The following is a 72,089-nucleotide window of genomic DNA, read 5'->3' on the forward strand; positions in this document are numbered from 1 at the left end:
GAATGAGTCCATTCAAAGTGCCGCAATAAGTGAATAACAGAAGCACATTCAGCATGATGCATAATTACTGTCAATGATGTTTGACAACTTGTGTTTTGGTGAGACTGAGGAACCCACAATATAAGTGCCAGTCATTGCAACTGGTTCCTAATTGTTGGTAAAGGAAAGCACTCCCTTTGCTGGGCTTCAGTATCTTGTTGAAAACAGAGTTTGGGGGTTAGGGAAGAAAAATAGGTGGAAGAAGAAGGAGTAACATCTGTGTGAAGAACAGATCTAGAAAGACCTAAAGACCTAGAAACTTTATAAATTCTGCTTCACACAACTCTCACCACAGGCTTGTTAGGGAATTATTATTTTCATATTTATTGTTGAAAAAAACCGAAGCCATCTGCACAAGAACAAATAGCCAGGATATAAATTTTTTCCATAATAGAGACTTCACTGCAGTATTTCTGAATGCAAAGTACCAGGCAAAGTAAGAATAAATTAAAAATAAAATAAAAATGGAATCCTTGGGGAATTAAATTACATAGCGCAGGTCCATAGAAAGACTAAAACAACCAAAATAACAAAACCAAACATCCTTATCATACTGAGGAAGACTTAATATTTCTACTAAGTAAACTGAGCCTTTCTCTGCTACACCTTGGTACCTAAGAGATTATTTCTTACTTTACTTTCTACTTTTGTCTTCCTTTTTGGGAAGAAACATACACTGTCATCATTGTACACTATAGAAGTCTTGAGAAATAGGTTATCTGGCATCATTTGAGACTTACTCTCCTTATTCTCACCATATACTTATTAAAAGTGGGAAATGTAAAATTTAAATTGTATGTTATTTCCAAAAAAATATTTTTCTCTCAGTAGTAATAATGCAGAATCATACAATTTCAAAATAGCACAATTAGTTGAGACACCTTAGTAATAAAAACCAAGAAAGTATATGTTCCAAGAATTAACAGTTGTTACATTGGCTGAAATGTCAGAGAGAACACAGCTAGTGCCAAAATGAGTTTACTGCTGAAACTTTCTGCCAGATCTGAAGTCAAAGAATGTATGCCCTGAATTTAGAATTTGTAGATAAGAGACAAAATCTTTAGATTGCAACCAATGTGAAGAATTTCCTAGAAAATTCAAACTCTCCAGCTGCAGTGTAAAGGGTGATAAAGAAATAAATCCTGCTGGGGAGAATGCGACACTCAGAGGCTTTTCTGTCTCTGTCTCAAAGTTGGCACTAGAGGAGGAGGAAAAATTATGTATTTCCACTGAGAATTCATAACCGTGGGCATCCTATGCCTTTGCAATGAAATTTAAGATTCTCCTATTTTCAAGAAATTCCAAAAGGTACTTGAATTTAAAGCAGTGCCAAAGTGATGCAGCTCACAGGTAACTGGCAAAAGCCAAAGACATTATTTTTTATTTTAATTCATTTTTAATGTTTTCCTCTTTGTTACATTTTTGGGATTAATTGAATATTTGTTTTAGACTTTATCTTCTCTATTAATGAATTGATTACTAACTTTTTCTATTATTTCAGTTATTACCCAGGGCTTTGCTGTGAAATGTAGTTTCTGTATTTTGCATTGTTTTTTCATGCTTTTTAAATTCTAGATATACTTTACATACTCTGATTAAAATATACAAATATATCAATTCATATGTTTTCTGCCTTTTCCTTAAAGGGCAAGCAAGAATCTTATCTTTCCATGTAATTGGATATTCTGAAGATTTCTCTGAACAGTGCATCAGTATTGGTTTGGATCATTCTCCCTTATAGCATTTGCTCCTCAACCAAAGCTGAGAGTGGGGACCTATACAGTAATTGTGTCTGGTAAATGTTGCTTGGGAAATTACATCAATAATTCTGACTTCATTAAAGTCAAATCTAGGATGAAATTGTCTCCAGGATTTGAAGCTTCAGCAAAATGCTCCTATCCTGTGATTTTCTTGTGACATACTTTAAATTTTTTTTAATTGCTATCTAAATATCATCTCCTTTTCAAAGTTCTATGCTGAGTTGCTTGCTGCTGTTGCTGCTGCTGCTAAGTCACTTGTCATGTCCGACTCTGTGCGACCCCATAGACGGCAGCCCACCAGGCTCCCGTCCCTGGGATTCTCCAAGCAAGAACACTGGAGTGGGTTGCCATTTCCTTCTCTAGCTGAGTTGCTTAGTCATGTCCAATTCTTTGTGATTCCATGAATTGTAGCCCACAAGATTGCTCTGTCCATGGGATTTTCTAAGCAAGAATATTGGAGCTGGTTGCCATTTCCTACTCCAGGGAAATCTTCCTGACTCAGGGATTGAGCAAGCATCTCCTGTGGCTCCTGAATTGGCAGGGAGATTCTTTAACACTGAGCCATCTGGGAAGCCATTCATAGATGATGTCTAAATCCATATCTATATCTATCTATATATATGTAGATATATAGATTATCTGTTTATTAATGACATTTTATACTATCTTCAACCAGTTTAAAATCCAAACAGTAGGAAAAAGCAACACATAGAAAAGTATTATTTTCCTCTGTTTTTACCCATCCCCAGTAATTCTTCTTTATTTTTCCATTTTAAATTGATACTATCTTCTAGAAATATTTTTGTATTCATAGAAGAGATCATCCCAATCCTAATGTATGCCCTTGTGTGGATAAACCTGTTTATTTAACCAAGTCACAACTGGTTGTTTCCATTTTTGATACTAACCACATTCCAATGAGCAGCATTACACACACAGTATTTTGTGTGTATGCAAGAAGACCAACAGGATAGAGTGCTGTAAATGAAATTTTTGCATCACAAGTAAATTTATTTGTTATCTTAATGGACAGTAGGTTGCCCTCCCTAGAAGTTACCACGTTTTTGCACTCCCAGAAGCAGTGTTGAAGAGAGCCTGTTTTCCGGTAGCCTCTGTAACAGAAGCATGGGCTGAATTTTAGATTTCAGCTCCTCTGAGCTTAAAAAGTATATCTCACTGCACTTTGAATGTGTATGCCTCTTATTATGAATGATACTAAACGTTTGTATACTTGTAACAATTACTGTTCTTATATTAAAGAAGGCTTGCATTTTTGTTATAATGGATGTGTTTATATAAAACTTCTGTGTAATAAATTCCATCTCCACTCCATTTTTAGACAAATTCTAATGGCTCTCTAACATGAGCAAGAAGAAGCATCTCTTTTCTGAAATTGAGTTAATAAGATTAACTTTGCTAATGTTTACCATTTGACTTATAAACGTGGTTAAATATCTTTTGACATGTCTGCTACTGTAATTAACTCTTAGTCTTTGCATCTTTTGTTCCTTTTTCCGAAATGTCTTTTCTCTAACTTGTCAAAATCAAATTACCCAGGGATGAAATTACACACATATATTATAACAGACTCTGGTTGTATGAGTCTTTCAGAACTTATTTCAGTGCATTGTTATTTGAATTTTTTACCCTGGGCATGGATATTTGGGTAGGTGTAGTTGTATGTTAGTAAAAGTGTTGAACTGGCCCCATTAATTGCTTGCAGTATTGTTGTTCAAAGTATAGGATTTGCATCTGTACATTTGGGAAATTATATGTACTTTTTATAACATAGCACCAAAAGTAGAATAATATGAGGAAATAAATGTATAATCACGTCAAAAGTAAGGGTGATGCCAATATAATAGAGGATTTTGATCATGCTGAGCAGAGTACTAATTTGCACATTGTTATCAAACATATTTTATATCAGTTTAAAAATTTTAGCTGTATTAGCCCTAACTGGTCAGTGCTTAGGGACAAAAATTTAAGCATTTATGCCAGAAATGACAGGCCTAAGCCTGACAGAAAAGATCATTTTCAATGCATATTTAATGGGAGTAAAATCTTCTTGGCCAAAGAAAGCATTTTTATGAAGCATAACACTTTCTTTGGTGAACAGACTTTTTACCTACAGCATGTGTCATAAACCTGAAAAGTTTCTTCACATTAGAAATAGGCCAACACATAAAAAATAGAATCAAAGCTCAGGAACATCAAATATTAGTTTTATGAAAAAAACAATATCATAAGTAGAAATTAAGCTATATTAGTTCCAAGGCAGAGCTAAATCCCACTGAACTTTATTTTTTATTACAGTATTAATTATAAAGGCCAAATCCATTATTGAGCAATACAAATATCATTAAAACTATATAACAGAAACTCATTATTTCTGCTTTCAAATACACCTGTGCTAATATGGCCTTTTCACCAAGCTTTTCATTTTTCTTCCTCAAATCACAATGCATTAATTTTTTTCTTTCACATTTTAGAGTGACTCAAATCCATAACTTTTTATTATAATGAATACTTTAATTTTGAGTATATTTAATTTTGAATAAACTCAGAATATTGGTCTTCTAATTCAAATACAGGGCACACATTCAGCCCTACTTTGTCATTCTCCTCTTCCAGAGTGTAGTTTCCTAACACAGGTATCACTTCAGTGATCACTGTCTTAGATCAGAGAAATTCTACCTGGCCAGCCTGAATTCAGGCCACAATAGCAGTTCCCATAGAGTGTTTGTCCTATATCTCATCCTATTTCTCTTATAAATTTGAGAGGTATATATGTTGAGATAGTTTTACAAATATTTAAAACTCAAAGCAAAGGTATTTTTATCTAAAAGCAGAGTGTGGCCTTAAATATAATGCCAGAGTATTACATTAGTTGTTACTATTTAGTTTAAATTAACCATATATAGCACTATGAAGTAGATCCCCAGATTAGTTGATATGCAAAAACATGTTCTCCATCTTCTTTTTAATCAATAATAATAAAATAAAACTGTATTCTGGTAATGTACAGAATATATCTCATTTTAGTTTATGTGGACTAGTGGCTAATCAAAGAATAACTAAATAAAAGAAACATAAAAAATTAATATGTATATACCTTAAATATTTTTCCTTGAAACATATTAAAATAGAATGAAATCAGTCTTAACTGAAAAAAGCAGACATGGATAGCTTAAGCATTTTAACTTATAATGTACAGAATCTCTCTTAACTGACCTCATAATTTACTCACCTATGTTCTTAAATGCTTTTTTTTTTAAGCATGATGATACATTCATCATGGCTAAGTAAGATACTTGTGAATATGCCTGTGTTCCCATCAGACAAGTTAAATATTTAATGAGTCATTTGTGTTTATTTTCATATAGAATTTAAGCTCCTGACTTTCATATTATAATTAGTTAGTAAAGCTAACTCAGGGCTGCCATGTAACAATACTCCAGAGAGATAATCACATTGTGATGAAGTCCTGGATACCAATAAAATATGAGGGAAACAGAGATAATATACTTTGAAAACACATGATATAGTCAGGTAGCTTAAGAACAATTGCCAAATTAAATTTAGGTGAAACAATTATAAAAGTTCCAAAACTATTTAAAAGGTAGTATTATCTCTCCACTTACAAGAAATTGAAACTAAAGTTCATCCATTATGAATGCAAGTTTTCTAACAGAATTAACTGCAAAGTGGTACTGTGATATATATATATACATATATATACACACTTTTAGTATTTCTTCAGAAACAGATGAATATGGAATTATTTTAAAAGCTTTTGTACAGCAAGAAAAATAAACAAGATTAAAAGACATCCCTCAGAATGGAAGAAAATAGTAGCAAATGAAGCAACTGACAAAGGATTAATCTCCAAAATATATAAGCAACTCATATAGCTCAATATTACACAAAGGGCCTAATCAAAAAATGGGCAGAAGACCTAGGCAGACATTTCCCCAAAGAAGACATGCAGAAGGCCAGTAAGCTCAGAGGGATGGTACGGGGAAGGAGAAGGGAGGAGGGTTCAGAATGGGGAACACGTGTATACCTGTGGTGGATTCATGTTGATATATGGCAAAACCAATACAATATTGTAAAGTTAAAAAATAAAATAAAAAAAAGAAAAAGAAAAAAAATACTACAAACAATAAAAGTGTACAGGATGTGGAGAAATGGGAACTGCACTGCTGTGTTGGTGGAAATGTAAATTGGTACAGCCACTATGGAAAACAGTATGGAGATTCCTTAACAAAGTAGGAATAAATCTACCATATGATCTACCAATCCCACTACTGGGCATATACCCTGAGAAAACAATAATTCTAAAAGATACATGCACTGTTCATTGCAGCATTATTTACAGTATACAGGGCATGAAAGCAACCTAGATGTCCATCAACAGATGAATGGATAAAGAAGTTGTGGTACGTATGTACAGTGGAATGTTACTCAGCCATAGAATGGAACAATTTGAGTCCGTTGTATTGAGGCGGATGAACCTTGAGCCTGTTAAACAGAGTGAAGTAAGTAAGAAAGAGAAAAAAATATATATTAATGCATATATATGAAATCTAGAAAAATAGTACTTCTGAACCTATTTACAGAGGAAAAATAGAGACACAGATGTAAAGAATGACCTGGTGGACACAGCAGGGGAAGGAGAGGGTAGAACAAATTGAGAAAGTAGCATTGACATATACACCCTACCATGTGTAAAACAGATAAAAAGCTGGAAGCTGCTGTATAATACAAAGAGCCTACCATACTCTGTGATGACCTAGAGGGGTAGAATGGGATGGGGGTGGGAGTGGGGGCTCAAGAGAGATGGGATGGATATATATATATATATATATATATATAATTATGACTGATTTGTGTTGTTGTAAGGCAAAACCCCCCACAACATTGTAAAGAATTATCCTGCAATTTAAAAAAAATAAACATTTAAAGGGGCATTATTTGTCCAGGTGACTCTAAAAAGTTTCAAAAAATATGTGTGTGTGTGTGTGTGTGTGTGTGTGTGTGTGTGAATGAGAGAAAGAGAGCAAGAGAATGAGTGAATGTTGGAGTAACTGAGCCAAAATGGAAAGCAATATATTAATGCCATGTGCCCTTCCTAGATATTTTATTCTATTTGCACTGCTAACTTCTATGCATTCTGCAGATCCAGAATTAAAAGTTAGCTTCTGTGGTCCCCTAAGAACCTCATTAGTTCTTCTCATAGAACACTGTTTTACCTGTGTGGCTTTCAGAGTTGTAAGTACAGATGGTCCCAAACTTATGATGGTTTGCTTACAATTTTTCAGCTTCACAGCAGTGCAGAAATGATATACATTCAAAAGAAACCATCCTTTGAATTTTGATATTTCTCTGGTCTCCTGGTATTGATATATACCATCCTCATGGCCAGTGATAGTGAACCTCAACTCCAGGTCAGCCACAAGATCAAGAGGGGAAACAACTGATATACCTGCAACCCTTTTGTAACCATAAAATCATTTTGTTTTCCACTTTCAGTACAGTATTCAATGGACTATATTAGATGTTCAAAACTTTATTATACATGAGACTTTGTCTTAGAGATTTTGCCCATATGTAGACTAATACAAGTGTTCTGAGCACTTTTATGGTAAGCTAGTCTAAGCTATAAGGGACTGGAAAAGGTCAGTTTTCATTCCAACCCCAAAGAAAGGCAATGCCAAAGAATGTTCAAACTACAGCACAATTGCACTCATCTCACACGCTAGTAAAGTAATGCTCAAAATTCTTCAAGCCAGGCTTCAGCAATATGTGAACCGTGAACTTCCTGATGTTCAAGCTGGTTTTAGAAAAGGCAGAGGAACCAAAGATCAAATTGCCAACATCCGCTGGATCATGGAAAAAGCAAGAGAATTCCAGAAAAGCATCTGTTTCTGCTTTATTGACTATGCCAAAGCCTTTGACTGTGTGGGTCACAATAAACAGTGGAAAATTCTGAAAGAGATGGGAATACCAGACCACCTGATCTGCCTCTTGAGAAATTTGTATGTAGGTCAGGAAGCAACAGTTAGAACTGGACATGGTTCCAAATATGACAAGGAGTTCGTCAAGGCTGTATATTGTCACCCTGTTTATTTAACTTATATGCAGAGTACATCATGAGAAATGCTGGATTGGAAGAAACACAAGCTGGAATCAAGATTGCCGGGAGAAATATCAATAACCTCAGATATGCAGATGACACCACCCTTATGGCAAAAAGTGAAGAGGAACTAAAAAGCATCTTGATGAAAGTGAAAGTGGAGAGTGAAAAAGTTGGCTTAAAGCTCAACATTCAGAAAACGAAGATCATGGCATCCAGTCCCATCACTTCATGGCAAATAGATGGGGAAACAGTGGAAACAGTGTCAGATTTTATTTTTCTGGGCTCCAAAATCACTACAGATGGTGACTGCAGCCATGAAATTAAAAGACGCTTACTCCTTGGAAGGAAAGTTATGACCAACCTAGATAGCATATTGAAAAGCAGAGACATTACTTTGCCAACAAAGGTTCGTCTAGTCAAGGCTATGGTTTTTCCTGTGGTCATGTATGGATGTGAGAGTTGGACTGTGAAGAAGGGTGAGTGCCGAAGAATTGATGCTTTTGAACTGTGGTGTTGGAGAAGACTCTTGAGAGTCCCTTGGACTGCAAGGAGATCCAACCAGTCCATTCTGAAGGAGATCAGCCCTGGGATTTTTTGGAAGGAATGATGCTGAAGCTGAAACTCCAGTACTTTGGCCACCTCATGTGAAGAGTTGACTCATTGGAAAAGACTCTGATGCTGGGAGGGATTGGGGTCAGGAGGAGAAGGGGACGACAGAGGATGAGATGGCTGGATGGCATCACTGACTTGATGGACGTGAGTCTGAGTACACTCCTAGAGTTGGTGATGGACAGGGAGGCCTGGCGTGCTGCGATTCATGGGGTCGCAAAGAGTCGGACACGACTGACTGAACTGAACTGAACTGAATATTAATAGATTAATTAAAAGTTAACTATCCCTACATGTATGAATTAAACACTAAATATTATTTATACTTTATTTTTAATGTATTTCTTAGTTCTGTGCTAATACTTTCATACTTCCATATGTATATTCATAAAAGAGATTGGCCTATGGTTTTGTATTCTGTTTTTTTCTTTTTTTACGTTATATTTTAGTATCAGGGTCATATTTGCTGTGTAGAACAAATTAGATGGCTCCATATCATTTTGTATTGTTCTAGAAAAAAACAAAAATGATACAGTTGCATGAGAGCAAAAATGTATGTGAAAGTGTTATATAAATTGTGCACGGAAATAATTATTAAGATAATGTTTAATGTGGAAGCAGTTTAAGATTATATTAGATATGGAATATGCTCACATTGTTTCTTACTTTCTAACTTAAATAATTCTTGTCTTCTAATTATCTTTCCTCAATTAATTTTGCCTGGAGAATCCCAGGGACGGTGGAGCCTGGTGGGCTGCCGTCTATGGGGTCGCACAGAGTCGGACACGACCGAAGTGACTTAGCATAGCAATTAATTTATAACTTTATTCTTATAAATTACTTTTTTATTCTGCTTCCTGATAAGTTCTCTTAAGGTATCTGTATTATTTTTTACTTGTTTTCCTTTTCTGTCTATAAAATTGAAAAGTTGAATGATTAAAAATTGAGTATCATCATAGCCAACGTATATACTTGTTTTCAACTTCATCAGTTTTGTATTATGACCAGTCTTCTCAAATAAACTACAGTTTAGTTTAGTATATAAAATACAATTAGTCATAACAAGACTATTTTCTTCAAGTCTTTGAAAAAAACACTAAGTAGAAAAGTATCAATTTCACCAAATTATTTTTACTTTTTAAAGAAAGGCAGAATTGGTGTGCTGGAGCTGGGTCATACCAAGTCCTGAGAAACTCTTCATACATCAATTCCTAACACAACAGTTAGTAATCTTGTGTTGGTAGCTTGAAATTGGCCATGATGGGAGTAATGGGGAGGGAGGTGGGAGGGGCTTCAGGATGGGGAACACGTGTACACTGTGGTGGATTCATGTTGATGTATGGCAAAACCAATACAATATTGTAAAGTAATTAGCCTCCAATTAAAATAAATAAATTTATATTAAAAAAAGAAAATTGCAAACATTGTAAGTCAGTGGACCTCCTGGTCCTCCTTGAGCTACAGTTTTGTGTGTCTACATGCATATTTATGTATCTATGAGTTGTGTAGTATTTTGCTACCTCTGTATGGTGTTACCAAATTAGATTTTATAATCTCTTAAGGGAGTTCTATTCTGATTGGCTTAAAGATAAATAAATGTCTATACTAGTTGAATGTTACTAAATTTCCCCTAAATTCGGAGAATTAAATTTGTAATGCTTTCAATGTGAAACAGGTATTCCCTTAGAAACTAACACAAGTGTTTTAAGGATTCACTTTACATAATTTGGGGAACTCTTTGGCAAACAAGACTTTTTAAAAAAATATTGTTGCTATAATAAAAACAGTGTCTTCTGACTTATCAATGTCAAATAAAAAATAAACATACACTTTATTCCACTTAGATATGTTCTTTAAACTATTGGAGTTTCACTCCTTGAATAAGCTGCTATTACATCTACTAGATTTGAAAAATGTAAATTTATGTTTAACCAAATTAAAGCATTTTCCTGCAAATATCTTTTAACCATCATATTTTTTAGTGTGCCAACTTGAAGATAGTTTCCAAGATCTTTGGGTAATTTAAAATCTCAAATTTAAGCTAATTTAAGAAATTAGTGAATATTCATTAGCTATCTAGATAATTTCTAAATAGGAGAGAATACTGAAATATTAAAAATAGTTTGTATATTTTTGCCTCTTATTTTTATATCTTATGGAGAGAGACTCTATATCCCTCTGGGTCTATTAATGAATGTGCTCATTTTTGCTACCTTGAGAAGTTGCACTATAAAAAATATGTATGGCTGTAAAAAGTTCTGAGATGTATGTCTGTGAGCTCTGCTAGTCAACTACAAAATGCTTGTGTATGACAAACAGTTCAGTCATCCATCTCTTAGTTTTCTCTATGAAGTAAAAGTTACTGTGGTTAAAATTGATAATCAGTGCATGTGAGTAGCAGTGTTGTAGAAATAGCAATACAGAGTGTAACAACTTTATATGCAAATTATGAAAGATTCATTAAGGAAAAAGAAAGTAGTATTGTCCTAAAGTAAAATAATGTGTTGTTCGGGAATGACAAAGAAGAAAGTGTAAGATAAAACCTGAATGCATACGCAAAGTTGCAGAAAGTTTAAGGAAAGGGATTTTGTGTTTACCGATACTGACCATGGTTTGATGAGTTTAGCTTCAAATATTATGCTGATGCAAAACTAAATTTAGTTTTATCTCTTTTAAAATAACAAAAATTTCTTGGATTTTGGCTTGCTTTTAATGTAAGATATTAAGTTGGTGCAAAAGTAGCTGTGGTTTTTGAATTATTGAAATTTGCCATTTGAAATTGGAATACATTCTAAATAAATGTGGTTATGTTATACATTAATTTAATGCACATTTCTTGCTTCATGTTTTTTGCTAATGACTTATTACTTGTTGTTTATTTTATTTTAGGCTATGTAAATGATGTTAGACAAAAAGCAAATTTTAGCAATTTTCTTATTTGAGTTCAAAATGGATCATAAAGCAGTGGAGACAAATTGCAACATCCACAATGCATTTGGCTCAGGAACTGCTGATGAATGTACAATGGTTCAGGATGTTTTGCAAAGGAGTTGAGAGCCTTGAACATGAGGAACACACTACTGGTCATTGGAAGTTGACGACAACAATTGAGAGCCTTTATTTGAAGGTGATTCTGTTACAACTACATGAGAAGCTGCCAAAAAACTCAGTGTCGACTGTTCTGTGGTCTTTTGGCATTTGAAGCAAGTTGGAAATGTGAAAAAGCTCGGGAAATGGGTGCCTCTTGAGCTGACCCAAAAAAAAAAAAAAATGTTGTTTTAAAGTGTCATCTTCTCTTATTCTATACAAGAGTGAATCATTTCTCAATTGGATTGTGATGGGAAGAAAAGTGGATTGTATATGACAACCAGTGACAACCAGCTTAGAGGTTGGGCCAAGAAGCTCCAAAGTACTTCTCAAAGCCAAACTTGCACCAAAAAAAGGTCATGGTCACTGTTTGGTGGTCTGTAGCCATCTGATCCAGTAAAGCTTTCTTAATCCCGTTCCAGCAAAACCGTTACGTCTGAGAAGTACACTCAACGAATCGATGAGACACACCAAAAACTGCAATGCCTGCAGCAGGCATTGGTCAACAAAAGGGGCCCAATTCTTCGCCACAACGTCCGACTACACATTGCACAACCAACGCTTCCAAAGTTGAAGGAATTGGGCTACGTAGTTATGCCTCAGCCACCACATTCACCTGACCTCTTGACAATCAACTACTACTTCATCAAGCATCTCCACACGAGGACAACTTTTTGCAGGGAAAATGATCCCACAACCACCAGGAGGCAGAAAATGCTTTCCAAGAGTTTACTGAATCCCAAGGCAAGGATTTTTATGCTACAGGAATAAGCAAACTTATTTCTCATTGGCAAAATCACTTTTGCACCAGCTTAACTGTAAAACTGTGGAAAATTCTTCAAGAGATGGGAATACCAGACCACCTGACCTGCCTCTTGAGAAACCTATATGCAGGTCAGGAAGCAACAGTTAGAACTGGACATGGAACAACAGACTGGTTCCAAATAGAAAAAGGTATGTCAAGGCTCTGTATTTTCACCCTGCTTATTGAACTTCTATGCAGAGTACATCATAAGAAACGCTGGGCTGGAAGAAGCACAAGCTGGAATCAAGATTGCTGGGAGAAATATCAATAACCTCAGATATGCAGATGACACCATCCTTATGGCAGAGAGTGAAGAGGAACTCAAAAGCCTCTTGATGAAAGTGAAAGTGGAGAGTGAAAAAGTTGGCTTAAAGCTCAACATTCAGAAAACGAAGATCATGGCATCCGGTCCCATCACTTCATGGGAAATAGATGGGGAAACAGTGGAAACATGTCAGACTTTATTTTTTTGGGCTCCAAAATCACTGCAGATGGTGATTGCAGCCATGAAATTAAAAGACGCTTACTCCTTGGAAGGAAAGTTGTGACCAATCTAGACAAATATTAAAAAGCAGAGATATTACTTTGCCAACAAAGGTCCATCTAGTCAAGGCTATGGTTTTTCCTGTGGTCATGTATGGATGTGAGAGTTGGACTGTGAAGAAGGGTGAGCGCTGAAGAATTGATGCTTTTGAACTGTGGTTTTTGAGAAGACTCTTGAGATTCCCTTGGACTGCAAGGAGATCCAACCAGTCCATTCTAAAGGATATCAGTCCTGGGTGTTCTTTGGAAGGAATGATGCTAAAGCTGAAACTCCAATACTTTGGCCACCTCTTGTGAAGAGTTGACTCATTGGAAAAGACCCTGATGCTGGGAGGGATTAGGGGCAGGTTGAGAAGGGGACGACAGAGGATGAGATGTCTGGATAGCATCACTGACTGGATGGACATGAGTTTGGGTAATCTCCGGGAGTTGGTGATGGACAGGGAGGCCTGGAGTGCTGCAATTCATGGGGTCGCAAAGAGTTGCACATGACTGAGCAACTGAACTGAGCTGAACTGAATTGTAAAACATTTTTATTTATCTTCTGAGTAATCTACCTGCAAGGCAAAGTAGATATCAGATAAGAGAACAGTGCCCTCTCACTTTTGAAAGAGTTAATATTATTCACAAACATGGAAGCTCCTATATTTCCTTTTAAAATGTTTTGCTCTCACTTTAAATAGGTAGCTAAGAAAATTTTCCCTCAGTGACCCATGATTCTTTAAAATTAAGTGTTCAAACTTCCTGAAAACTTTTATTATTTTGCCACTCCTAAATCAAATCGTGAGGAGAGAGCTTCTGGAAAATTCACAAATGATTTGTTTTCACCTTATGAAAAGAGACATGGTAAAATGTTTCAATTTCTTTGATATATTGCTAGTGATGATTTGAACTGGAAGCACTATCAAATGAGAAAAGAAAATAGCATTCCCTAGGTTAAAGTTGTGTGGGTAAATGTTATTTACATACGTATTTCAGAAATGGTGTGAAGATTTTAGTGAAGTTTCCTTGCTCTTGCTGCCAGAGACATCTTTTGTTTATGAGTCTCGATGTTTTGTGTGAAATTAGACAGCAGTATAGTGTTATTCTAATTTCAGTTAATTTTTTAAATGTTAAACTTGATTGCAACTGTTTCTTTAATTAAACTAATATATTCTAGATCAGTGACTATTGATTAAGAATTCATATCATTTTCTGTAGAATTTTATTAATACACAAATGTTTAGGACATATTCCAATCTTACTGAATATTTTTATTTGATAATTTTGATATATTTTTGGTATATTCTAACTATATACTGAGTATGGCACTTTCCAGGTGGCACTTGTGGTAAAGAACCTGTCTGCCAATGCAGGAGACATAAGAGACTTGGGTTTGATCCTTGGGTCAGGAAGACACCCTGGAGGATGTCTTCATCTTCCAGTGGGAGCAGGGCAATCCAGTATTCTTGCCTGGACAATCCCATGGACAGAAGAGCCTGGTAGGATACGTCCATAGGGAGGGTTGCAAAGAGTCAGACTCGACTGAAGAAACTTAGCATGAATGCATGCTGAGTATTTTCCTAGTATGTTATACCTCAAGTTAGACAAGCCCCAAAGCCAATCACTTTTTCCATTATGAAATGAATTTCATTCAGCCCCCCAAATCTCATGAGTCCTAATATATTGTAATCATAATCCAAATGTTTTCAGGGTGGCTATAAACTTTTCCAGTAGCCGTGTATGGATGTGAGAGTTGGAACATAAAGAAAGCTGAGCACCAAATAATTGTTGCTTTTGAACTGTGGTGTTAGAGAAGACTCTTGAGAGTTCCTTGAACTACAAGGAGGTCAAACCCATCAATCCTAAAAGAAATCAGTCCTGAATATTCACTGGAAGGACTGATGCTGAAGCTCCAATACTTTGGCCTCCTGATACGAAGAACTGACTCATTAGAAAAGTCTCTGATGCTGGGAAAGATTGAAGGCAGGAGGAGAAGGGGACAATAGAGGATGAGATGGTTGAATGGAATCACCTATTTGATGGCCATGAGTTTGAGAATGTTCTGGGAGTTGGTGATGGACAGGGAATCTTGGTATGCTGCAGTTCATGGAGTCACAAAGAGTCAGACATGACTGAGTGACTGAACTGAACTGAATGAAAAAGCTTTTCCTTGAAAATAGACTACTGCCACCCATATAACTAAGATTTACTATTTGGGACTTTCCTTTCAAATTTCTTCTTTAAAAACAGGAGCATTTACTTCACTGGTAAGATTATTCTGGATATTCAACAAGTTATTTCCATTTTCACAAAGCTAAGTGTCCTTTCCACCATCAATTCTATGGAAAAATACAATGGGTCGATAGCACTCTGAAAGTTAAACTACCCAAACTCTCTGAGGCATTTAACCTGTTTTGGCCCAGAGTCTTGTCTTTATCTCTGATTACCCTTTGATTCTCAGAACTCTGTACTCTCTGCCATCCTATCTACATAGATAATCCCTTATAAAATATTACAGAAAGGCCCTGTTGGACTTTAGGAGATCTAATCACATCTATTTGGATATCCTTGAGTATTGCCAGGCTTTTATTAAATACCCTTACTCTAGAACCAGACAACAGTATGAAATAGACTCCTTTTCTAAGACCCATAAAATAATCAGATTGCACCATGGAATAATCAGCCAAGAAGCTAAAACAAGATCCATCAGGACACCCCTACTGCATTACTACCATCTTCCCTTTTTGTCTACACTTTGTCGTATTTCTTCTTTTTCATCCACCTCTAACCAAAACCTCTGCTTATATACCCTTCGCGAGAGATCCTTATTATCCAGTCTCCTAAAATGATTTGTTTCCTCATTCTTTCATTACCTTCCCACCAAAAGAGAAACAAAACTCCCTCATTCAATTTTCTCAAACTGTTGCTCCCCCCTCAATCTCACTGTTATTGTCACCCCAGCCTGACCCCAGGAACAACATTTAGTGGACATTCCCTTCAGCTCATACCAGAGAGATTTTCTTTCTTTTCTTTTGATGTTCTGTGTAGGTAAACCCCACTCCAGTACTCTTGCCTGGAAAATCCCATGGATGGAGGAACCTGGAAGGCTGCAGTCCATGGGGTTGCTGAGGGTCGGACACGACTGAGCAACTTCCCTTTCACTTTTCACTTTCATGCATTGGAGAAGGAAATGGCAACCCACTCCAGTGTTCTTGCCTGGAGAATCCCAGGGATGGGGGAGCCTGGTGGGCTGCCGTCTATGGGGTCGCACAGAGTGAGACACGACTGAAGTGACTTAGCAGTAGCAGCAGTAGGTACATAAGCTGCCCACACATCTTGAACCTTAATGTCTCGCTAAGTAACAGCTAGACTGTAACTCTTCACATAATGGATGCTTCTCTTGAAATCTCCAAACTGTATCACTCCTCTTCCCCAGGACAAGGTTTTGGAAAAAACATAGAGGTACTTTCATTTTGATAACCACCATTTCTCCTTCACCACGTTTCAATCAACCTTACAGCCTTTGTTCAGTTCTGTGCAGATTCAGACCTCCTGAGATTAATCCCAAATATTGTATATCATATCTATACACCTCAAATATACAGATAATACCACTCTAATGGCAGAAAGCAAAGAGGAACTAAAGAGTCTCTTGATGAGAGTGAAAGAGAAGAGTGAAAAAGCTGGCTTAAAACTCAATATTCAAAAAACCAAGATCATGGCATCCACTCCCATCCCTTCATGGCAAATAAATGGGGAAAAAGAAGAAACAGTGACAGCCTTTCTTTTCTTGGGCTCCCAGATCACTGTGGACAGTGACTACAGACATGAAATTAAAAGCCACTTGCTCCTTAGAAGAAAAGCTATGATAGATCTAGACAGTGTATTAAAAAGCAGAGATATCACTTTGCTGACAAATGTTCCTATTGCCAAAGCAGTGGTTTTCCCAGTAGTCATGCATAGATGAAAGTTGGACCGTAAAGAAGACTGAGTGCTGAAGAATTGAGGTTTTTGATTTGTGGTGCTGGGGAAGACTCTTGAGAGTCCCTTGGATAGAGATCAGATCAAATCAGACAACCCTAAAGGAAATTAACCCTGAATATTCATTGATAGGACTGATGCTGAAGCTGAAGCTCTAATACTTTGGCCCCCTGATGGGAAGAGCCAACTCATTGGAAAAGACCCTGATGCTGGGAAGGACTGTAGACAGGAGGAGAAGGGGGCCAACAGAGAATGAGATGGTTGCATGGCATCACCGACTCAATGGACATGAGTTGGTGGGAGATAGTAAAGGACAAGAAGCCCTGGTGTGTTGCAGTTCATGGGGTAACAAAGTCGGACACAATTTTGCTGCTGAACAGCAACACATAAATCATTGCCTGTGGCTCCCTAAGAGGATACTACTTTTTTGAGGGATGGGAGTCAGCAAACTTTATACCTGTCTTTCCCACACTTTCTCTCCTGTGTTGTTGGAATTCATGTCCAGTATTTCCAAATATTCACCTACCATACCTATGGACCATGTATCTCTTTGGAGGCTTAAGTGATTATTTCAGAAGGAAGCAACAAGGTAATTGGGAAATATCCCTGGAGGGAATCACTGCCTCTCTCTTTACGTGCATTTTAAGAGCCATTATGAAAATTGTTACTGAAATAAACTTGGATCTGCTTGCCTACATGCAGTAAAGTCAATTTACTGACACTGTGTTGTGATGAAGGAATGTTTATTGCAGGGTACCAAGCAAGGAATCCAGAACAGCAATCAAGGAGTCCAGGGCAGCTACTGCTTAAAAGACCCAAGCTCCTTACAGGCTTTTAGGGAAAAGTTTTTAAAGACAAGATGAGGGAGGAGGGTTGTAGGGTTTGTGATTGACTCGCGGCTAGTCTTCTAATTGGTTGGTGATGAGGTAATCAGGCATCAAGATCATCAGCCTTCTGGTTCCAACCAGTTGGGGTCTACCTGCTTGTGGGCAGCATACAGTTAACTTCTTCCATCTGATGAGGGTTTCAGTATCTGCAAAATATCTCAGAGTACAAGATTCCAAATATTATTTATAGCCTTTGAGGAGGAACTAAAAGTTCTTGACTGTGTAATGGCTAAACTATTATTATTTTGTCTTACTTGACTGTTTTCCTTTCTGTATTTTCTTACTTTTCTGAAAATTTATTCATCAACTAAAGTTTCTCTACAGAGAAAAGGCAAACAGAAGACATGGGGAGAGCCCTGTTCTGGGAAGGTCCTGTAGGGTCCTGATCAGTTGCAATTAGATGATTAAAAGTGTGGTTGAAAACTTTCTTACCTGTGGGTTTTGGCCTTTGACTCTGCAAAGTATAGTGGTTCTTCTCTTCTCATTAATGAATTGAGCCTGACTCAGGAATGAAGCTTTTATCATGAAACTTTATTAATAAAAGACTAGGAAGCTAATACTTCACTCAGATCAAGTCAAAGTACTCTGTTAGAATAGTACTCTGGGGCAATATTTCTGATAGAAGAAATGGGATCCATTTTTCAAAAGATTTTTGGACAAATAGGATCTCACAAGAGTATGACCTTCTGAGAACAGTTTGCATACCATTTAGGATTAATTTTATTTTTAATATTCAGTTGTCCTAAATTAGGGCTGTTTGAATGTGAAGCTTATCTCTAAAGTTTCATTATTGTAACTGGATACTACTTTTTCAGAAGTGAAATTAGGGTTCCATAAAAAGCTTGCTGGTCCAAGATGAAAATATTTCTTGAATTTTATTAAGCAAATGTCCACTTGATAAAGAATAAAAGATATTTCTTTCTCTCTATTTTTGTATGATATATATATATATATATATATATATATATATATATATATAAAATTTATGTTTATAAATATGGCACGGAGAACATCTTTAACAAATAAAAAATCCTACTTGAGAAGCAGCATTATGTAATTTTGAGGATGTTGGTCACAAGGCAGTGCTTAATCTGGTGTGCTTGCATTTTTTTAATGATTTTTGAGTTTACCTTCTTATAGTTCAGCAGAGGTTAGAATAGTTTTTGGTATTTCTTTATATGTTGTAAAACCTTAATCCATTTGACCTTTAATTTAAGTGTTTATGAAAGCTTTCAAGAAGAATTGAAGTACCTATAACATCAACTTCCTTTCTTCTACTCTTTAGGAATGATGATAATTCAAGGGTCGTGGTTTTGTTGTAACAAAGAAGTGAGTGCTTGAAATTAATATCCATCTGTAAACTGAAACAGAGCTTAAGGTATTTTTTTTTATCAAGCATCTGATAAATCCTATACAACTAGTCAAGTTATAAGTGTTTTGTACACTGAGAAATTTGATGCTTTATAAGAATGTGTTGCTTCTGTTCCAGCACCTGGGACCATACCTCATCCACCACCTGACATTTCTTTCTTTCTGTCTGCCACACACTCATACCCACATACTTCTTTTCCCTCTTTCTCTTTTTTCTTCCTTCTTTAAATTCCTTTTTCTCTTTATTTTTAGTTTTCCACTCAGGTTTTTAATATATATATATATTACGATTTTTTTTCTTTTATGGAAATAAAAAATGTTCAAATAATTACAATTGTTGATGGGACAATATGACATAAAAATTAGGAACAAAGCAAATAACTAATTTTTACCAGTCACAGCTTCCAGGTTTCTACCCTCATTGGACCACCCACTTCAAAACCTATGAACTAAGGGCTGTATATTTGGGGCCTATCTGTTTATGAGATTGTAGTGTAAGTTCAAGTCTTCCCCATTCACTAAAATTTAAGGAAAACCTATCCTTATCATCGTCTAAATTTGGCTCATGAGGAGAAAGAGAAAAGTCCTGTATGTAACATTTTATTTATATAAATGGTTCAAGATTTTACTAGGGACTTCTAGTATCAATGATAAGGATATAGAAATCCCATACGTAATTTAAACAGGAAGATTTAGTGAACGACTGAGCGACTGATCTGATCTGATCAGTTCAGTTCAGTCGCTCAGTCATGTCTGACTCTTTGCAACCCCATGAACTGCAGCACACCAGGCCTCCCTGTCCATCACCAACTCCTGGAGTTTACCCAAACTCATGTTCATCGAGTCGGTGATGCCATCCAGCCATCTCATCCTCTGTCGTCTCCTTCTCCTCCTGCCCCCAATCCTTCCCACCATCAGAGTCTTTTCCAATGAGTCAACTCTTCACATGAGGTGGCCAAAGTTTGGAGTTTCAGCTTCAGCCTCAGTCTTTCCAATGAATACCCAGGACTGATCTCCTTTAGGATGGACTGGTTGGATCTCCTTGCATTCCAAGGGACTTATTAAATAGGATAATTTTGTGGGATGCAGAGTAGTAACTGACAAAGCAATTATCATTCCTAGGCTGAGGGAGAGTAAACAGGGAAGGAACTTGGGGAGTTGAAATGGAGTCAAGCCCATGCATAGAGGAGCCTGATGGGCTACAGTCCATGGGGTCGCAAAGAGTCAGACAGGACAGAGTGACTTTACTTTCACTTTCAAGACCCCTAAACTGATAAACAGACCTCTGGAAGATGAATGGCTATTTTAGAAGCATGTAACCTTCTGGTGAAAAAGAGACTCAATAGAGGGCTCAGACTTGGATTAAATGTCAGAGGGCATGAACTGCAGCTTGAATACCAAAGCAGCTGGATGTGTAGTGGTGAAATGAAAGGGATGGGGTGGTAGTCTCAGGGTTGTCACTGTGATCTCAGGAAACTTGCAGAAAGGACAAAGGCCACCAGCCCTATGCATACAGGGATATTCTGGATTCTGTGCCAAGATCACACTGGAGGTAGGAAGTAAGTCTTTCCCTCTGTTCTGGCCTGGGCACCCCTCTACACGCCTTCACACTCTTATGAGCACTTTTATACTATCAGACAACAATAAAACAACTGTATGTGTCCACCTAAGAGGAAACTAGTTTTTATATCTGTGAAGCACTCACTCACTCCCTCAAATAAAGGTATACATGTCCGATGTCATTGTACCGATTGCTAGTTATATTTGTGCCTATTCAAATTTATTCTCACTGCATATACCATTGCCTAAAAATGAAATTATAAAGTTAATATCAAACAACTTAAATAAGAGAAATAGAAAATAAAAAGAGTCAACTCTTCGCATATTTGCTTTGTCAACAGCCAGAATCTCAGGTGGTTGGAGTGTTTTTTTAATTTGGTACAGTAACCAACAATTTTTTCTTGAAACTGAGGTTTTAATAGACCTACTTTTTTTCTTTTTTGGTTGCTGTCGTTTTCCATTAACCTTTGTATGTAAGTGAGAAGGAATTCTCCAGAGAAATGTTTTAGTTATAGATAGAGTGTGCCCTGCTCTTGTTGTATAGCAGCAAACCATCATCTCCTAGGTAATCAGCATCTGTTATTCCAGCTTGGAGAGTACCACCCTTCAGAATGTTTGTTTCCTATATAAATACCTTTAAGTTCTGATATTTTAGAGTTCTTGGTTCCCAAAGGGTTTCTTATGTTTCTATCAAGTACAAGCAGTGGTTTCATTCAGTTGGAAGTGAGACCACTGCCTGGACCTTGTGACTTCAAAATATGACTGAAGAAACACAGAAAGGTTACTACTCTTAGTTAGGAATGTTAGCAAAGATAAGAATTGCTAATTTATAACTTCCACTTGATGGTTCATTAGGTAATGAAAGTATTTTAGAAAGTAATTTTAACAACTTACACTACTAGCACAGAGAAGGCGATGGCACCCCACTCCAGTACTCTTGCCTGGAGAATCCCATGGACCGAGGAGCCTGGTGGGCTGCAGTCCATGGGGTCGCTAAAAGTCGGGCATGACTGAGCGACTTCACTTTCACTTTTCACTTTCATGCATTGGAAAAGGAAATGGCAACCCACTCCAGTATTCTTGCCTGGAGAATCCCAGGGACAGAGGAGCCTAGTGGGCTGCTGTTTATGGGGTCGCACAGAGTCGGACACAACTGAAGCGACTTAGCAGCAGCAGCAGCACACAACTAGCAATGCTCAGTATCATCACTTACATTATATTCTCAAACATTGTTATAAATTTGCTACATTTATATAATGCAATGTTGCAGTTCAGTTCAGTTCAGTCGCTCAGTCGTGTCCGACTCTGCGACCTCATGAATCCCAGCACGCCAGGCCTCCCTGTCCATCACCAACTCCTGGAGTTCACTCAGACTCACGTCCATCAAGTCAGTGATGCCATCCAGCCATCTCATCCTCTGTCGTCCCCTTTTTCCCTTGCCCCCAATCCCTCCCAGCATCAGAGTCTTTTCCAATGAGTCAATTCTTTGCATGAGGTGGCCAAAGTACTGGACTTTCAGCTTCAGCATCATTCCCTCCAAAGAAATTCCAGGGCTGATCTCCTTCAGAATGGACTGGTTGGATCTCCTTGCAGTCCAAGGGACTGCAATATTTATGTGTACATAAATTTAATCTTGTATAACTTGTTTTCCCTTTGGATTTCCGTGGCTACTAGCGGGGTTGGACTTTTATATATTTGTGACTCAGTTTTTTTTTTTTTTTCCATTTGTTTGAAATGACTATTCATTTTCTTTGTCCTTTAATAAATCTTTCTTACTGATTTGTGAAAATTCTTTATATATTTTGACAGTTTATTCTTTATTGGTTATGTGCCACATATTATTCCATTGGAACTTGTCTTTGTACTTTCGTTTATATGGCTTTTGATAACATTTTGATTGGTACTTAATGTATTTGAATTGATCTATTTTTGTCTTTATGATTTAAATTTTTGTATCTTGTTAAATGTTTTCCTACACTTTTTTTTTAAAATATAAATTTACTTATTTTAATTGGAGGTTAATTACTTTACAATATTGTATTGCTTTTGCATTTTAAAGATCCTATACATTGACGTGCATACTAGTTTGTTGATTTATATTCGTTTTTTCCAAAGAATCGGCTTTCCGATAAATTATTTATTTTTTCTATCTTATTTTCGAATTCTTTCATTTTTATTACTTTATTCAGCTTATTACCCCCTTTTCTTATATTGTTTCTGAAGTTTTTGGTTTGAACTTTTATTTTTTTCTTTTGCTGATGTATTTAGTGCAATGAATTTTCTTCTAGGCAGTTTCTCAGCTCTTGCCTAAAAATTTTCTTGCATTAGAATTTCCTTATTGTTATGTTCACAATTCCATTTTATATTTTTTCTTAGCCCCCAAAATTGTTTAGTATTTATTATCTATCTGTCTACTTACCTATATCTTCCAAATAGAAAGTTCTTAATTGTGTAACAGTTTTTTGTATTGTGCTTAGAAAATATTGAACATTGTTTTTTTTGTTTGTTTTAAAAGTTTAATTGTCTTTCTGGCTCAATATATCTGCTTGGACAGTTTTGGTACATATTCCATGTGTCATTGAAAAAAGGTGCTCTCTCTATTCTCTCTGTGTATAGTATATGATAGATACATCAGAGCTTGAGAATGTGTGGATATATACATATATTTATTACATTTACCCTATTGGTTATGCTATTTAGGTTCTTTGTATGTTCATGTTTTTTAAGTCTACTTGAATTATCTAAGACCAATAACTGTTATTGGTATTTGTCTTTTTGTCTGTTTTTCTGTTACTGCCTGTAGTTTCTGCTATGAAATTTGCAGCTGAGCTGTTTCAAAAATCTATTCTGCCACTGTGATCCTGGCTGGAGATATTTTTATATTGATTTTTGTGTTTGGTAGGAAACCGTATACATTTTTTATTTTGTTCATATTTATAACCACACATTTTAAGCTCTGTTTTATTGAAAATATTTTACCTTTCTAAATGTTTGAAATATCTTCTCTCATATGTTAAAAGTTTATATCTGAGTGTGCTCTAGGCTTTCTTTTCTGTTTGTCAACTTATCTGTTCTTCTGTCAAAAGACCACAGTAAAAATCCCATAACATGTAACAATTTACTGCTAGTTTATTATAAATATCTTCTCTCTCAGCTTATCTTTTTACATTTCCTATAGTAACAGTTTATGAACTTTCAGTAGACAGAAGTTAATTCTCCACCTTTGAATCTGGATAGACTTTGGCTTGTTTTGACCAAAACAATATGGTAGAATCAACTTTGTGCTAGTTCTGAGTCTAGACCTCAAGAGAGCTCATCTGTTTTCTCTCTCAGAAAACTGCCATTGAAGTAAATACACACCCACGCTCATCTGCTGGATACAGAGAGATCCAAGGCTTAGGGAGCACCATTACCCCAGCCAGTAGTCAGCCAACAAGTCATTGATTCAGCAGTTGACCTGAGATATATTAAAAAGCTCAACTGAGATCAACTGAACATGCCAGATCAACCAAAATTCCTAGGTGACCCACAGGCTCACAATTAATAAAATATGCTTGTTGTTTTAAGCCAGTAAGTGTTGAGGTGGGTTTGCATATGTAACCAATTACTGATATAAGATGGAAAATTTAATTATTATTTACCAACATTTTGTTTTGTACCTTGCACAATTTGTTTATTTTGAAAATTAAAAATTTGTTTTGCTATCTAAATAAATGTCATAAAACAATCAAGTTTTTTAAAACTCTCCCTGTTTGCAGATGATTTGATCCTCTACATAGCAAACCCTAAAGACTCCACCAGAAAATTACTAGAGCTAATCAATGAATATAGTAAAGTTGCAGGATATAAAATCAACACACAGAAATCCCTTGCATTCCTATACACTAATAATGAGAAAATAGAAAGAGAAATTAATGAAACAATTCCATTCACCATTGCAACGAAAAGAATAAAATACTTAGGAATATATCTACCTAAAGAAACTAAAGACCTATATATAGAAAACTATAAAACACTGATGAACGAAATCAAAGAGGACACTAATAGATGGAGAAATATACCATGTTCATGGATCGGAAGAATCAATATAGGGAAAATGAGTATACTACCCAAAGCAATCTATAGATTCAATGCAATCCCTATCAAGCTACCAATGGTATTCTTCACAGAGCTAGAACAAATAATTTCACAATTTGTATGGAAATACAAAAAACCTCAAATAGTCAAAGCAATCTTGAGAAAGAAGAATGGAACTGGAGGAATCAACCTGCCTGACTTCAGGCTCTACTACAAAGCCATAGTCATCAAGACAGTATGGTACTGGCACAAAGACAGAAATATAGATCAATGGAACAAAATAGAAAGCCCAGAGATAAACCCATGCACCTATGAACACCTTATCTTTGACAAAGGAGCCAAGAATATACAGTGGAGAAAAGACAATCTCTTTAACAAGTGGTGCTGGGAAATCTGGTTAACCACTTGTAAAAGAATGAAACTAGAACACTTTCTTACACCATACACAAAAATAAACTCAAAATGGATTAAAGATCTAAACGTAAGACCAGAAACTATAAAAATCTTAGAGGAGAACATAGGCAAAACACTCTCCGACATACATCACAGCAGGATCCTCTATGACCCACCTCCCAGAATATTGGAAATAAATGCAAAAATAAACAAATGGGATCTAATTAAAATTAAAAGCTTCTGCACAACAAAAGAAACTATAAGCAAGGTGAAAAGACAGCCTTCAGAATGGGAGAAAATAATAGCAAATGAAGCAACTGACAAACAACTAATCTCAAAAATATACAAGCAACTCCTGTAGCTCAATTCCAGAAAAATAAATGACCCAATCAAAAAATGGGCCAAAGAACTAAATAGACATTTCTGCAAAGAAGACATACAGATGGCTAACAAACACATGAAAAGATGCTCAACATCACTCATTATCAGAGAAATGCAAATCAAAACCACTATGAGGTATCATTTCACACCAGTCAGAATGGCTGCAATCCAAAAAGTCTACAAGCAATAAATGCTGGAGAGGGTGTGGAGAAAAGGGAACCCTCTTACACTGTTGGTGGGAATGCAAACTAGTACAGCCACTATGGAGAACAGTGTGGAGACACCTTAAAAAAATGGAAATAGAACTGCCATACGACCTAGCGATCCCACTGCTGGGCATACACACTGAGGAAACCAGAACTGAAAGAGACAAGTGTACCCCAATGTTCATTGCAGCACTGTTTATAATAGCCAGGACATGGAAGCAACCTAGATGTCTATCAGCAGATGAATGGATAAGAAAGCCATGGTACATATACACAATGGAGTATTACTCAGCCATTAAAAAGAATACATTTGAATCAGTTCTAATGAGATGGATGAGACTGAGGCCTATTATACAGAGTGAAGTAAGCCAGAAAGAAAAACACCAATACAGTATACTAATGCATATATATGGAATTTAGAAAGATGGTAACGACAACCCTGTATGCGAGACAGCAAAAGAGTTACAGATGTATAGAACAGTATTTTGGACTCTGTGGGAGAGGGAGGGGGGCGATGATTTGGGAGAATGGCATTAAAACATGTATAATATCATATAAGAAACGAATTGCCAGTCCAGGTCCTATGCAGGATACAGGGTGCTAGTAGCTGGTGCACTGGGATGACCCTGAGGGATAGTATGGGGAGGGATGTGGGAGGGGGGTTCAGGATGGGGAACACGTGCACACTCGTGATGGATGCATGTTGATGTATGGCAAAACCAATACAATATTGTAAATTAAAAAAAAAAAAAGAACAACAACAGAAAAAGGTTTTGACATGTGCCTGTCTCATTTAAGGTTTAAATAAATTAGAATTGATATTTCATGGAAGATGTGAAGTGTGTCACTGGTTTAATTTTTCTAATGTGGAGTGTTAATTGTCCTAGCAAAATTTATTGAGACTTTCTGTTCTCTTGTATAATGCTACTTCTTTTTTATTTTATTTTAGTTTTTAACTTTACAATATTGTATTGGTTTTGCCATATATCAACATGAATCCGCCACAGGTATACACATGTTCCCCTCTCTATGTAAGCTTTGGGCTTTTGTGGCCTCTCCATTATGTTCTACTTATCCTTTATTTTCTTGCCACTGTGCCAATACCACCACCCATCACCACCCTATTGTTCTTGCCTATTTTGAGCCATTTAAATTTATATAAAAGTAGAGAATTAATTTACTAAGTTCTTCAAACAGTCCTGATGTCATTTTGACTGAATATGAAATACATTGAATATGAAAATATTGATAGTTCCAATTGCTTATTAGCTTCTACAAACATATGTTGGTTATTTGCTTCCTGATTAATATTTAAAAATTTTTGTATGTGTATGTCTGTATTTCATGTGTGCTTTGTTTTGTTTTTAGGTAGCTAAGTTGTATCTCACTCTTTGCCACCCCATGGACTGCAACACACCAGGCTTCTCTGCCCTTCACTATCTCCCAGAGTTTGTTCAAACTCATGTCCATTGAGTTGGTGAGGCTATCTAACTATCTCATGCTCTGTTATCCCCTTTCTTATCCTGCCCTTCAGTCTTTCCCAGCTTAAAGGTCTTTTCCAATGAGCTGTCTTGTCACATCAGGTGGCCAAAGTATTGGAGCTTCAGCTTCATCATCATTCCTTGCAATGAATATTCAGGATTGATTTCCTTTAGGATAGACTGATTTGATCTCCTTGCAGTCTCAGGGACTCTCAAGAGTCTTCTCCAGCATGACAATTTGAAAGCATCAATTCTTCAGTGCTCAGCCTTTATGGTTTAACTCTCACATCCATACACGACTACTGGAAAAACCATAGGTTTGACTATATGGACCTTTGTCAGCAAAGTGATGTCTCTGCTTTTTAATACATTATCTAGGTTTGCCCTACCTTTTCTTTCAAGGAGCAAGCATCTTTTTGGAGTCAAAGAAAAAAATCTGTTTCTACTTTTCTCATATCTATTTGCCATGAATGATGGGACCAGATGCCATTATCTTAGTTTTTTGAATGTTGAGTTTCAAGCCAGGTTATTCACTATCCTTTTTCACCCTTATCAAGAGGTTCTTTAGTTCCTCTTTGCTTTCTGCCATGAGAGTGGTATCATCTGCATATCTGAGGTTGTTGATACTTCTCCCAGCAATCTTGATTCCAGCTTATGATTCTTCCAACCTGGCATGTGTGCTTAAAATAAATTACATACAAAATACTTTATTTATTATTCATTTCACTAATTCCAACTTTTTTTTAAAAATTACAATTCATCGCTTATTCCAAGAAGTGTTTTTGGTCATCAATTTTATTATTTTCATATCCTTTACTTAATGTTCCTGACAGAAGAAATTTACCTGTGTGCTTTCATATTCACTCTTTATTTCTCCATACTTCTCACCTGTATTTTAGAGAACAACATTTCAAAGGATAAATTTACAGTTGACTTCCAAGAAGTTCCAGCCAATGAGAAGAGAGAGAAGCAGTATACATTTGAATCTCTTCTTCTGTCTCAGCTGGTATTTCTGATGTAGGCTCTTTCTTACTTCTGTTATCTTTCTCCACAATTTCAAATCACATCAAATCACTCTTTCTCTCTCCTCACATGTGGTCTAGGTCTTCCTTGTTGGACCTGGTTTATCTCCCTTGATTATCCTTCCAGCCCTCTTATGATTGTGGCCTTGTGATGTTTTTAATAGCAAGGCTATCTCACTAAAACTCTTGGCTTATCAGTGTAGTGGCCAACTGACTGTAGTAAAATCTCTCTTTTTGAAAGACAAGATTTCTGTCTTTCAAACACAAGGTATACCCAAAGTGATCTCTTAATGCACTTTGGGTTTACCTCTCACATCTTTTACTCTAATAAATGGCTCACTATTTTTTCCTCTCACTAGACTATCCCTACTTAATGGAAAGAACCTCATCTTCATAGTTTCTTTAAAACAAAACCTAGGGAAAATAATACAAAATTATTATGTAAATTAAAATAATATTTTAAAATACTTACAAAGTCTGCAAATTTCATTTAAAGTGTACCATTACCATACATTGCTTTTGAAGCTCTGTTCATTATTCCCTCAGACCTACTCAAAATTTATACTCCAGTTACACCACATTCTTTGTACTTTCCTGAATAGCTCTTAATGCTCTTGTTCTTTTGAATCTTTGTTCCTATTTTTCCTTCTGAGTGGACTTCTTCCTTTACCTACTGATTACATTTTTCCTTAATTAATGATATCCTTTGTCCTTAATTAGACTTCTCACCTGGGAAAATATACTAATAATTATATAGCCAATCCAATGTTGTCTTTATAATATTTGTCAAGAAGTTCTTTTCTCTGTTCAGTTCAGTCACTCAGTCATGTCCAACTCTTTGCAACCCCATGTACTACAGGACGGCAGGCTTCTTTGTCCATCACCAACCCCTGAAGCTTACTCAAACTCATGTCCATCAAGTCACTTATGCCATCCAACCATCGTCCTCTGTCGTCCCCTTCTCCTCCTGACTTCAATCTTTCCCAGCATCAGGGTCCTTTCCAATGAGTCGGTTATTCACATCAGGTGGCCAAAGTATTTGAGTTTCAGCTCTAACAGTTCAGGACTGATTTCCTTTAGGATGGACTTGTTGGATCTCCTTGCAGTTCAAGGGACTCTAAAGAGTCTTCTTCAACACTACCATTTAAAAGCATCAATTCTTGGGTGCTCAGGTTTCTTTATGGTCCAACTCTCACATCCATACATGACTACTGGAAAAACCATAGCTTTGACTAGACTGACCTTTGTTGGCAAAGTAATGTCTCTGCTTTTTAATATGCTGTCTAGGTTGCTCATAGGTCGCTAGTAAAGTAATGCTCAAAATTCTCCAAGCCAGGCTTCAGCAATACGTGAACCGTGAACTTCCAGATGTTCAAGCTGGTTTTAGAAAAGGCAGAGGCACCAAAGACCAAATTGCCAACATCCGCTGGATTGTGGAAAAAGCAAGAAAGTTCCAGAAAAACATCTTTTTCTGCTTTATTGACCATGCCAAAGCCTTTGACTGTGTGGATCACAATAAACTGTGGAAATTTCTGAAAGAGATGGGAATACCAGACCACCTGATCTGCCTTTCGAGAAATTTGTATGCAGGTCAGGAAGCAACAGTTAGAACTGGACATGGAACAACAGACTGGTTGCAAATAGGAAAAGGAGTATGTCAAGGCTGCATATTGTCACCCTGCTTATTTAACTTATATGCAGAGTACATCATGAGAAACTCTGAGCTGGAAGAAGCACAAGCTGGAATCAAGATTGCCAGGAGAAATATCAATAACCTCAGATATGCAGATGACACGACCCTTATGGCAGAAAGTGAAGAGGAACTCAAAAGCCTCTTGATGAAAGTGAAAGTGGAGAGTGAAAAAGTTGGCTTAAAACTCAACATTCAGAAAATGAAGATCATGGCATCTGGTCCCATCACTTCATGGGAAATAGATGGGGAAACAGTGTCAGGTTTTAATTTTTTGGGCTCCAAAATCACTGCAGATGGTGATTGCAGCCAGGAAATTAAAAGACACTTACTCCTTGGAAGGAAAGTTATGACCAACCTAGATAGCATATTCAAAAGCAGAGACATTACTTTGCTTGCCAAAAAAGGTCCGTCTATTCAAGGCTATGATTTTTCCTGTGGTCATGTATGGATGTGAGAGGTGCACTGTGAAGAAGGCTGAGTGCCGAAGAATTGATGCTTTTGAACTGTGGTGTTGGAGAAGAGTCTTGAGAGTCCCTTGAACTGCAAGGAGATCCAACCAGTCCATTCTGAAGGAGATCAGCCCTCGCATTTCTTTGGAAGGACTGATGCTGAAGCTGAAACTCCAGTACTTTGGCCACCTCATGCAAAGAATTGACTCATTGGAAAAGACTCTGATGCTGGGAGGGATTGGGGGCAGGAGGGGAAGGGGACGACAGAGGTTGAGATGGCTGGATGGCATCACTGACTCGATGGACGTGAGTCTGAGTGAACTCCGGGAGTTGGTGATGGACAGGGAGGCCTGGGGTGCTGCGATTCATGGGGTCACAAAGAGTCAGACACGACTGAGCGACTGAACTGAACCGAACTGACTGAGGTTGCTCATAGTTTTTCTTCCAAGGAGCAAGTGTCTTTTCATTTCATTGCTCCAGTCACCATCTCAAGTGATTTTGGACCCCCCAAAATAAAATCTCTCACTGTTTACATCATTTCCCCACTTATTTGCCATGAAGTGTTGGGACTGAAGCCATGATCTTAGTTTTCTGAATGTTGAGTTGTAGGCCTACATTTTCATTCTCCTCTTTCACTTTCATCAAGAGCCTCTTCAATTCTCTTTAGTTTTTCTCCTAATTTCAGTTATTCTGTGTACTAATATTTTAATTTTCTTTTCAAAACAGCATTTGGTTGTATTTTATTAAATTTTATTAAGATGCAAACTTATCACTTACTTTTTGCTATTTACCATGCATATTCTTTATTCTTATATGATTTTTTTTGAATCAAGGTGTTTTTATTCTTTAATCACTATAAGGAAATTATGCATTTTATTTTTATTATTTTTGAAGTTTTTCTTGATATTTAACCTATATGTATGACTTAATAATTCATAGTTAGCTTTATCTCTCTTTTTATACTTGAAGTATATATATGTAAATATGCTGATGAACCACTTTCTCTGCAAGCTCTTGCCTAATATTGAATTGGCAGGTTGGTGTCGATGTAAAACCAATGCTTGATATCTTCACTATAAATAATTAAAACATGATCCTAATCTTATTATGATTAGCAATAATTTGTATAACAGAGCTTATCTGCCATGTTATAAATAATTTTTTTCTTCTTCAAACACCAATTTCCTCAGGTAGCCTAAGCTCCATTATTTTTATGCACATATATTGGCCCTGTAATGTGTGTGGCTTCCTGGATAGCTATCTTGTACACAAAAGACCGAGTTAAAGGTTTAAAAAAAGGAAAACAATATAATGCAAAGCAACAAAGAACAAATGATATTTAATGCTATTTTTTCTGAAATTAAGAATAAGTTTGTTGATTATTTTAAAGACAGTGTTTAAATCACAGGGTTTAAATGATTTGAGATTTTAAATAATAGTAAAAGTGCTTCTGACAAGGCACCTTATCATGACTATTGATTTGTTGGCTTGGTTCATGCATCATTCAGATATTTGCAGCAGGCTGAGAGATTGTTTGATCAGTCAAGAGTAAATCCATGGGAAACTTTCTGTTCAGTGCATGAACCTTGAAATATTGCACCCATCAAATGCTTTTTCACAGTAACCAAATCCTTTGAATTTGTTGTAAAGAGAGCCTTGTCTACTTCAATTCTGTCATATTGACACCCTTGACTTCTAACTAAGATTGTAATATCTCAGGAGTTCTGTAATGTAGAAAAATGTGCTAGGAACTAGAATACTAACTGGGAAAAAAAGTAGACAATAGTAAATTATTTTTAAATAGTACAGTTGTAGTGTTTGAGTAAAAAATCAATGACTGAATCATTATTTTAGTGGGCTTGTGTTCCCGGCCTCTGCCTTTATAACAGGTGTCCTTAGCTTCGTTGGATGAGACAGGACAGCTGCTTGGGACTACAGCTGGAAAAATGCTCTCCCCCTAGGTTGGATAAAGCTTAGGTAAAGCCTTTTTTTCTTGTAGACCAAGCCTTTGTTTTAGAAGATGCTGGTCAAATTTCACATTGCTTATTTTCTCCTCTCCCTGCTGGATCCTGAAAAGACATCTCCTTTACTCTTCACTATGAGAACCAACCTGTTGAGGTTCTTCGAAGTAAAACCCACAAATTGTTGGCATTTCCTTAAGAGTCTGGCTGCTAAGAATTTCCCACTCTCAAGCAAGTCAATACTCAGCTTCCAGGGATTTTTCCCAATTGCTATTTAAATGTTTTTACCGCTGTATAGATCCAATTGTTTCTGCTTGTGGTGAGGAGACCTTGGCTGTAACTCTGGATCTTCCTGTCTCCCCGAACTTAGGAGAGCAGTTTTCTACTGACCTCACGAATGACAGGTACTTATGGGAACTCTGTATCACTCAATGAAATGAATAATGTTGTAAAAAATTAGTAAATGGAAAACTCATTAAGTAGATTCAAGAGACCATAAGGGGGAGCTGTCACACCCTGAAATGACAGGAGAGGAAGAATGACTCTTCTTTCCTGACAAGGATTCATTCAATGACAAGCCATGGAATCTATTTACCATAGCTCTCCCAACTTTCTTTTTCTCTCTAAAAAAGGGTCTTCTTTCCCTTGTATGTGGCTAACCATGGTTGAAGACTCATAATTGCAGTTCTCTGTTTGATCCTGAGTAAACCTATCTTTGCTGATGTAATACCTAGCAGTCTATTGTTTTAGGTCAACCATGTCTTGTACCAGTGGATATTATGCAGAGACATAATGCTTTACATACTGTAAAACTGCCTCTTTGACTTGAGGTCTTTGTCAGTCCAGCAACACAGCTATATCTGTGTTATTCATTCTCCGAAAAGACTGTCACATGCTACTAAATTGAGCATCAGAACTGTATCCTTTGAGAAAGCCTGTGGGCTCAATTCTGTCACTGGTATTGGAGAGTTGTGGTGTCCCTAGGAGTTAGATTATGCAACTCATCAACATGGCAACATCAGGAGGTTAGTGGTGAAGACCCCACATTTTCAGGTAAGACTTCCCTAGGTTTAATACTTATACAGTGTGTACTGCAGTGAAATTATGGAAACAGAGATTAAAAGCAGTGCCTTTACCATTCAGTTCCAGCACAAATTAATACTAGCTTGAATATTATTAAACAAGTGAACATCCTGCTTTACTTAATAGCTTGTTGATTTCACTTTCTCAACTCTCTTAACCTCTTTGTAGCATTTACCTATTTCTTTTAAAAGACCTTCTTGTTAGCTTTGTATGGCCCCAATATATTTTTGTATCAAAGTCTAATCTGAAAACAGAAACCACCATTAGGTGTTTGAAGTAAAGGGATTTTACTGCAAGGAGTGAATGAAAATGTTGATAGAAAAGCCAAAGCTGACAGGAGCTGGAGAAGCAGCCCAGATATTAACAAAAGCCAGAAGACCACTACCACAGGGATAAAGAAACAAAGGATTTGTGGTGGTTCAGAAGCTTGAACTATAGTAGCTAGTAGAGGTAGCTGGAACCCCAGAGGGAGGTAGAGTTGAATGTGGCTGATAGTATACAGGCTACCTGAGGCTTGAAAGTTTGGGAAATTGTCTTGAAAGGGCTGAGACTCTCTACGTAAGGAGGGCCAGACTGAGGAACATAAGTAATTGATTTGAAGATAAAGATGCCCCAGAACACTGCACTTTCAGCTTTGACTTTACCATGTCTTTTGTTCGTCACTTGTTCATTTGTCATTCATCTTAATGCTTCATGGGCTTTCAGTTTCAGTCACTTACTTGTCTCCCTCTACACACTATATTGACATCTCACTTGCTTCCATTGTTTTCACTACTTCCAAATGCTAATAATTCCCACAATTGTACTTGGGTGAAAACTCTATTACTAAATATTGGGCTTCTCATGGACTGTAAAATTAATATGTTCATAACTGAGCTCTTATGCTTTTATCTTAACCTGATATATTTCCAAACTTAATTAAATGCCTCCTCTCTGTGTGCATTCTTTTTTCTCACTGCTTTTGTTGAAGTTTAAGGCATATTGTTTTTCCTTTGGGTCAGTCTTCTAGTCCTCTAGCCTCCATTTAGGTGACCTTGAAATCTGTTTTTCATTTTCTTTGGCTAAACTTTCTGTATCCTCATTCTGATTAGGCTGTTCTATTACATATCATATTTTTGTGTTGTAGTAAGCAAACTTACTGATGCCTTGTCTTTAGATTTTCATTAATATTCTTATCACCAACCATGTTAAAATATTTAAATTTATCTGAGAAAACTTTTAATAAGTCCTATAATTTTGTACATGTTGTTTCCTCATCAGTCACACATTTTTCCTTATCATTTACCTATTTAATTCCAATTTGCCCAGGAAGATACATTTTAATCGCATCTGCAAGGAAGAGTTTTCTTTTTGTATGTTATTATTTACATATGTGCTATCTCACACCCCTGGTGCTGGTTATTTTCCTATAAACTTTCATTTTACAGAAAATATTCTTTATTTTTCCTTGGCTCTTATCAGTATTCCAGTAAACCACCTATCTCTTTCTGTCGTCTGTCTTTAAGAGATATCTCTGGCATCGATTTCTTTGGTAGTTCTGATTCCAGATGAATTATTCTACTTTGAATGGTTTCAAATTCCATAATTCCACCTCTCACTGTGGTGTGGACTCCCAGCAGATGGTCCTGGAGTCTGGGCTCTGGAATCACCATGGCATCCCCTTATTCTTTCCTTCAGCCCTATCGTGGCTTCTGTGTTTTAACATCTGTTTAGCTTCTTAGCATTTTAAATGCTCCCTCTGCTTCAGTGATCATAAGTTGTTTTCCATTTTTTTCTAAGTACTTGCATAGCCCTTTAGACATGAACTTAACCCTGGTGGCTCAGACAGTAAAGTGTCTGCCTGCAATGTGGGAAACCTGGGTTTGATCCCTGGGTTGGGAAGATCCCCTGGAGAAGGAAATGGCAATCCACTCCAGTACTATTGCCTGGAAAATCCCATGGACGGAGGAGCCTGAGAGGCTACAGTCCATGGGGTCACAAAGAGTCGGACACTACTGAGCGACTTCACTTCACTTCACTTTAGACATACCTCTGACATTCTGTAGTACATAGTTTGTTCACTAATTTGTCTTCCTCTTTAGGCTGTCACCTTCATGATGGAGAGAATTATATCTTACTCATTTTTCTATCTCAAGTCTAGGTAATTTTTATATCCACCAAGCCTAGTAAAACTTTCGGTTTTAAAAATTGTTTAGATATTATCTAAGTTTACACTGGACAACTTTCTAAATTCTTCGTTTTTTCCCACAATATAGCACCATTCAAATGTTTAAGCACTATTTTCTATCTCTCTACTACTCCCTATCCCAGTTTCCCATTAAAGTTTATGGTTTGGCCATGCCACTTCACTCTGTTATTCTGACATTTTGTACTCTAGTACCTGTGAATTTCAGTACTGATACCTCATCTAGAATTTCCTTTTTATAATGCTGATGAAATTCTCTTCCCTTTACCCGGATCAGATGTCAGATTTTCTCTAAAACTTCCCTAGAGTGAATTTGTTCCTCCTCCAATGCCAAGGTATCATTGTATAAAACTAATAAAAATCTTTGATTATCAGTCATGTATCTAAATCACTATACAACATCATCTCAGATAATATGCTTTTTCATGAACAAGTAATTTTCAAAATTATAAATTGTCTTTGGCATTTTCTAGTCTTGTTTCATATGAGATTGTATTCTCTTGAGAGTCAGGATCACCTATTGTCTTTCATTAGATTTGTGCAGTGTTTAGCAGTGTTTTGTTTTCCCTATTTTTTTGATCAATATTTATTGAAATATTTTGCCACCTTGTAGATCAATGGACTGGGCTAAATACAGATCATAAAGTGCTAAGTGGTAAATGAGTTATATCTTCAAGAATCTGATCATACGTTTGGCATGGCAGTATTTTATATTGTCATAATGATAGGTTATTATATATGCAATATGCTCTGCAAATATAACAGAATTTAAAACAAGGTATATGTATGTGAAACAGAGCACCAAGGACTATAATGCTCCTTTGATGTGAATAAGTGATGCTCAGCACTGATGATGGCAAAAGATGAATTCGAGTTAAAAGAGAGAAGGAGAAAAGGATTTTTTCCTATCATTTAACTCATCTATTAGCTCATCCAGTAATACTAAGTACTCACTATATGTCAAGAATTTATGTGGGCAGTTATTAAAATAATAAAAATAAGAAGTAAAGTGAACCTACACTAAGAATGACCCTTAAATGATTGCTATGCTTTAAGCATCCATTATGTTCAGGGAAATCCTTGGGATCCAGTGGTTAAGACCCTGGACTTTCACTACAGGGGGTGGGGGTTTGATCCCTGGCAAGAAATTCAGATCTTGCAAACCTGTGCCCCACCAAGAAAAGAATCAATTATGTTCAAATTATGATAAATGCAGCATATATAAAGCATATCCAAATATAGCTCTTGCTTATTAACAAAAAAGACAGTTTTGTTTATCCAGTACTTTTTTATGCCCCAAAGTACCTTTTTTTGTTTGTTTGTTTTTTGTTTTTTTAGTATCTATGCTGCTGCTCTCATTAAGCCTTGAATTTTTTTCAGTAATGCCAATAACGTTCATTCATGTTATTAAGATGGATTTCAGCAGTGTTGGTCATTTTAAAAGCATCAACCCATTCCAGGATATGTTTTATGTTTTATTATTCCTTGTGGATCTCTGGAAAGCACTCTGACTTCAACCTTAGGAAGACTGGGCCCATTATATTGTAATAGGCACCCTGCAGGGAATTATTTTGCAGTTAATTCTCTATCTTCTTTAGCATATAGTATAGGCTAGCATATAAAAATGAGAGAACCATGGCACTTACCACATGAACTCAAACTTTGTATTCCAAGTGGTGTGCATTTGACTCCAAAGCTATGCATTAAATCACTGGAACTGGATCCAATTCATATTTCTGCCATTTTAGCCTAATTACTTGACCATTCCATAGCCAGGTAATTTCTTCAACTTCATTGTGATTAAAAATTAATCAATTTCAAAATGATTGTATTGTCTTGAGGAAGCACAAATTTTTTGCTACCAGAAGAATCTATGGCTAAATTACTTAGCTGAATTTTGGATCTTTTAATACAACTTCTGGAAAGCAATGCAGCGACAGAGAAAGTATATTGAGCCAAGAGGAAATAAAGAGTAGCTTGACTTTTGGAAAGATGCCTGAGAGTAGATATACATAATAAGATTCCAAAGGAACTTTAATCAATAAAGTAGAATGATATACTCTTCCAGTGTTACTCGGTTAGCTTGAAATTTTTCTTTAGTCTTTTATTGGAGTGACATAGATTGGGCAAGGAAAAAGTTCTTGCATATTAAAAAGTAACCTACAATCTCTTCCCTCCCTCCCTCCCTCCCTTCCTTCTTTCTTCATTGCACTTATTTAAGCATCATTTACTGAAATATTAGGCTAGGAAATAAAATTTAAAAAAATTAATAAGCCTACAGTGTAGAAGAGGAGAAGTGCACAGTGAAATAAGTGTAATTGTAGAAATATGTATAGGACACCATGAAAAGCTCACTGCCCAATATGAAGGCTGAAAATGCCAGACACCCAGTTTCTGAGTCTTTTATGGTTTTATGGCATAGTCATATCAACCACCCTGATCAGTGATACTGGAGGAAATGGCTCTTCAGAGACTATTGAAAATATTTTTCTCTCAAATAAAAAATAAAACAAAACCTAAAAACATGAAATGTTATAAGCCAATGTTAACTCAATATACACAAGTAAATAAATAAATAACAAAGCAGCAAATGTTCCTCTTCTTTGCCCAAATATTGTAGAATCTATCTAAAGTACCAGAAGCTGTGACAACCATCATATATCCTGATTGATCATATCTTAGAACTAAGGCAAAATACTAACAGATATAGTTGAAAGATAAGAATGAAGAGAGCCAGGTCATTTATTACAGACACTGAGAGCTTGAACCAGCTCAGGAACACTTGCCCCGGGGTTCTTATTGCATAATAAAATGCATTTTAGCCATTTCAAGTCAATTTAAGTTGGCTAATTATTGCAAGTAAAGCCTTCTGAACTGGTATATTTTCCTTGTCTTCATGAAGGCCCAAATTCCTGTGTCATTTATGGTTTGTTTCCTCCTAATATGTAATTGCTTATAGAAGGAGGCTTAAGATATAAATTATAATGTAAAAATATCATTTTCCATAACTTCCTTCGATTTCCTTAAATTTTAAAATATTGTAGATTCAAAATTATTCTATCCTGTTTGACATTTTTCTATACTCTGTGGAAATCATGTGTTTTCATGTTATAGCTGTTAATTAAAATTTAAATTTCACTAATAAGCCTAAAGTAAAGCACAAAATTAAGTTATTCCATTTCAGATTCTATATAATCCATTGGGTATTACTGTAAATACTGTTAGGCTTACTGTACTGGAGGGAAATTTTTCTTAGGGGATGGAATACATAAGGTTCTGGCGCCAATTTTTGCTACTAATTATCCTCTTATTTGGGCTTCCCAGGTGGCTCAGCTGGTAAACCTGCCTGCCTATGCAGGAGACATAGGAGGCTCGGGTTCAATCCCTAGGTCAGGAAGATCACTGGAGGAGGGCACAGTAACCCACTCCAACCCATTTCCTTGGCTGGAGAGTCCCATAGACAGAGGAGCCTGGTGGGCTATGGTCCATAGGGTCACAAAGAGTTGAACACAACTGAGGTGACTTAACATGCATGCATATCTTATAATGATAAATTTCAAGAAGTCTGTACTGTGAGTCTGAATCCTAGTTAACTCCCTTCTAAATATTTTTAAATATTCTAGTTCTTTCAATTGATATGGCTGACAACCTATTAGCCTGATTTATCTGAATTTTAAACACTGATCCATGTTAATTTTATGTGTGTCTCTGGGTAGGCTTCTAGATGCCTGCATTTTCATCTGTAAATTAATCAGTAAAAACACGTACAGAGAACCAGGCACTTATTGTACTAAATATTTGGCCTATAAAATCAGAAAGTATAGTCCCTTCCTTCAAATAATTTACCTTATCAGCTATAGATCATCAAAGAAGCAAAATATGACTAATTCAAATTCAGTAGAGAAAGTTAATTTGATGCAGCACATGAGAGAAAAAAAAAGTCATTCCTTCTGGAGTGGTTGAAGGCTTAAAAGGTAGTATATATTTGAGCTCATCCTTAAAGAGTAAGTAAGATTTTGCTGGGCATAGCAGTTACAGCTAGAGAAACAGTATATGGTAGGTGCATATATAAGTGACAGGACTGAGCATTTTATGAAAAATATGATTTTATTATGATGGAGTATAGGGTACTTGAGAAAATATTGGAAAGATAAATTCAGGACCCATTAAGAAGGACTGGTCTGTCAAGGAATTTGATCCTTATTCTGAAAGGAATTGGAACCACATAAAAAAACTATTTTTTAGAGTTGTGAAGAAGGTTTTAGTGATGATTACATTTATATTTTAGAAACCAAGTTTGACAAAATATCCAAATGTGATCCACTGACATATTCCAAGCAGGAGAAAATAAGGGGTTTAATTGCAAAAGGATTGTTTCATTGGATGAAGCAAGACAGAAGATACAAAACTAAGACTGTAAATAGTGAAAAAAATTTTAAAGTCTTATTCCAGACCAATCAAAGGGCTGAAACCAACAAGACTCCTTACAGTAAGGTAGGAGTTGTATTAATTAGGCAAAGTTGTAGAGATTTCAAAATATAGGGGAGTAAATAAGATGTTTATTTTGCAGACATGTTATATTCAGTCCAGTCCACATTAGCGGAGTGGCTCTATTCTGTCGTCTTTTATAGACTCAGGTTTCTCATATCTGGTTGTTCCCCTTTTCTCTATAGGTAATTGTCATCATTTGCTTATTTGATGCTGAGTTGTTTTACATGTCTCCATGCTCTAGCCTGCAGGAAAGGTAAAGAAAACATTTACAGGGCAGCAAATGTTATGCAAATGAGGCAGGCATCATTGTATCTACCCCTGATATTGTACATATCACTTACTGCTCAAATTCCAATGGTTAGAACTTCGTCCATGGGCAGTGACTAGTTGTAAAGAAGGATGAGAAATACAATCTCCAGCAGGGTGGCCAGAGTTTTAGCTATAATTATATTACTATGATAGGGTGAGAGAACAGATTTTTAGGGACAACTCTCTGTTGCATATAGGTCAAGCATGTACTCTGAGTTTATGATCTGGAAAGTTGGGTAGATAAAGATGTCATTCCTCAAGGTTGAAATATTTTAGGGGAAGTAGAACTGGCAATTGTGGGGGCTGTAAAAATTAAAGGTGAAATGCAATAATTTGACTTCGTTGAATTAGAAGTAATTGTGGGGCCTCCAGGTTAAAACATCCAAAGTAAATTTCTGATATGTAGATATAGATATGTAAACATAGATATATTTGAATTATCAGTGTATCTAGGACAGTTAAAGGTATGGGAATAGGTGGGTTCATTGCAGAAGAGTGGATAGAATTTGAAGGGAAAATAACTCAGTATATAGTTCATGTCGCTTTGAACAGAAAGCTCTGTCCAGAGATTGATATGACTACATGAGGAGGGAAAGTGATTGCCCTGGTGTAGTGGCATGGGCTTTGTAGGATGATAGGTTCATATACTAGGTGGGTGAGTACTGGTTTTGTGAAGCACTAGGGAATCAGGGAGAGTGTCAGCTGTATCTTCCATTTCTCCAATTATGAATGTTGGCTGTTACTGTATCTCTAGTTAAGATGGATGCAGAGAAAGAGAACCCTCAAATGTACACTATTCTTTTTAGTTAAAGTGAGCAAACAAAGTATTCTTGAAAGAATTAGAAATGTGTATTAGAATTAGAAAGAATTTGAATGTGTTCTTCAGATAGTGATATGGAAAGAAAGAGGAAAGCTGCAAGCAGGGGTTGGGCCAAGAAGCAACTTCTAAGACTATGTAACAAGGAACTTAGGAAATAAAAGGTAACCAGAGAGAATTATATTTTTGATGGAAAAGTCTGAATAATGAATCCATAATATAATAGACTCAATATTATTCCTCAGATAATGAAGTTAGTTTCTTCTGGATGTCACAAAACTAGTTAATAGCAATTTGAAGACTAAACTGCAAGTCTTCTGACTCCACATCCAAAGCTTTCTATATATTTATGGCTTCTAATAAAAGCCATTTTTCACATTGTAAGAATGAATAAATTGTTCCCATTAAAATCAAATCTGGAGACCCAGAAGAGATACTGTTCAGGAGAGTCTGAAGAACTGTGACTATAGTTGTCTCAGTTCTGAGCTGTCCAGCACTGCAAATGTGGCCACATGTCCACTGGCCTTCAGATCCCTGAAGCCTATGAGTCTGTAAAGGATCTCTGATCCCTGATTAGGCCTAAGTCATAATATGCTCTTTGCCTTTCTCCCCTTCTCTTCCTGTCAAGGTGCTTTCAGACTTAATTTTTTGCTTCTGTCCCTCGCTCCCTCTCTCCCTTCCTTCTTTTTAGGTTTTGCAGAGTACATATTAGGTCAGAGTGTATTTCATAAGATTAGGGAGGCTGGAGTACTGGCTGTTGAAGAGAGAAGGATATTTGCAAGCAGAGGAAGAAAGTGACTTTGCTTTCAATGTTTTTAAGAAAGCATTTTTCTTGTTTTTGCATTAAAAATGCACATATGGTAAATAATCTCACATATAGTTTTTTTTAATAAAATATTGTGATGAATTAAGAAGAATTAAAGTTCCATAGACACATTCATCTTTTCACTGGTTGTTTACTCTATAAATGGCCCTACCTAAGACACTTCCAGGAAACCATGCATTGTGACCAGTATAGCTTTCAGCTCCAGGAAGATTAACCTTGTGCTAAGACCTAGAGCCAGACATCCTGGAATGTGAAGTCAAGTGGGCCTTAGAAAGCATCACTACGAACAAAGCTAGTGGAGGTGATGGAATTACAGTTGAGCTAATTCAAATCCTAAAAGATGATGCTGTGAAAGTACTGCACTCAATATGCCAGCAAATTTGGAAAACTCAGCAGTGACCACAGGACTGGAAAAGGTCAGTTTTCATTCTAATCCCAAAGAAAGGCAATGCCAAAGAATGATCAAACTACCACACAATTGCACTCATCTCACATGCTAGTAAAGTAATGCTCAAAATTCTCCAAGCCAGGCTTCAGCAATATGTGAACCGTGAACTTCCTGATGTTCAAGCTGGTTTTAGAAAAGGCAGAGGAACCAGAGATCAAATTGCCAACATCCGCTGGATCATAGAAAAAGCAAGAGAGTTCCAGAAAAACATTTATTTCTGCTTGATTGACTATGCCAAAGCCTTTGACTGTGTGGATCACAATAAACTGTGGAAAATTCTGAAAGAGATGGGAATACCAGACCACCTGATCTGCCTCTTGAGAAATTTGTATGCAGGTCAGGAAGCAACAGTTAGAACTGGACATGGAACAACAGACTGGTTCCAAATAGGAAAAGGAGTTCTTCAAGGCTGTATATTGTCACCCTGTTTATTTAACTTATATGCAGAGTACATCATGAGAAGTGCTAGACTGGAAGAAACACAAGCTGGAATCAAGATTGCCGGGAGAAATATCAATAACCTCAGATATGCAGATGACACCACCCTTATGGCAGAAAGTGAAGAGGAACTCAAAAGCTTCTTGATGAAAGTGAAAGTGGAGAGTGAAAAAGTTGGCTTAAAGCTCAACATTCAGAAAACGAAGATCATGGCATCCGGTCCCACCACTTCATGGGAAATAGATGGGAAAACAGTGGAAACAGTGTCAGACTTTATTTTTCTGGGCTCCAAAATCACTACAGATGGTGACTGCAGCCATGAAATTAAAAGATGCTTACTCCTTGGAAGGAAAGTTATGACCTACCTAGATAGCATATTGAAAAGCAGAGACACTACTTTGCCAACAAAGGTTCGTCTAGTCAAGGCTATGGTTTTTCCTGTGGTCATGTATGGATGTGAGAGTTGGACTGTGAAGAAGGCTGAGCGCCAAAGAATTGATGCTTTTGAACTGTGGTGTTGGAGACGACTCTTGAGAGTCCCTTGGACTGCAAGGAGATCCAACCAGTCCATTCTGAAGGAGATCAGCCCTGGGATTTCTTTGGAAGGAATAATGCTAAAGCTGAAACTCCAGTACTTTGGCCACCTCATGGGAAGAGTTGACTCATTGGAAAAGACTCTGATGCTGGGAGGGATTGGGGGCAGGAGGAGAAGAGGACAACAGAGGATGAGATGGATGGATGGCAGCACTGACTCGATGGACGTGAATCTGGGTGAACTCCGGGAGTTGATGATGAACAGGGAGGACTGGGGTGCTGCGATTCATGGGGTCACAAAGAGTCGGACACGACTGAGCGACTGATCTGATCTGATCTGATCTGAAGATACCATTGGAGAAGGAAATGGCAATCTACTCCAGTACTATTACCTGGAAAATCCCATGGACAGAGGTGCCTGGTAGGCCACAGTCCATGGGGTCACAAAGAGTCGGACACGACTGAGCAACTTCACTTTCAACTTTTCAAGATACCATTCTTGACTTTTTTCATTTGCAACATTTGGAACATTATCCCACTGCCTTCACCCCCTCATGATATCATGTTCTTCCTGGTTTATAGCTAAATTCAGCAACTCCTATTTTTTATGCTCTACTCTATTGCCTAAACTATTTTTATCTTTTTATTGGCTGTGACTCATTTAATCATTTGATAGATTCATTTGTTTGCATGTAAAGGTTCTCATATCTCTTTACAGAGAAGCAACAATATTTTAGAATTAAGGAAAATTTACTATAAACAAAGCGATCTGACTTTATAGTTATCTGTATATTTTGATCTCTGTTTGTTCCTGTCCCATTGATATTGTGATAATGATTTGCTCCAAGAAAAGTTAGCTATAGGAAAAGAGGGGCAAATATCTGAGCAGCATTCTAGTGCTTTACTTCAGAACTTAAGCAGTCCTAGTGAATTTATCATTTTCCTACTTTTGTTGGGGCTCTAACTATAGCCTAAAAAATGGATCCATGGAACAACTGATGGACATTGTTGGTGAGGTGTAACCTCTCTGATATTCTTTTGTATCTAAGTTTTGCTTTGTATATAACAGTACCAAAACAAAACAAAAACAAAAACTGTTTTATGACTTGTATATTGCAAACCGGGCTTCCCTGGTGACTCAGTAGTAAAGAATCTGCCAGCAGGAAACACAGGTTTGATCCCTGGGTGGGGAAGATCCCCTGGAGAAGGAAGTGGCAACCCACTCCAGTATTCTTGCCTGAAAAATCCTATGGACAGAAGAGCCTGGGGGGGTTACAGTTCATGGGTTACAGTTTATGGCATAGCAGAGTTGGACACGATGTAACAACTAAACAATAACAACAACATTGCAAACCAGGTAATTTTCTCTGTAATGATATATGATCTCAAACTATCCCTGTCTTTCTCTTCCCATGTCTTAAAATTTTATATAAGCTTTTCTTGATATTTGTGCAGAAATACTAATTCCATTGACTTGTGGTTTGGTAGGTTTTTTGTTAGCATTTAGTGTGAGATTGAGAGTGCATTTAGTGTCTTTTCTCATTTTTTTTAAATGTATGGTTAACATTTTTCTTATAATTGTGTACACATACCTTTAGCATTCTAAATCTTCCAAAAGTGTTAGTGCAGAAATCAGCTTGTAGAAAGTCATTTTATGATTCTTTCAAGCATACACACTGTTTGAAATAAAAAACTAATTTTTAATTACAGGCTGTTGTTTCAAAACTTCAGATTTTTATTAGAATAAGCTTCATTTCTTTTCTTTTCAGGCAGAGAAATGGAAGTAGTCTTACTTGCATTATTGAATGAATAGATAAATTGAAGTGAGCAAGGAATTGGATTTAAAGTCTAGATTAGAGAAATACTTATTACTGATAAATACAGGCAAAATAAAATATATTCCTTTTAGTGTCAATATTCCTAAACAGATAAGAAAAAACACATTTAGAAGCATGATAAACCATATATAACTTATGTTATGCTGCATTTTCTTTGTCAGTGTTTGTTGTTAGTCACTCAACCATGTCCAGCTCTTTGTGACCCCAGGGAATGTAGCTCACCAGGCTCCTCCATCCATGGGATTCTCCAAGCAAGAATACTGGAGTGGGTAGCCATCCTTTCTCTAGGGAATCTTCCTGATCCAGGGACTGAACCCATGTCTCCTGCAGTGTACGCAGATGCTTTACCATCTGAGCCACGAGGGAAGCCCTAGTCAATACACAAGCAGCAACTATTGTAGCCGCCCCCACCCCACACACAGCCCCCCCCCCACATATGTGTGTGTGTGTGTGTGTGTTATATGAATTTACCTAATGTAATGACCAGTGGTTAAAAGTTGTTGTTCTAGTTATTGCATTATAAACTTAAGTACAATAAACTATGTTTATCATGTTCATAGAGTTAGTTGGATAGTAAAACATCTTTCAGATTAGTAATTTTTCTGAGGTTAGATACTTCAAATTCAAAAGAAAATAATATTTAGAGTTTTCATGCATGAATTTATAGTAAAAAAAGAGGGTTTAAAACTGCCTATGTCTTTACCATTGTACACCTTTTAGGATGCATGTCTGCTATGTTGCTTCAGTAGTGTCCAACATATGGATTGTAGCAGCCAGGCTTCTCTGTCATCGGATTCTCCAGGCAAGAATACTAGAGTGAGTTGCATGCTTTCTAGGGGATCTTTCCAACCCAGGGATTGAGCTTGTTTCACTTATATCTCCTGCATTGGCAGGCAAGTTCTTTACCACTAGCACTACCTTTTAGGACAGCTATTATTTTTTTTTAAATGGAAAATACCAAGTTTTTTCTACAATATGGAGAAATTGGAAACGTTGTGCATTGTTGGTGGGAATGTAGAATAGTGCAGTCCTGAGAAAAACTGTTTGTTACTCAAAGAGTTAAAAATAGAATTACCATATGATCCAGTAATCCCATTTTTCTCTGTATATGTGTAAAATAATTGAAAGTAAAAACTCAAAGAGACATTATAATCCAGTGTATATGGCAGCATTAGTCACACAAGTCAAAATGTGAAAATAACCCGAATGTCTCAATAGATGAATAGATAAACAAAACGTGGTGTATATGTACAGGAGGGTATTATTCAGCCTTCTCAAGGAATTATATTCTGAGTCATGCCACAAAATGACTGAACCTTGAAAAATGCTAAATGAAATAAGCCAGTTATAAAGTGTTTCAGCTTATAAGAGTTACCTAGAATAGGTAAGTTCATAGATCTAGAAAGAATAATGAAAGTTACTAGGGATTGCAGAAAGAAGAAATGTGGAGTTATTTTTTTAATGGCTATAGAGTTTCCATTTGGGATAACTTAAAAGTTCTGAAATTGGATAGTAGTGATGGTTGTTCAACATTGTGAACGTACATAACACCACCAAGTTACACACTTAAAAATACTTAAAATGGTGAATCTTATGTATATTTGTCTATAGTAAAAAAAATTAACAGTGCATGCTGCTGCTGCCGCTAAGTCACTTCAGTCGTGTCCGACTCTGTGCAACCCCATAGATGGCAGCCCACCAGGCCCCGCCATCCCTGGGATTCTCCAGGCAAGAACACTGGAGTGGGTTGCCATTTCCTCCTCCAATGCATGAAAGTGAAAAGTGAAAGTGAAGGCGTTCAGTTGTGTCCGACTCTTAGCAACCCCATGGACTGCAGCCTACCAGACTCCTCCATCCATGGGATTTTTCAGGCAAGAGTACTGGAGTGGGGTGCCATTGCCTTCTCCCTTAACAGTGCACATTTCTCTTTAAAAAGGAGATTCACTACGGTAGGCAAGTAAACTGAAGAATAAGTAATCTGTCATCATTATAAACCAAGTAAAAATACTGAATGGTAGCCTTCATATGATTTTACTTAAAGCTCTTCTTATTTAATGGTAAAACACATTATATACATTTTATTTGTAGATTCTTACACTAAAAATTAGGATTTAAATGCATACATGTTGCCTTAAAACTGCTCAAATATAAATTATAAAATTTACCTACAGCATTCTTCATGAAGTCTCTATGGATTTTGCTGAGATGAAAACATTTTTTCAAGACATTTTAATACTTTATTATACTTATTTTCAAATCTTTCTTGCAGTCCATAGTGTTTCCTTTTCAGTATTAATTATTTTAGTTTACTGTAATATTGGAGATTTTAGCATTATGAATAAAATTCCAGTAGAGTCCTTGTGATATGTTTTTGTGATTGACAGCACCCTGTCCATTGTGGGTTACATCATCAGTTGGTCATTGAGAACCTGGAAAGATACATCATCACCACAATTTTATTGTCTTGAAGGTTCTGGGTATTGCTATGCCAGATAAACCATTTTGTGCTTTTGAGTGCTGTTCTCATGGAGTTGTAATCATATAAAAGAGTAATCATAGTGACTGCTCTAACTAAAGGGCTTTTGGAAGGGAGTCTTGAGGTGGTATCTCATCAGGATTAATTAGAGTAATAGTTCGTTTCAATTCAGTTCAGTTGCTCAGTCATGTCTGACTCTTTGCGACCCCATGGACTGCAGCATGCCAGGCCTCCCTGTCCATCACCAACTCCCAGAGTTTACTCAAACTCATGTCCATTGAGTAGGTGATGCCATCCAACCATCTCATCCTCTATCATCCCCTTCTCTTCCCGCCTTCAATCTTTCTCAGCATCAGGGTCTTTTCAAATGAGTCAGTTCTTCTCATCACGTGTCCAAAGTATTGGAGTTTCAGCATCAGTCTGTCCAATGAATATTCAGGACTGATTTTCTTTAGGATGGACTGATTGGATCTCCTTACAGTGCGAGGGACTCTTAAGAGTCTTCTCTAACACCACAGTTAAAATTAGAGTAATAGCTGATGTACAAAACTAGAGCAAAAAAAAAAAAAATTTTGGATAAGGAATGTCATAAGACAGAAAAATGTACCAGTCAGGGCACCCCACTGAAAGTCTGTAGCCGCAAAGAATTAGAGCTCTCAGAAGTGGTCATTAGCCAGTTGTCAGTACACATTCAGTAGCAGTGATGGTGATGTGAGGATAGAGGGCAGATCAAGTGATAGCCTTGATCTCTTTTCAAGACCAGGGCAGTGGTGGATCCTCGTCTGACCTATTCAGTTCACTCTGCTGATGGTAGAGTTGGATTAAGCAACTGCAGAAAGCAACATGGCTACAACAGCAAGAGTCATACATTCAGGTTTAGGAATAGTATGTTAGGGAATTTATTCTGGGAAAATATTTTGAGGCAAGGGAAATCAAATATTGGTTTAATATTGTGTTCATGTCAGAATAATTAATTAGAGGGGAAGAAAGTCAATATTTTGGAGCCTCAGCAAATTTTGAGGCTCAACAAAATTGGGATATTATTTTGGAAATAAAAACATTATGGAAACCATTTATAAACATAGAAAATGTTTGAGGTCATATTAAGTGAGTAAAAGTGTATTACAATGGCATTTTGAGACAGTTTTTTGCCATTTAACATATATACTCATGTGTTGCTTAAGAATTGGATTTTATTATATGAAACTTAAAAATTAAAACATATCTGGAAGTGGTGAGATTTCTTTACAAATGTCTTTGATGTCTCTATGAGTGGATGTGGGCATATATGTATATAAGCTTATGCATATATGATTATCAAAATTATTTGTTATAAAATTCACATTCACGAGTACAATGGATACATTTTCACATAATTTAAAATTTGGATCCCTTACTTTTAAAATTTCCCTACCTACCATAAAGAATCAACCTAATTAGTTGCAGTGAAAAGGAATTTGTTAAAAATAGATGAGTAGTTCTCAGCAATTACTGCTGCAATGATATGAATGGAACAGACCATGTTATGACTTTGGATCTGTAGGTAGGCCCTACCTAATATGTCTCAGACAATTTTTCCTCTTTATAACAGGGAGTATCTGAGGGACAAAATCCTCCAGTTTTCAGTGATCAGCCTTCCAAAGAGCTTCTCAAATAAAAAAAAAGAAAACATACAGTTAAATTGCTAACATCACCAGAAAATGTCACTTTTAATTGGATAGGAATTAGGCAGCCAGGTGTGACAAGGAGGAAGGGGTTATCATGAGCTAATAATTTGACAGAAATGCAGCCTCATGCTTCTAATCCCTCCAGAGTGTTATCTCATGATTACCAAACACCCTGCTTAGATATGCCTTATTAGCTTCTCTTTTGGATATCTTCATTCTTAGGAAAATCATACTTCTGTGTGCTAGAATATGATGATGTTAGCATTTAAAATATAAGCAGCTGCTTCAGCTGAACTAGTGGTTCACAAAGATTAATCTACCCTTTACATTAATCTGTGCACCAATCAGAATGTTTCTGGAATTCAAGGAATTTTATAATGCAGTCTCAATCACTCTGGTCCAGGTGCTTTGTGCTGCTTACAGAAAAAGTAACAAGAAAATTTAATCTGAAGATTATTAAGTATTTTAGGCCAGTGCTGGTTGGTATCACCTAGCAACTATAGAATGTTCTCAGCACATCTAACAAATAGCAACTCAACCTTCTGTCACCACAGATTAAATAATTAGGAAAGAGTAAGTATGCTTGCTGATGGGAATAAGGGAGATCATAAGACATGAGAATTTTAAGAAGACAAAAAGTGGGTTGAGATAACTGCTTGTGGCCACTGCCATTATTAGAATGATGACTAGTTAATAGCATTCATGAAATCAGTAAATAAGATGACTTGCAGGTTTTGCAGGCACACAGTTAAAGAAGCTGAAGGAACATGACATAGGCCAGAAACAAATGAACTCAGTTAGATAATCTATTGCCAAGGAGTCATCATTAGGTTCACAGAGAAAAAAAATCAGAGAGCTTAAAATTTCACCAGATAGAATGTGGACCAGAAGTGGCTCTGCTTCCTGCTAATTTTTCCCTTATCGTGGTGGTTTAGTTGCTTAGTCACGTCCGACTCTTGCAACCCCTCCAGGCTGCTTCTTCCATGGGATTCTCCAGGCAAGAATATTGGAGTAGGTTGGCATTTCCTTATCTAGGGGATCTTCCTAACCCAGGGATAGAATCTGCATGTCTTGCATCTCCTGCACTGCAGGCAGCGTCTTTACTGCTGATTTATGTTTATTATTTCTCCAATTTATTTTGTTCAAATTTCAGGCTGAAATGGAGTTAGCCATGAGGGTTCAATCCACCAATTGTAAACAAAGGCTCTAACCACTCTTCTTTATTGAAATATAATTGATTTAAAATATTAGGTTAGTTTCTGGTATACATCAAGGTGATTATATATATATATATATAATGCATATATTTTTCATATTCTTTTCCAAAATGGCTTATGACAGTATATTTAATATAGTTCCCTGTGTTATACAACAGGACCTTGTTTATCTATTTTATATACAGTAGTTTGTATCTTTCACTTTCACTTTTCACTTTCATGCATTGGAGAAGGAAATGGCAACCCACTCCAGTGTTCTTGCCTGGAGAATCCCAGGGACAGGGCATCCTGGTGGGCTACCGTCTATGGGGTCTCACAGAGTCAGACACGACTGAAGTGACTCAGCAGCAGTAGCAGTTTGTATCTACTAATCCCAAACTCCTAATTTATCTCTCCCCCACCCTGTTTCCTCTTTGGTAACCATAGGTTTGTTTTCTATGTCTATGTGTCTGTTTCTTATATAAGTCCATTTTTTCCACATTTTTAGATTCCACATATAAGTGGTATCAGTTGGTATTTGTCTTTCTAACTTATTTCACTTAAACGAATAGTCTCTAGGTTCATCCATATTGCTGCAAATAGCATTATTTAATTCTTTCTTATGGCTAGGTAGTATTCCATTATCTATCTATTATCTATATAGTGAGATCAGACCAGATGAGATCAGTCGCTCAGTCGTGTCCAACTCTTTGTGACCCCATGAATCGCAGCATGCCAGTGTGTATATGTATATGTCTTCTTTATGAATTCATCTGTCATTGGTCATTTAGGTGTTTTCTGTGTGTTGGTTATTGTAAATAGTGATACTATGAACATTGCGGTGCATATATCTTTTTGATTTAGAGTTTTATTCAGATAAATGCCCAGGAGTGGGATTGTTAGATCATATGGCAACTCTGTAAGTTTTTTAAGGAACCTCCATATTGTTTTGCATAGTGGCTGCACCAATTTACATTTCTACCAACACTGGAGGAGGTCCCTCTTTTCTTCACATCTTATTCAGCATTTGTCATTTGGAGACTTTTGAATGGGGGCCATTTTGATTGATGTGAGGTGATATTTCATTGTAGTTTTAAATTGCATTTCTCTAATAGTTGGAAATTTCAACTACTTTTCTTTGTCATCACTGCCTACACTGTGTGATTAGGACATTGTGATCTATCCAGCAAAAGCAGGTCTGTTCCAATGTAAAGCCACAGAGGATTCCGATACCCTTTTTATTTTTTCTGTTTATGACTAAATATGGAATATCTGTTAACATCTTAGGCATTCAGGTTTTTCATATTACTTGAAGTTTCACTAATCATGATGGAAGGCAACATGAACCCTTATAAGATATGCCAATATTAATTTAATTTTACATACTTTCATTCAGAGAACATGTGTGAAGCATTAAATATGCAGGTGGTATTGCATTCAATTCTGAGAACACTAAGAATAGCAATAATAATGATGATTATAATAATAATGCAGTAACAGCAACAACTATTAAAAAGATGTGTTCACTACCCACACAAAATACAATCTAGTAAGGGATATGGAAATACAAAACCATTTCAAATCAATATAACATGAGCTATTATAGAACAGCTGATCTAGGGAATACATTTGCCTGTGGTTATCATCAGATCAGATCAGATCAGTCGCTCTGTCATGTCCGACTCTTTGCAACCCCATGAATCGCAGCACACCAGGCCTCCCTGTCCTTCACCAACTCCCAGAGTTCACTCAGACTCACGTCCATCGAGTCAGTGATGCCATCCAGCCATCTCATCCTCTGTCGTCCCCTTCTCCTCCTGCCCCCAATCCCTCCCAGCATCAGAGTCTTTTCCAATGAGTCAACTCTTCGCATGAGGTGGCCAAAGTACTGGAGTTTCAGCTTTAGCATCATTCCTTCCAAAGAAATGTGAGGGCTGATCTCCTTCAGAATGGACTGGTTGGATCTCCTTGCAGTCCAAGGGACTCTCAAGAGTCTTCTCCAACACCACAGTTCAAAAGCATCAATTCTTCGGTGCTCAGCCTTCTTCACAGTCCAACTCTCACATCCATACATGACCACAGGAAAAACCATAGCCTTGACTAGATGGACCTTTGTTGGCAAAGTAATGTCTCTGCTTTTGAACATGCTGTCTAGGTTGGTCATAACTTTCCTTCCAAGGAGTAAGCGTCTTTTAATTTCATGGCTGCAGTCACCATCTGTAGTGATTTTGGATCCCAGAAAAATAAAGTCTGACACTGTTTCCACTGTTTCCCCATCTATTTCCCATGAAGTGGTGGGACCAGATGCCATGATCTTCGTTTTCTGAATGTTGAGCTTTAAGCCAACTTTTTCACTCTCCACTTTCACTTTCATCAAGAGGCTTTTGAGTTCCTTTTCACTCTCTGCCATAAGGGTGGTGTCATCTGCATATCTGAGGTTATTGATATTTCTCCTGGCAATCTTGATTCCAGCTTGTGTTTCTTCCAGTCTAGCATTTCTCATGATGTACTCTGCATATAAGTTAAATAAACAGGGTGACAATATACAGCCTTGAAGAACTCCTTTTCCTATTTGGAAGCAGTCTGTTGTTCCATGTCCAGTTCTAACTGTTGCTTCCTGATCTGCATACAAATTTCTCAAGAGGCAGATCAGGTGGTCTGGTATTCCCATCTCTTTCAGAATTTTCCACAGTTTATTGTGATCCACACAGTCAAAGGCTTTGGCATAGTCAATAAAGCAGAAATAGATGCTTTTCTGGAACTCTCTTGCTTTTTCTATGATCCAGCGGATATTGGCAATTTGATCTCTGGTTCCTCTGCCTTTTCTAAAACCAGCTTGAACATCAGGAAGTTCACAGTTCACATATTGCTGAAGCCTGGCTTGGAGAATTTTGAGCATTACTTTACTAGCATGTGAGATGAGTGCAATTGTGCGGTAGTTTGATCATTCTTTGGCATTGCCTTTCTTTGGGATTAGAATGAAAACTGACCTTTTCCAGTCCTGTGGCCACTGCTGAGTTTTCCAAATTTGCTGGCATATTGAGTGCAGCACTTTCACAGCATCATCTTTCAGGATTTGGAATAGCTCAACTGGAATTCCATCACCTCCCCTAGCTTTGTTTGTAGTGATGCTTTCTAAGGCCCACTTGACTTCACATTCCAGGATGTCTGGCTCTAGGTCATCATAGATGGATAGCACATGCGTGTGTGCTCAGTTGCTTCAGTGGTGTCTGAGTCTTTGCAACCTTATGGACTGTAGTCGACCAGGATTCTCTGTCCATGGCATTTTCTAGGCAAGAATACTGGAGTGGGTTGCCATGCCCCCCTCCAGGGGATATTCCTGACCTGGGGATTGAACTTGTGTCTGCCTGTAGCTCCTGCACTGCAGGCAGATTCTTTACCCACTAAGCCACCTAGGAAGCCCAGAAGGCTTCATATTGAGGGATAAATATAGTTTTGACACCCAAAACATGAAGTGTGCTTCAAAAGACAAATATGCATACAAAGCATCGAGTTAGTCTCAAAGAATTAGAACATGAAGTTCTACCACTGTTCAGCTATGTGACTCCTGGTAAGTTATTTAACTTCTTCAAGCTCTTTTTTTTTTTTTTTTTCTTTTGTCAGATGAAGATAATACTTTTCTCACAGATTTATTCCAATGGTTATTTGAAATGATTCACTTGACATTTAACAGAATTTCTGGCATATAATAAATGATCAGCAAAATGTAATTAGTCAAAAGATTATAAATATTGATTTCTTTGCAAAAAGGAAGGGATGTTTCTACCAAAGGAATAAATTTATGATATTTCAAATATAGTGGTAGCTGTTGATAGATATTTTGGAAAGGAGTGACTTTCTAATCATCCTTCAAATTACACAATCTAGACAACAAAATACGTTTTCCCAACGGCTATGAATGGGCCTGATAAAGAATGATTCACAACTGGACTTTCTTGGTTTAGAATCAGGATCATTTGAATTCATATTCATACAAATTATTTTCACAACTTTATTAAAAATCAATAATCTAGCTACTTATAATTTCTATTTTCCCTAGACTGATCTTATCTTGCAATTTGGATAGTGTTACCTAAAGGAAATATATCAATATATTTTCCCTAGTTGCCACTACAATTTATGTTTTCTTTCATTTTGCTTGGATTGTATTTTGAGAGGAAAACATCTAGCTATATCATACACAGAATTAGTTGTTAAAGAAGCATTGCAACTTTTACCAATTTAATTATATCTAGATTTAAAAAGATACGTGATGTAATTTTGTCCAGCTGATTTATTTTTATTTTTTTTAATTTTTAAACTTTATATAATTGTATTCGTTTTGCCAAATATCAAAATGAATCCGCCACAGGTATACATGTGTTCCCCATCCTAGACCCTCCTCCCTCCTCCCTCCCCATACCATACCATCCCTCTGGGTCGTCCCAGTGCACTAGCCCCAAGCATCCAGTATCGTGCATCGAACCTGGACTGGCATCTCGTTTCTTACATGATATTTATGATTTAAATTTTTTCACATTCTATTTCATTATTCTTTTATAAAAATAGACATTGTAACTGGAGATCTGGCCTATTTCTAGAGTTTATATTCATTTCTAATGTTGTTTAGAACTATGATATTCCAAGTTAATAAAGATAGTGAGTGGTTCTATTTTGGTCTCTTTAATAATCTACTGGAAGCATGCACAAGCAATTTTTTGGGACCTACGGAAGCAATCAGCAGGCTTGTATGATCTGAGTATTTCTATTTTTTTACTCTCGGTGTCCATTTCTTATATAAACTCAAATTATGCTTCGTAGTATACCCTTTGACCTGAACAGGTGGAGAAATTTTTTAAAGAGCCCCCTCTGTAAAGTATTAGAATTGCACAGTTAGATAACTTCCTTTGCAGAATTCTTGTGACAAAATGCTTTTCTAAGCTTCTTAATCTCTCTGAACATGGCACAGGATTTTACCCATATTTAAGAAGAAATCATTTTTCATTTTGTATAAGAGAAGTTTTAAGCCAATGGAAAGTCTCCAAACTGAGCAGATATTTAAGACTTAGTGTCAGTCATTGGAATGTAAACCATTGAAGGAAAACATTCTTTTGGCTTCTATAAATGTCATATTGGGAGCAGACTCTGAGGCAAAGCAGGCTGGGGCTGCAGCATCACCAGGCTTTGATGATAAAAAGGACTAGTTGTGTACCTGATTGGGGCTAGGGAAATAGACTTAGTTTCAGAGGCTGGTCCTTATGAGAGCAGCTTAGAAGCCTAAAGCAGGAGGCTGATGAACTTGGCAAGTTCATGCTTAGCAGTGTACTCAAGGGAAAGAGGTCACATCCATTTAGCATTTATGACATGCCCTCAAGGAGGCTGCATGGTGACTGCAACAGTGTAAAGATAAGATTTGTTTAAAACACTCACTTTCTTTAGATTCACATTACCTCAGGAGGCTCTGTTTCTTAGTATTGGGAAAATTGATCTTGCTAATTCAAGTTAGCTTAGTTCAATGCAGCAGTTCTTGTTATTATTTGTCATTTAAATTTGTGATTTATATTCAACCCTAGTAGTCCAATTTAGATTTTCATCACCAAGCTTCCTCCATCCTTGGGTGGACTTTATTGCAAAAGACTTTACTGCAAAAAGAGCTTGGCAAAATCATGGATGGCTGTACACCCAAGGGAAAAGGTCATGTACATTTAGTATTTATGACAGCCTCAAGGAAGTCCCTTAGGTGACTACTGCAACAAAAGGTTTCTCCAGTATTATAGAGCCAGAGGGTTTGTGTGTGTGTGTATGTGTGTTTGTGTGAGTTTTGAGAATATTCTTAAACTTGGTCTCATTTGATTATTAACCCAGTAACGATCCCAAAAGCAGGTGACTTCAAAAAATTGCCTCTTTTAGCCTTGGCAGTTCTTGTTGGCTCTCTGGGATTTGTCTCCCAGAGTCTTTCCATTTTCATGAATCTCCAATACTTTGGCCACCTGATGCAAAAAGCCAGCTCGTTGGGAAAGACCCTGATGCTGGGAAAAATTGAAGGTAAAAGAAGGGGGCAACAGAAGATAGTATGGTTGGATAACATTACTGACCCAATGGACATGAGTTTGAGCAAATTCCAGGAGATAAAGAAGGACAGGGAAACCTTGCGTTCTGCAGTCCACTGGGTCCCAAAGAGTCAGACGTGACTTAGTGACTGAACATCAACTAATTTCCATGACATTGGAGACCTGGGCAGCTATAAGTCTTTCACTCAAAAAACAGATGTCATCCACATTCCTCTTCTGCTGTATTTTTAGTCTGCCATTCAATCCTGGCTTGGCCTGTTAACTGTGTTGTGTCACTTTTGTTATACCTAGAACTGCATCCCTGTATGTTACCAAACTAGCATTGGCCACAAGAAAAATATACGCATAGTTTATAAGACAAAAGTGAATCAGTAACCACTGCTTCTGAAGGTATTTTTGCAGTCAGATACAGTAAAGGAGACCTAGAGGTAATAAGCGGATTTCAATTTGTTTTCACTTTCCTCTGCTCTATATGCAGTTTTTCTTCCCTGCTTCTGGCTTTGCTGACAAAGAGCATCATTGACCCCACCACCACACACTTTGTGGACCCATAGAGGCTGGTGTGTGAGGAAACATGTTCCTATAGACCTTTGCACAAGTTGCCCCATTCATGGTCTTACTTCTGGCTCTGGAAATGCTTGGTTATAACTAATTAATTAATTAGTATTAATTAATACTAATTAGTCATTCTTTTCCTTCATCTTCTAACCCCTAACACTCCCTCATACTTTTAGACTTTCACTTCCCCGTCTCTTCCCCGAATTGGTCTAATTCCTATAGTAATTCATATCCCATAGTATTGTTAGTGATTCTGATTGAGAGAGGTCACATCCTTGAGATGAGTGAAAACCGTCTCTTTGTCAAAATGGTGTGACTTTACCTGAATTCATGGAAATATGGGTTTTCCACATCATTCTTTGCTTCTCATCTTCATATTTGGAAGCAGAAATCATCCTAATATTTCCAACTGGATTTCTGGATGGGCCAGACCTGGGTCAAGGTTCATACCATTGTCCTTTCCAACATTACCTCAAACCTACAGAAGATGTCACTGCACTTCCTATTGGTCTCATGGTTATTGGAGGTGGGGGTGCAGGAAGCAGAAACACTACTGGTCGACATGCTACATTTCATCTCTATAGCAGTTCATAGTATCTGTGCTATTTTTCCTTTTGTATTTCCCATTCCTTTTGTATTACACCTGTATGTGGTGTCTTTTGAATTCCGACAAGATTTAGCATTTTTTTTGTTCTGGCTGTCCTATGAAGACTTCAGGAAAATAAAGTTAAACCTGATGTGACGTCTTCCAACACTTAATCAGACACAGTTAGCCCTTTACCTGCTCTGAAGCAGGTGACGAGTATTGCTGAGTATGAACTTGCGATTTCGCCCCCTTGGAGACCCAGTAACTTCCTCCGGGAGGTGAAGCAGATTCCAAGAAGACAGAAGAAGATTGGCAAGATATCAGGATAGCAGTGTGGTATTTTCCATGAGTCATAGTCAGGGTCTCTGTCTCTGAGGCTTATTCCATGCTCACGTGGTCTATGATAAACTTTTAGCAATATAAAAAAATAAGTGGCTACTGAATCCCCTTAGTTGGGTTATTCCAAATTCAACTGCTGCCTGGTGTCCTGAAGCCAAAGAAAATGATGATGACATCATGAGCAAGCCTGTCTGTTTTACAATCTAAGATGTGAGTTTCTACTTCCTAATGAAAATGTTTGTGTAGGTGGGTTCTATAAAATAAAAAAGTTAAACAATAATTGTAAGGAATTTTACATATATTATCTTCTTGAAGTGATCTGAAATATGGGAAGTACATCTATAAGGAAATTTAAGTGTGAGAATAGCACACAAATTGTTCGATAACTGTTCCATGCTGGATCCAGGATGGAAACCTTAAGCTGTATGTTTCCAGAGTCTGTCTCCTAACTCTACATTCTACTGCACTGCTCAAAGAATTTATTTTTGCCAACTCCCACCTAGATAACTCACTACTGATTTGCCAAAGCAAGTACTCTCGTGAAGCCATCAGCAAGTACATCTCGTGAGCACATAATGACTCAGTGATCCCCAGAATTCTTTTGCTTGTGGATCTTTGGACTGTAGCATGCACATGTCAACTCTGGGGGTGCTTAGCCTTGTAGTACACCTACTTTACCACCTCTACCCCAGTAAGAATTCAAAAAATGCCATTATTTGCAGATAAGAATAAAGTCGGTGAACATGTATAATACTGTTCACAATTGATTTTTTAAAACCCTCATTTTGTATTTCTGCTAGATTTTTCATTTAGGAGAAAGAGAAATGGATACCCTATGATATAAGAAAATCATTACTTAGTAGACCATGAGCAAAGATATGGGAAATATCATCTCTAATTCTCTTCCATTCTGTGATTCAGTCTCCATCAAAAGCAGCTCATGCCTTTCTTGTGCTATAAAATATTTTGTGACATTATCAGACCAAAGCAGTTATTTAATTTTTAAGTGTAATAGGAGGATTACTTACCCCACTCAATCAGATACATAATAAATGCTGGGAGGATCAGCTAAGCTTTGCAGGAATATGTGAGCTGTAGTGTTTTAGAGATATCTGTTGTAGACTATTGATTTCTACAAAAAAAAGTACAATTTCTAAAAGGAAAAGAAATATGTGATCAAATCCATTAAAATGAAAATAAGTCCACTCCTGAAAAGGTATTCAATGAAGTGGATTTCTCCTTCATGTTGAGTATTTCCAAGAGATCCAACCTGTTCATTCAAATAATGGTAATGATACATATGTTAACAACATCTGAAAATTCATTTGTCAGATTTATGTTATTAATGTTCTGAGTGTTTTATGTATATTATATTTATTTTAGAAATCTCATAAGGCAGATATTATTACATTTCCCATTATATATATAAGGAAAACATGCTTCAGCATTGTTTACTAAATGCCCAGTATCACAGCCCTATTAAGTAAATCTACTAACATTTAAAATCATATCTGCCTGATCCTAGACACTACAGTCTTAAATATTAATTCTGCTCTGCAAACTGCAAACAGATGAAAGTTGCACTCTAGGCATAGGCTATTGTCTCAGAATTTATCTGGACTAAAACCTGCCAAAATTCTCTTTTGTTACTCTTTTCTACTCTCTCAGCTGGTTTTTCAACACTTCAAGTGTGTGATGATTGATTTTTTGTGTCAACTTGACTAAGCCATAGGATACCCAGATATCGAGTCAACATTATTTTGGGTGTGTCTCTGAGAGTTCTTTGGGCAAGACTAACATTTAAATTGGTAGACTGAGCAAAGCAGATTTCCCTCTTTAAAGTAGGTAGCCCTCATCCAATCTAAACAGGTGAAAACCTGAATTAAACAAAAATTATGACCTTTCCCCAAGTAAGAGAATTCTTCCTGTCTGATTGCCTTTGAACTCGGTCATTGGATTTTTTCCAGTCTTTGGACTCAAACTGAAGCATTTTCTCTTGAGTCCCAAGCTACTGCCATTTGGACTGGAACTACACCATTTCTCAGGCATTTGTTGAACTCAAACTTGAATTAAATCCTCAGTTTTCATGGGTATCTGGTTTGCTGATTCATTGTACAGATCTTGAGAGTTTTAAGCTTCCATATTTGCATTAGCCAATTTCTTATACTAAATCTCTTTGTGTGTGTATTTTCTCATATTGATTTTATTTCTCTGGAGAGCCACAATTTATATATTTAATGCCAGATGATCTAGGATCTCAATCACAGTAACATTGCCAACCTTTCTATATTATTTGGAAACATTATTATGACTCCATGTTGGCACTCAAATTCAAAGGAATTTTGAGTGCTTATTGGTCATCTGTATGTCTTCTTTGGAAAAATGCCTATTTGAGTTCTCTGTCCATTTTTTAAAATCAGATTGTTTATTTTACTGATATTGAATTGTGTAAGTTCTTTATATTTTGGGTATTAAGTCTTGACAGTAATATCATTCACAAATATTTTTCTCCCATTCAGTAGGTTGTATTTTCATTTTGTTGATGGTTTCCTTCAATATGCAAAAACTTTTAAGCTTTATTGAGTCCAATTTGTTAATTTTTGTTCCTGTTTCCTTTGCTTGAGGAGACAGAAGCAAAAAAAAAAAAAAAAAAATTGCTAAAACCTATTCACTTTCACTTTCATGTCAAAGGGTATACTGTTTTATTTTCTTATAAGAGTTTAATTGTTTCTTTTATTTAGGTTTTTAATCAATTTAGTTTCTTTTGTATATGGTGTGAGAAAATGTTCTAATTTCATCCTTTTATATTCAGCTGTCCAGTTTTCCAAATGCTACTTACTGAAGAGATTCTTTTCCCCATTGTGTATTCCTGTCTCCTTTGCTATATAGATCAATTGACCATATGTGTGTGAGTTTATTTCTGGACTTTTTTTTTTTTTCTTTTATGATTAGTTTTATTTATTTTTTTTAAATGTTATTTTATTTTTAAACTTTACATAATTGTATTGGTTTTGCCAAATATCAAAATGAATCTGCCACAGGTATACATGTGTTCCCCATCCTGAACCCTCCTCCCTCCTCCCTCCCTGTACCATCCCTCTGGGTCATCCCAGTGCACTAGCCCCAAGCATCCAGTATCGTGCATCGAACCTGGACTGGCCTTTTTTTTTTTTTCCTCATTTCTGGACTATTTGGGTCCATTGATCTGTATGTCTGTTATTGTGCTGTTGCCATACTGTTTTGATTACTGTAGCTTTGTATTAATAGTATAATCTGAAATCCAGAAGCATGCTATTTGCAGCTTTATTCTTTTTTTTTTTCTTCTCAAGATTACTTTGGCTATTCAGTCTTTTGTGACTCCATAAATAATTACCAGGGACATGAAAATCAAAATCACAATAAAATATAACCTCACATCTGTCAGAATGGCCATCCTCAAAAAGACAAGCAATAATAAGTGTAGGCAAGAATATGGAGAAAAAGGAACATAGTACACTGCTGGTGGGAATGCACAACTGGTACAAACACTATGGATAAAGTGGAAGGAGGTTCCTCAAACAACTAAAAATAGAACTACATTATAATATACCAATTCCATTCCTGGGTATATTTCTTAAGAAAATGAAAACACTAAGTTGAGAAAATGTATAAACCCCAATGTTCATAGCAACATTATTTACAATAGCCAAAATATGGAAGCAGCCTAAGTGTCCATCAATAGATGAATGGATAAAGAAGACATGGAATATATATATAATAAAATATTTCTCAGTCATAGAAAAAAATGAAATTTGCCAGTTTCAACAACATAGATGGACCTAGAGGGTATGACACTTAGTTAAATAAGTCAGAGAAAGATAAATGCTGTATGTTATCACTTATATGTGAAATCCAAAATATAAAACAAATGAATGACAGAAACAGACTTATAAGTAGGAAAAAAAATTGTTTTCTAGATGTTACCAATGCAGAGAGGGATTAGAGCAAGGGCCAAATAGATGAATGGGGATTAAAAGACACAAAGTACTAAGTGCAAAATAAATAAGAAACAAGGATATAATGTAAGGAATATGGGGAATATTTTATAATAACTTTATATGGATTATAATACCTACAAATTTTCAATCAAGTCAATTATAGTTCAATAAAATATGTTTATATATATAATATGTAATATATATATTAATTATAATTAAAAATGCAAAGGAATTTTGTAAGTACTTTATGGATTTGAAATAAATCAGGTGAGGGTGAAACGGTGTCTGTGTTCTGGATGCAAAATGTCGTATTCAGGAATTCAGAGACAATCCCAGAAACCAAGACCACTATAACAGAATAACGCATAGACAAGGTTGCTGCTGCTAAGTCACTTCAGTCGTGTCCAACTCTGTGCGACACCATAGATGGCAGCCCAGCAGGCTCTCCGTCCCTGGGATTCTCCAGGCAATACTGGAGTGGGTTGCCATTTCCTTCTCCAATGCATGAAAAAGAAAAGTGAAAGTGAAGTCGCTCAGTCTATCCGACTCTTCGCGACCCCATGGGCTGCAGCCTACCAGGCTCCTCCACCCATGGGATTTTCCAGGCAAGAGTACTGGAGTGGGATGCCATTGCCTTCCCCATAGACAAGGTTAATCCATGGCAAAATCTTAAGATCAGGCATCTTCTCTTGGTTGGGAGTTTCATTATTTTATATCTTAGGCCATTATATATTACCATATAGGGAAGTAATCTTAACATTATAGAAGTTGAGAGTCCTAGTCCAGTGTTTCAAGTAATAGCTCTATAATCTGCTGATTGTATTTGAATCAGACCTTATTTCTCCCTTTCTCTGCTTATTTTTCATGTTTCAGTTTGCTTACTTTCTTTGAATTAATGCATTTTGTAAATTGCTCAAGCACCCATTAAAAATTCTGTCACACAACACCTCATTTCATACAAGACATTCAATTAAGACTCCCAAATCTGTAACTAGAATACCAACTCCATTGTCTAGAACAAGGTCTCAGACCATGTCTACTTCAAGACTGTCATGATTCCACCATTAAAATTGTAGAATTTCCACTAAGAAAGAAAAGCAAAGGTTTAATTGTATACCCTATTAAACCTCTCAATTTATCTTTACATATTCCAGAAGAAATAATCAGTGAGTATTTAGGAGACTTGAACTCAGAATAGCATACGAAAAAAATAAAAAACACACAGTATTACAAGCTTTGGAAATCTAGACAATGGAATGTTAATCCCATCTCATTGGTTCAATAACTGAAGGTAGGTTACTGCTCAGGAATCCAATGAAGAGTCTCGATAGTCTCTCCCATACATGATTTAATTCAACACCATGTCACAAAGGTATCATTAGGAAGATTACTAGCACATTGTTGTAATCTCTATCCTAAATTCAAAATAAGTATACTGTAATACACATCTAAAATTAATATACCTAAAATTCTCCTTCTCTTATCTTAGATTCAGAAAGTAGCTCCCTAATTCCTCCAAATGTTTCATTCCAAAGTCCAGTGTCAATATCTCTTTTTCTCCTCCCAAAATTCCATTTCCTCAAAAAGTGTTGAGATGTATTTCAAATATCTGAGGTTTTTTATTTTTTCTCCAGTGGTTCTACCCCATTATGTCTATATTATCTTATATCTGGTCTACTGCAATAGCTTTACAATTGTCCTTTTTACTTTTTCATCCTTATAGTTTATTTTTCAAGGAACAATCAGAATGGTATGTTAACATTTAGGTAAAATTAAACTTCTTGATGTAAAAATTTCCATTGGCTTTATATTAGCTTCATACTGCTTCTGTAACAGAATTGATGATTTAAAGTAACACAAATTTATTATCTTATAATTCTGGATATCAAAAGTTTAAAATGAGTCTCACTGGGCTAAAACCCAGGTGTCAACCAAACTGCACTTTTTCTAGGAATTCTGAGGGACCATCTGTTTCTTTGTTTTTTCTAGCTTCTGGAGGTTGCCTGCACTCCCTGGGTCTTGGTCTTCAGAATCAGCAATGGAATATCATGTCTTTGTCAAGTTCCATCACTCTGACACTTACTCTTCTGCCTTCTACTTTTAAGGTCCCTTTTGATTACTTGGTCCCACCTGAATAATGCAGATTCAGCTCCCTAATTCAAGGTCAGCTGATTAGTAACCTTAATTCTCCTTTATTCCATAAATTCACACATTCACAGGTGCAAGGGATTAAGTCATAGATATCCACAGGCCATTATTCTGCCTACCACAGGCTAATAAAATAATATTTAAAAACATACAAACCAATGCAATCCCTATCAAGCTACCAATGGTATTCTTCACAGAGCTAGAATAAATAATTTCACAATTTGTATGGAAATACAAAAAACCTCAAATAGCCAAAGCGATCTTGAGAAAGAAGAATGGAACTGGAGGAATCAACCTACCTGACTTCAGACTCTATTACAAAGCCACAGTTATCAAGACAGTATGGTACTGGCACAAAGACAGAAATATTGATCAATGGAACAAAATAGAAAGCCCAGAGATAAATCCACGCACATATGGACACCTTATCTTTGACAAAGGAGGCAAGAATATACAATGGATTAAAGACAATCTCTTTAACAAGTGGTGCTGGGAAAACTGGTCAACCACTTGTAAAATAATGAAAATAGAACACTTTCTAACACCATACACAAAAATAAACTCAAAATGGATTAAAGATCTCAACGTAAGACCAGAAACTATAAAAGTCCTAGAGGAGAACATAGGCAAAACACTCTCTGCCATACATCACAGCAGGATCCTCTATGACCCACCTCCCAGAATATTGGAAATAAAAGCAAAAATAAACAAATGGGACCTAATTAAACTTAAAAGCTTCTGCACAACAAAGGAAACTATTAGCAAGGTGAAAAGGCAACCTTCAGAATGGGAGAAAATAATAGCAAATGAAGCAACGGACAAACAACTAATCTCAAAAATATACAAGCAACTCCTACAGCTCAACTCCAGAAAAATAAATGACCCAATCAAAAAATGGGCCAAAGAACTAAATAGACATTTCTCCAAAGAATACATACAGATGGCTAACAAACACATGAAAAGATGCTCAACATCACTCATTATCAGAGAAATGCAAATCAAAACCACTATGAGGTACCATTTCACACCAGTCAGAATGGCTGCGATCCAAAAGTCTACAAGCAATAAATGCTGGAGAGGGTGTGGAGAAAAGGGAACTCTCTTACACTGTTGGTGGGAATGCAAACTAGTACAGCCACTAGGGAGAACAGTGTGGAGATTCCTTAAAAAACTGGAAATAGAACTGCCTTATGATCCAGCAATCCCACTGCTGGGCATACACACTGAGGAAACCAGAAGGGAAAGAGACACGTGTACCCCAATGTTCATTGCAGCACTGTTTATAATAGCCAGGACATGGAAGCAACCTAGATGTCCATCAGCAGATGAATGGATAAGAAAGCAGTGGTACATATACACAATGGAGTGTTACTCAGCCACTAAAAAGAATACATTTGAATCAGTTCTAATGAGGTGGATGAAACTGGAACCTAATATACAGAGTGAAGTAAGCCAGAAAGAAAAACACCAATACAGTATAGTAACACATACATATGGAATTTAGAAAGATGGTAACAATAACCCCGTGTACGAGACAGCAAAAGAGACACCGATGTATAGATCAGTCTTATGGACTCTGTGGGAGAGGGAGAGGGAGAGGGTGGGGAGATTTGGGAGAATAGCATTGAAACATGTATAATATCATGTATGAAACAAGTCGCCAGTCCAGGTTCGATGCACGGTACTGGATGCTTGGGGCTGGTGCACTGGGACGACCCAGAGGGAGGGTAGGGGAGGGAGGAGGGAGGTGGGTTCAGGATGGGGAACGCGGGTATACCTGTGGCAGATTCATTTCGATATTTGGCAAAACTAATACAATATTGTAAAGTTTAAAAAAAACAAAAACAAAAACATACAAACCACTTTTCAAGTTCTAAATCCCCATATTGCTAGGCCCCTACTCAACTCTCAGTCTCCAATTCAGACAGCCATCTCCTCTGCTCAATGGATCTGTCTCACTGGCCTTGAGTGGACTCTTGCTCTAGCCAAATGTCACTTGGCTTAGGATGTTTGCATGTGCTATTTCTTTGCTTGAAAACTTCTATCTCCAGATGTTCATTGAGAGGCTCTTCTGACTCTCCCAATAGCATAGTTTCAAATGTTACACTCTTAATTTATTCCTTTTATAGAATTTACCACAACCTGAAACTGCCTTATTCATTTGTTGTCCCATGTAAGGTGGTGCAGTGGTAAAGAATCTGCCTGCCAATGCAGGAGACACAGGAGACATGGGTTCAATACTTGGGTTGGGAAGATCCCATGAAGTAGGAAATGGCAACACACTCCAGTAATCTTGCCTGGAGAATCCCATGGACAGAGGAGCCTGGTGGACTACAGTCCATGTGGTCACAAAGAGTCAGACATGATTAAACAGCATGCATGTAAAGCCTTTTTACTCTCCAGAAAGAAAAACACATGTGAATAAGAGTCTTATCTGCTGTTTTAAAAACTTTATCTTCAGAATTTACAACTTGCCTTGCTTTCAAGTTCTCAATACATGTATTTGTTGAATAAATGACTCAATAATTTCATGAATAAATTTTAAATGAATGTCACCAAACCAGTTACTTATTTGAATTTTTTTCTTCCAGCAGGAAAATAACTTGTCAGTCTAGTTTCCATCTCCACAGAACTAGCCATTATTTCAAAAGGAAGAAACCTTCAATTCCTTGCTCCCTCTTGGGTACTCTGCATCATTCCTCTGAGCACATTTTTAGCTCACAACAAAGTTGTCTTTATTCTGCAGTTCCTTAATGCCCTTTTCATCTCATGTTCTGGGAAATGAAAAATTAGCTGCTCTGAGAGGAATGGAGTAGAGAATTACTTTAATTTAGAAAACAAGAGAATTTGCTATGAGGTTCTGTAGTCTAAATGAAATGTGAAGGTCACTCTGTGCCTTGCCTTCAGTTGCATAATTTGCTTCTCCCATTCTTACTTGCATTTCATGCAAATTCTTACTTGTGCTGTTTAACAGCACACTTGGAAACATAGTCAATCAAACACTGTTCCAGATAAATCTGAGGCAAAAGCTACAGTGTTAGCTCTATTAAAGCATCTTTGAAAAGCTTGACTTTTCCCCTTCAGGATCTGTTCTGATCAGATTTTAGATTCTTTTTTTATTATTGTTGATTTATTTTTTATTGAAGGAAAATTGCTTTACAGAATTTTGTTGTTTTCTGTCAAACCTCAACATGAGTCAGCCATCAACCTAGAGGGGAGGGATTTGAACCTCCCTCCCATCTTCCTCCCCATCCCACCACTCTAGGTTCCTACAGAGTCCCTGTTTGAGTTTCCTGAGTCATACAGCAAATTCCTGTTGGCTATCTATTTTACATATGATAATGTAAGTTTCCATGTTGCTCTTTCCATACATCTCAACTTCTCCTCTCTTCTCTTCATGCCCGTAAGTCTATTCTCTATTTCTGTTTCTCCATTGCAGCCCTGTAAATAAATTCTATAGTACCATTTTTTTCTAGATTCCGTATATATGTGTTAAAATACAACATTTATCTTTCTCTTTCTGACTTACTTCATTCTGTGTAATAGGTTCTAGGTTCATCCACCTCATTAGAACTGACTTAAATGCATACCTTTTTATGGCTGAGTAATATTCCATTGTGTATATGTACCACGACTTCTTCATCCATTCATCTGTCAATGGACATTTAGGTTGCTTCCATGTTCTAGCTATTGTAAATAGTGCTGCAATGAACAATAGGATTCATGAGTCTTTTTCAATTTTGGTTTTCTTGTGGTATATGCCTAGGACTGGGATTTCTGTATCATATGGTGGTTTTATTCCTAGATTTTTAAAGGAATCTCCATACCGTTTTCCATAGTGCCTGTATCAATTTATATTCCCTCTAACAGTGCAAGAGCAATCCCTTTTATCCACACCCTCTCCAGAATTTATTATTTGTAGACTTTTTGATGATGGCCATTCTGGTGTGAGGTGATATCTCATTGTAGGTTTGATCTGCATTTGTTGAGTATGTTTTCATGTGTTTGTTAATGATCTGTATGTCTTCTTTGGATAAATGTCTGTTTAAGTCTTTTTCCCACTTTTTGATTGGGTTGTTTGTTTTTCTGGCATTGAGTGGTATGAGCTGCTTATATATTTTGGAAATTAATCCTTTGTTAGTTGTTTCAGTTGAGATTATTTTCTCCCATTCTGAGGGTTGTCTTTTTATCCTACTGTGCAAAAGCCTTTAAGTTTAATCAGGTCCCATTTTTATACTTTTCTTTTTATTTCCATTACTCTAGGGGGTGGGTTATAGAGGATCTTGCTTTTATTTATGTCATCAAGTGTTCTGCCTGTTTTCCTTTAAGAGTTTTATAGTTTATGGTCTTACATTTAGGTCTTTAATTCATTTTGAGTTTATCTTTGTGTATGGTGTTAGGAAGTGTTCTAATTTCATTATTTTACATGTAGCTGTCTAGTTTTCCCAGCACCATTTATTGAAGGGGCTGTCTTTGCCCCATTGTATATTCTTACCTCTTTTGTCAAAAATAAAGTACCCATGGGTGCATGAGTTTATTTCTGGGCTTTCTATCTTGTTCCATTGGTTGTTATTTCTGTTTTTGTGCCAGTGCCATACTGTCTTGATGACTGTAGTTTTGCAGTATAATCTGAAGTAAGGAAGGTTGATTCCTCCAGCTCCATTCTTTCTCAAGACTGCTTTTGCTATTCAGGGTCATTCGTGTTTCCTTATGAATTTTGGCATTTTCTGTTCTAGTTCTGTGAAAAATGTCATTGGTAATTTGATAGGGATCACGTTAAATCTGTAGATTGCATTTGGTAGTATAGTCATTTTCACAATAATGATTCTTCTACCCAGGAACATGGAATATCTCTCCATCTGATGTTTATGTCACCTTTGATATCTTTCAATAATGTCTTATAATTTTCTGTGTACAGTTCTTTTGTCTGTTTAGGTAAGTTTATTCTTAGATATTTAATTACTTTTGTTGCAATGGTGAATGGAATTGATTCCTTAATTTCTCTTTCTGATTTTTCATTGTTAGTATATAGAAATACAAGTGATTTCTGTGTATTGATTTTGTATCCTGAAACTTTGCTAAATTCACTGATTAGCTCTAGTAATTTTCTGATACTGTATTTAGGGTTTTCTATGTACAATATCATGTCATCTGCAAACAGTGAAAACTTTACTTCTTTTCCAATCTGAATTCCTTTTATTTCTTTTTCTTGTCTGATTGTTATAGCTAGGACTTCCAGAACTATGTTGAATAATAGTGAAAGTGGACATCATTGTCTTGCTCCTGATCTTAGGGGAAATGCTTTCAGTTTTTCATCATTGAGAATGTTTTGCTGTAGACTTATCATGTATGGCCTTCACTATGTTGAGGTAGTTTTCTTCTGTACCCATTTTTTGAGGGATTTTAATCATAAATGGGTGATGAATTTTGTCAAAGGCTTTTCCTGCATCTATTGAGATTATCATATTGTTTTTATCTTTGAATTTGTTAACATGGTTGATCACATTGATTGGTTTGTGTACATTGAAGAATCCTTGCATTCCTAAAATAAACCTAACTTGATCATGGTGTATAAGCTTTTTGATGTGTTGCTGAATTCTGTTTGTTAAATTTTGTTGAGGATTTTTGCATCTATGTTCATTAGTGATATTGGCCTTTAATTTTCTTTCTTTGTGTTCTTTGTCTGGTTTTGATATCAGGGTGATGGTGGCCTCATAGAATGAGTTTGGAAGTATTCCTTCCCTGCAATTTTTTTTAATTTAAATTTATTTATTTTAATTGGAGGATAATTACTTTCCAAATTTTTTTTTTTTTTTTTGATAGAGTTTTAGAAGGATAGGCATTAACTCTTCTCTAAATCATTGATAGAATTCTCCTGTGAGGCCATCTGGTCCTGGACTCTTGTTTTTTGGGAGATTTTGATCACAGCTTCAATTTCAGTGCTTGTAATTGGGTTGTTCATAATTTCTATTTCTCCCTGGTTCAGTCTTGGAAGATTCAACTTTTCTAACAATCTGTCCATTTCTTTCAGGTTATCCATTTTATTGCTATACAGTTGTTCATAATAGTCTCTTATGATCCTTTGTATTTCTGCATTGTCTGTTGTAACCTCTCCTTTTTCATTTCTAATTTTGTTGGTTTGATTCTTCTCTCTTTTTTTCTTGGTTAGTCTGGCTAAAGGCTTGTCAGTTTTGTTTATCTTCTCAAATAACCAGATTTAATTTTATTAATCTGTACTATTGTTTCTTTCATTTCTTTTTCATTTATTTCTGCTCAGATGTTTATGATTTCTTTCCTTATACTAATTTTGGGTATTTTTTTGTTCTTCTTTTTCCAGTTGTTTTAGGTATAACATTAGGCTGTCTAATCGATGTTTTTCTTGTTGCTTGAGGTAGTATTGTATTGCTATCAACTTCCCTTTTAGAACTGTTTTGCTGCATCCCATAAGTTTTGAGTTGCTGTGTTTTCATTTTCATTTGTTTCTAGAAATTTTTTATTTCTGTTTTGATTTCTTCAGTAACCTGTTGATTATTTAGAAAAGTGTTGTTTAATCTCCGTGTGTTTGTGTTTCTTTGCCATGGGCAGAGTAGGAGCTCCACCCATGGCAAAGGTCCTGAGGAAGGAGGCTCAGCATACACAAAGGCGGGATTGAGCCTCAGCAGTCCCCCTGGAAATTCTTGAGCATCTACCCCCAAAACCAGAGTCTGCCTACTTTCTGCTTTGTGCTCTCACCTACACCTCTGACTTTACGGGGGTGCTGTCCCCCACTACCTCTCTCTGAAAAAAGAGTTAACTTACAGCTCCAGTTAATAAAGTTCCTGGGTGTGATAGTGTTTCAACCTACAAACTCCTTTGGAAGTCCTCTAGCCTGCCCGAATAGGTTTTTCTGGCCACATGTGATTGTTCAGAGCCTCCCACCTGTGAGAGGCATGAGATGTTCTAAACTGTCTAAATACAGATTCTTTTGAGCAGTTAAAAGATTGATTAGAAATTGTATTGGTGAAGGGTTTTTCACTTGTTGGGCCAATGTTTGCTGCTAAGTCTCCATATCCCTTACCTGCTGTGTCCCTGGCCGCATATTGATTAATATAATTGGTGTAAGTAGTAGCTTTAATGTTTGTAACCTTGGGCCCTTGAGTTAATCCTTTTTCTTGTTATAGCCCACCACACCTTTGCTCTGTAGGAATGCAACTTTATCTAATGCTTTTGGAGGGTGGCGCCTGACTTTAGAATAATCACCTTCAGAGAAAAATAAGTTTCTTAAAATGTTAACAGGCCTCCGGCCAGAAGATGATACAGATCACCTAAACTTTTGCATATGATAAGTTTGCAAGAAGAAAGCCTGGCTTACTGCATGACTCTACCCCTTCCCCCGTTATCCTCTATGCATAACTTAAGGTATAAAAACTACTTTGGAAAATAATGTGTGGGCCTTGTTCACCGAAGCTTGGTCTCCCCATGTCATTCTTTCTCTCACCTTCTGGCTGAATTATTCAGCCTCTTTTCTCCACTAAATTTCCTCACTGAGCTATCATTATTTAACCACTCTTTATATCCTTAATTAACATTTAATTAAGCAATTGTTTCCTGGTCCTTGCTGATGCCATCCCCACTTCGAATTCGCCGAATCCACTGGGGCTCTTGTGATTAGTATCTAGTCTCATAGCTTTGCG

The sequence above is a fragment of the Bos indicus x Bos taurus genome, chromosome 6 (assembly GCF_003369695.1).
Source record: "Bos indicus x Bos taurus breed Angus x Brahman F1 hybrid chromosome 6, Bos_hybrid_MaternalHap_v2.0, whole genome shotgun sequence".
In the NCBI taxonomy this organism is placed as follows: Eukaryota; Metazoa; Chordata; class Mammalia; order Artiodactyla; family Bovidae; genus Bos; species Bos indicus x Bos taurus.